Source organism: Typopeltis vanoorti, chromosome 8 (genome assembly GCF_054136105.1).
Source record: "Typopeltis vanoorti isolate ZY-2024b chromosome 8, IOZ_Tvanoo_1.0, whole genome shotgun sequence".
In the NCBI taxonomy this organism is placed as follows: domain Eukaryota; kingdom Metazoa; phylum Arthropoda; class Arachnida; order Uropygi; family Thelyphonidae; genus Typopeltis; species Typopeltis vanoorti.
In genome coordinates, this window is record NC_143556.1 from 75,527,443 (window position 1) to 75,599,531 (window position 72,089).

A 72,089-nucleotide genomic window follows, 5' to 3' on the forward strand; every position below is an offset into this window, starting at 1 on the left:
ATCCAGGTAAACCCCCTGAAAAGTTCTGCTGTGCTGTTCTCCAGAAGGAAAGTCACCAGCAAGGATGACATCCAGCTTCACGGACTCAAGATCCATGGGCAACAGAAGCAACATATCTTGGTGTGAAACTGGATAGCAAACTGCTATTCAGTAATCACATCAAACTAACAGGAGTGAAGACATCCAGAGCAATTGCACAACTCTACCCCCTGATCAACCGCAAAAGCAAACTAGATGTAAGAAACAAGCTAACTCTGTACAAAACTGTAATTCGCCCAGTTATCACCTACGCCTCTCCAGCATGGAGTCATACCTCAGAAACCAACATACAGAAACTACAAAGAATCCAGAACAAGTGCCTAAGAATGATCCTAGATGCCCCATGGTACATAAGAAACTCCCAGATCCACCGAGAAGTAAACATCCCTTACATCCGCTCGCATCTCCACGACTTAGCTGAGAAATTCTTTTCCAAGGCAACCCTGCACTCAAATCCACTGATCAAACAAGCCAACGACTACAGTGAAGCAATACACTGCAAATACAGAAGACCAAAATCTATTCTTCTACACAGTGAACATCACTAACTTCAGGCCCCAAGAGGGCGAGCAGGTAGCTCAATAATACCCCATTCACAGTATCACTTACAGAGATAAAGGGGAAAAAGAAAAGCATTTTTGCTTCACCCATCCAGCCAGTAACGTTATGCGTTATGCGTGGGCGGCAGGACTGAAGCTCTCTCATTGGCTGGAATGGTCTGCTACTGGAATCCACGGCAGGTCTCTGGTTACAGGTGATCCTTCAGGTAGTGCGGGACTCGGGCGACTCTTTACTGACCTTGAACTAGCCAAAAGGCCCAGAAAAGGGTCGACAACTCGTTTAGAGTAGCTATCAGAAAATGGCAATTGACAATTGACATTTATATCTTTAGGGGTGAAGCAAGATGCTTTTCATATTCCCCGCTATCTGTTGTGGTTGCAGTGAAGGTAAAATTTATGAGCAGAATGCTCGCCCTGATTGGGCATGGAGATTATGCATCACTAAAGGAGGCCAATATAGCTTTTGGTCTTCTGTATTTGAATATGTCCGTTGGATCGTATGCTGTAGCTTGTTGAACCAAATCGTTGGGATGTGTGGACGTCTTTAGGAAAAACTTGGTGGCTAAGGATCGTAGAAAAGAGAAGATATACGGAATATTTGTGTCTCTGTGGAGTTGAATGTTTCTAACATACCACGGAGCATTCAAAATCATTCTCAGGCACTTGTTCTGCACTCGCTGTATTTTGATGATGTTAGCATTAGAGGTGTGGCTCCAGGCCGGAGAGGCATAGGTGATTATAGGACGAATCGTCAACTGGTATAGCTGCAATTTGATTCTGTTGCTGAGCTTGCTATTTCTATTAATTAGCGGATAGATCTGTGCTATGACTTTAGATGCCTTTGTGCATGCAGACTTGGTGTGTTGATTGAAAGATAGCTTTTTGTCGAGAATTACACCCAGGTAATTTGTTTCTGACTGCCAGGGAATTTTAATATTGAATAGTAACAAATCTCCTACAGGAGACATTGGCCTTTTTGAGAAAAGAACGGCTGAGCTTTTCTGGGGGTTGACTTCCAATCTCCATTTAGAGAACCAACCCTCCAGCTTTAGAATGTTTTCTTGAAGCTTTCTGGTAATAAAAAGGGGTCTGAGAGATCTGGTTAGTATTGCCGTATCGTCTGCATATAGGGCCAAAATGGAAGTCATCGGATTGTGTGGGATGTCTGACATGTATACAGAGAACAGCAATGGAGCCAGCAGAGATCCCTGCGGCACTCCAGCAAAGATGTGGCGCAGGGAGGATGTAGAACCGTTGATTTTTACTTGCATTGATCTATTTTGAAGATATGAGTGGATTAAATGAACCATTTTAGGTGAGATGCCGGCTGAGATAAGCTTGTGCAGGAGTCCAAAATGCCAGATTTTGTCAAATGCTTTGGATAAATCTAGGAAAACAGCACCTGTGCACTGGCGCCAGTTGTAGCTGGTTGTGATGTATTCAACAATTCTGTGGATTTGCTGGGTAGTACTATGGTGTTGCCTAAAACCAAACTGTTCTTTTGGAAGGATGTTTAGGTCATTTATTGAGGTTTGAAGTCGTGAGAGGATGACCTTCTCTGCAACCTTACCCAGATTTGAGATGAGACTGATTGGACGATAATTTTGGGGTAGGTGTGAGTCTTTGCCTGGCTTATGTATGGGAATTACGTCAGCCAGTTTCCAGGTGGAAGGAAAATAGTGAAATCTTAAAATTGCATTTATTATACTGGTCAGGTACACTACTGCCCTCCGGGGCAGAAGTTTAATCACACGATTAGTAATGCCGTCTGGTCCAGGAGCTTTTTTGTTCTTTAAATTTTTAATAATGTCATATATCTCAGCAGGTGATGTTGATGCAATATGGTCAGTGCTGGTGATAGGAAGTTTGAGTGAGTGTCTGACCTTGCTGTGAATCTTATGTATGTGGTCAAAGTCAAGGTTTCCATACGAAGGCCTGCATTGCTCTTCTAAGCTGTGCGCTATAACCTCTGCTTTGTCCACATCTGTGTGAGCAAGGCCCTGATCAGTTAATATTGGGGGAAGGGATCTGCCTTTGTTTTTGGTATTTTTCAGTAGTCCCCAGATGGAGTGATCACTAGGTGAAATGGAGGATAACTTTTCATCCCATACATAGTCTCTGTGAGCTTTCAGTGCATCTCTTACTGCCCCATTTAGTCTGTTTAGATTTGTTTTGTCTTGTGGTGCACACGTGTTACGGAATCTCTTTCGAGCTCTGTTTTTATCTCTGATTAAGTTCATGATGTCTTCAGGCAAACGATCTGGCTTGCGGGCAGTTTTGTAGGAGGAAGCTACCTTTATAGCAGAATTAATTTGTTGTGTGAGATTTGTAACTGCAGTTTCTACTTCTTCTTTTGTGCGTATGTGAGGAACAGGTCCAATATGATCCTTGAGTGCGGCTGACAGTCTTTCCCATACAATGTAGGAGTGAGAAGGAGGACACAGGAATTCCTGATTTCCCAGCTGCAGCAGTATTGGATTGTGATCGGATGATAGTTCATCCATAGAAATGATACTGTACTGAAGTTTAATATCCTGCAGGATAGCTATATCCAGGATATCAGCAGTGCCGAACGTACTGAGATGAGTTGGTTCGGTGGGGCCTGCCACAACAGCGTTGCTTGATCCTAAGTAATTGAAAAGGATGCAACCATTCTTGTTTGTGGTTGAACAATTCCAGGCAGGGTGCTTGGAATTCAGATCCCCGGCAATAATGGTGGGCCCTCTGATGCCTAAGATGGCATTTAGATCAGAGTGAAGAAGAGATTTTTGGGGAGGGTTGTAAGCTGAGTAGATTTTCAGTTTGCCAGTGGAGCTGGTGACTACTTCCACTCCTGTGATCTCAAGGTTAGTGGTTGAAGGAATGCTCACAGAGTGGTGCTTAATGTAGTTTTTAATGAAGATGGCAGTGCCACCACCTCTGTAGAGTAGTCTGTCATTTCTGTATAGGTGATAGCCACTTATTGTAGGGTTGTCTGAGGGTCTTAGATGAGTTTCGCTGATTAGAATAACATCTGGCTGATACCTAGATGTGAAGGCACGGAGTTCCAGGATTTTGTTTTTGAGGCCATTTGCGTTCCAAGCAACTATTTGAAGAGATGCTGGAATGAGTTTGTTACTATTCATTTATGAGAGCTGTGAGGATGACCTGTGTTTCACGAAGAAATCTTTTAGTGGAGGTTTCAGTAGGGTTTGATAGGCTAAAATTTTGTAGCATGTTTGCTAGTGAGGCCGTGATAATAGCTGTTAGGTTTTTAGGTGCTCTTGGTTGATTTTGGTCTGGAATTGGCCTAGTTGTACGGGTCACATCGGCATAACTTCTTGTTTGCTTTTGGTTGGAGGTCTCCGACTGTGGTCGATGAGTCTCCGGTTTTGATGTCTGGGCCGCTGGTGTTCTTGTACTGTAGGAGGAGGGCTGATTGATTGCCTCCATCCGTCTGTTCTTTGGGTGTTGAGTACATCCTTTGTAGTTCGCCGGATGAGGGCCACTGCAGTTGGCACATTTGGCCGAGGTGGTCCTTGGCTTAGTGCAGGTATTGGTTGGGTGGCTGTCTCCACATTTTAAACATCTATATTCTGCTCGGCATAGATTCTGGGCATGGCCAAACTTTTGGCACCTGTGGCACTGCCCAGAAGATGATCTTTTACGGAGTGGTTCCGGTGTGACGATGAGACCACAGACTGTTTTTAAGTTGTAGATATCCTTATATATTTTGTGAATCTCAACAAGGACTAATGGCATGGGAGTTTTGTCTGCTTTGTACATTCTGCTCACTTTGACTGGTGGCAGATCCTGAGAATTTAGGTCAGCAGCGATTTCTGCTGTGTCAATGTCTTCACAGACACCACGAAGGACTACTTTTAAATTTTTTTCTGAACTGAGCGCAAAGGTATGATACTGGATGCCTCTGTTGTCCAGTTCCTTGGTCAACCTTCTGTAGTCTGTCACTGTTGCTGGCTGAATCTTTATGCCTTCATCCATGTTTTTGGCCTTAATGAAGCCAATATGCAGATTGGACATTGTGGATCGTAAAGCTGCCCACTTTTGTTTTTCTCTAAGGATGACCGGAGGCACCTTTTCTTTGGGAGAGGTAGCGGCGTCCGAACCCTGAGAATCCTGTTCCATTACAGTATTGTCATTGTGCGGTTCTTCTGTTGTTCTTCGCTTTTTGCGAGCACGCACTTCTACAAAGTCTGAAGGTGTAGAAGGCATCGACTCTAAATGATCTTCAGCGACGACTTTGTGAGCACGCACTTCTGCAAAGTCTGAAGGAGTAGAAGGCATCGACTCTAAATGATCTTCAGCGACAGCGTCTGAGACACATTCAGGGGGAAACGTGTCATACAGTTTAACCTTTCCCGGCCAGTTATCACTCAGTAGCTTTCCCAGTCTGAGGAATTCCCTGTAGACTTCTTCGAATTGGGTCTCATTTAGAAGTTTTGTCATTTCAAGAAATAAAAATGTGTTGATACACAGATGGAGAAAGAGTAGAGGTCCCTCAGGTGCCCCGAGCAGGCAAAGACAATCCTGTGAACTTTTGAGGGTCCACTAGCAGATCCCGTAGACACTCTTAGGTGTCTACCAGCAATAAAATGTTACTCTATTATATATATATATATATCCCGTAGATCAAATCGATCTACCAGCAACGGTAGCAAATATTTCACCTTAAAAAACCTTAGAAAATGAAGAACACTTACCTCTGTATATATCATTTATCATTCAAAACTATCGCCACTAATTAACAACACAATGACTCAGCTGACTCTTTAATTTCATCATCAATAATACACTACACAAAACACTAACACACGGGCCGCCATTTTTTCCTATCTTTTCTCAGAAAATGGCATTAAAAAAATCAATGAAAATGTATTTTTCATAAGTGAACTTTCTGACGGTGCGTAAATATAATTACTAAAAAAAGAACGAAAAGATTTCAATTCGGTGATACAAAATTATACAGCCAAAGTGAATATTAAATCCAACATTATTTCAAAGCTGAATATTTGTAGAAACTAGGAAAGTTTCGTTAGCTTACGAGGAATACAATCCTCGGCATCACCGAGTTGCCTTGGACTACTTAAAAGACATGGGGGCGCTGCTCAAACGTATTCAATTAGTCCATTGTGATAAAGTTTCACTAGTCAGCTGTTTCGAAGTGGCTGGTTCTCTTCAGAGATCAGGCAGAAACCTGAAGAGAGCAAAAACTCTCGTTCAGTACTAAGGAAATCGAAATGTCATTTGCTAAAGGTTTAGAAATGTCGAAACCTTTATCAAATGGACTAAAAAAAGCCGAAGATATGGAAGCTTGGGCAGCGCCCAGATCGACTTAAGAAATCATTCGACATCATTTCAAAGTCGAATGTTTCTACAAACATTCGACTTTGAAATGATGTTGGATTTAATATCCACTTTGTCAATGCAATAGAAAGGTTTGGTTTTATTAGGATAAAAACAGATAAATATTAATTAGATGCATTAATTTCTCTTAATCTCTCTAACCAAATAAATGATTAAAATAATAAATTTCAGCGTTTTGTTTCACTTGTTTCTTAGGTCATTTGAGAGATGCAAGCCAGGAGACAGGGAGATACCTTTTAATGATGATAAGGAAGATTTCCGATTCGGATTTGGTCGTATCAGAAGAAATAAAAAAAAAACATAGAAAGATGATTGTTAAGCAAAAAATACCCTCGATTATTAGATTCTGATAGGCACTAATATACACCCCAATGAGAAAATTGTTGTCAAATTATTTATATCGGTAGTTTTTCTTCGATAAATCATAAAACTTTATTCTAAAAAAGGAGGATAATCATAGCCTAATATTTTAAGTACCAATGGGAAAATCATCTCAAGTTACTTAAGTTTTCTTCGTGTTTGTTTGACAAGCAAGTTTTCTAAGTTAAGGGGATAAAAATCCCTTATTGCTTTTCAGCCAGTAAGCGAAACTAAGATCGAAAACTACGATCTGAACGTTTCATGCCGACGAACTGTCGGCGGATCCAAGCGTTTGTGACCACTTGGTAGTGCCATACCAAGGCAACTCGTTGCAAAGGTGGAGCAAGATCCCTCGCTATTCTTGATATTTTCTCATAACGTAAAAACACACATCTCCTAGGAGATGTAGTATTGCTTTACATTATGAGGAGAGGTCACAACCCAGACCGGTTTCAACCTTTTTTGAGGTCTCATCAGTGAGTAGAATGGGAGTTAATGTCTTTCATCATCGGCCTTTGGAGTATAAAGATTGCTGAGGGTCAGCAGGTAGTAATAGGGGAGATTAAAGAAAGGTAGAGTAGGATAGTAGTAGGTAAAAAGAGGCCTCAGTCAAACCGTTTAGCTGTATAACCCAGAGGTTGTGGCTAAAAGGTCTATAAAACATCATCTCCTTACACCTGTTCTAAAAAAAAAACTTTGATCTTAAATGCGCTCGTAAAATACTTTTAAATTAACAATTTAACTGACCAGGTGTCTTTGGAGGTCATCTTCTAACACCTGTTTTTGTATAAAACTTAAATCGGATTTTTTTTTTTTTTTTTTTTTTTTTTAATATATATATATATATAAACAATAAGAGAACTGGCCAACCTTACACCACGGGAAGAGCGAGATTTGGGGGAAGAATCTGGCCCGAGAGATGCCGCTCACAAGGAGCAGCACCGCCTCGCTGTAAGCCTTCACAGCCCGGGTTCTCAGATCTGCCCCCTCCTATATGAACTGTAAGAACTCGTGAAGAGAGAAAAAGAGAAAGGGGAAAAAAAAATAGACAAACATATTTCTTTTTAAAGGAAGAGACACGGTATGATTAAGCCCTGTCTCAAGACACAGAGGATAGGAGGTTTTGCACCATTTATGTACAAACCTCCCATCCCCTAGTATATGTCTTTCTTGTGCGAAGAATCTAGGTAGGTAGAAATAGATCCCACTGAGTGTTTTGGCTTGTATAGTGTTTTCATCGCTGATTTGGGACTTTTTCCGCACTTTCCAGATGTGATATTTGATTACATTGATGAGAAAAATTGTAAATTTCTGAATTTTCTTGACTGGTGGGGGAAATTGCAGGTACAAGACCTCCTGTAGGGTAAGCGGCTTGATTCCCAGTGCTGTGCTTAGTCTTTGCCAGACATATCGGGCGGGGGGGCACGAGTAAAAGAAATGTCCCACCGTTTCAATGCTCTGGCAGACGTCGCAGAGGGGTTCGCACGGTCTTGAAGTGTATTGGGACATAACCAGTTTCACCGGTAGCTGACCATAGGCTATTCGCCATGCCAGATCCCGGTGAAATGGCTGTCCCCAGCTATTTCTGATATTTTGAAATAGCGTTTCTATGTTAGTTTCTATATTTGGCGTATCACATCCGGAAAGTCGAAAGAACTCCCAATATCTTGCTTGTGGCTTTAATTTTAGAATTTCCATTCCTTCGGTTTTAAATTTTTTAAGTTGTTGGCATAATGGATAATACCATTCTGGCACAACCTCTGCGCTGGGGTCAGCATGTCCCGTGGTCCCGAAGTAGGGGAGAAAATGCCCTAGAAAATATTTAATTAGGGATCCTGAAATATGGTTAGATTTTAAGGCTTTCCCTATGGTTTTGAGAGTGTTTGCATAGAATAGGCAGTTTAATTTCGGAAGTGAGAAACCCCCTTGATTGATTTTGAGTTTTAAATATTCTTTTTTAACTTCATGTTTTCTTCCGTTCCAAAAAAAAATCTATTAGTATTTTATAAAGTTGACCTTCTTGGGTTTTTTTTAGATTAGTAATATTTATTGTATGCATTAGCATGGGGATTATTACTGGTTTTATTATTACTGTTCTTCCGTAGAAGGAGAAATAATTAGGTTTAAAACGTTTTATTTTATTTTCGCACTCTTCCCGCAATTTCTTAACAGGCAGTACCGGGCTCGCCGTGAATGGGACGCCTAGTACTGTTAGGGGCTGAGTTTGCGGGACTAAACCACAAGGAAGGTTATTTCTATGGAAATTTCCAAAAATTTTAATTTTAGTCTTCGAAGTATTAACGCGAAGACAACTGTCCATGCTGAATTTTTGCAAAATGCCGAAATAAATGTAGATAGACTCAGAATCTCTGAGCGTCGCAACTACATCATCGGCATATGCTACAATTTTGCTCTGTCTGGAGACTAGGGGTAACGGTATTCCTCTGACTGCAGGGGAGTTATCTATTCTTCTTATGAGGGGTTCTAACGCGAGTGAGAAGAGGAGAGGGCTTAGTGGGCAGCCCTGTCTTACCCCCTTTTTAATAGGAACTGGTTCCGAGAGGAACCCGTTGATAGCTATTTGGGTAGAGGCCTTTGCGTAGATGTTTTTGATTGTTTGCCTAAGCCTCCAGCCCACACCTATTTTCTGAAGGATGTCCTGCAAGTACGTGTGTCTGACGCTGTCGAACGCCTTTTCCAGATCCGTAGAGAGAAGTGCCAAAGGGTAATTTTTATTTTTGGCCAGACGGATTAGATCTCGTAAGAAAAATAGATTTAATTCCATCGATCTACCCGGTATTCCGTAAACCTGGGTGCTTGTTATGATTTTTTCTATACCGCATTTGATGCGGCTGCAGATAATTTTTGCAAATATTTTGTAATCCGAATTTGTTAGGGAGATCGGTCGCCAGCTATCTGCGAAAGTGCGATCTCGATCTTTCTTTGGGATAAAAATTGTGTAGCTTTTAACGAATTCCTCGGGGATATTTCCCGAAGTGAGGAATTCGTTAAATATTTTTACTAAAACTGGTAGTGCGTAGTCCCAGATAGATCGGTAGAATTCTATCCCTAACCCATCTAACCCTGGGGTTTTTCTTGCCTTCATTGTTTTGCAAGCTGTTTTTATTTCCTCAGCAGTTATCGGCCTGTCATGCAGAGCGGTAAGATGCTCGGGAAGACGTGTGATGTCCCACTCATTGAAAACATCTGTGCTCTGCTGATCAGAAAAGGCGCCGAGGTACTGCTGATGGAAGATGCGAAGTATTTCAGGGGTTGATTTTATCAGTTTGCCATTCTCTTGGATCTGGTAAACCGTTCGCTCGTCATTTGCCGCCACCCGTTGTTGATTGTAGAAAGCGGCGGAAGGTGTTTCCAAATATCTGAGATAGAGTCTCGCTCGAAAATCGAGGTCCTCGACTCTACTCTGCCGCTCTTGATGTAGCTCGATTTCTACCTGTCTGATAAGATCGCTACAGGGAATTCCTCTCCGCTCGTTGGTGCGGTACCAGCCGAGCTCCCTATAGAGATCCCTCAGACGTTGTCTCTGTTGGTGTGCCCTTTCACGCCCACACCGCTGAAAGAATTCCTTTGCCTGCGACTTGAACTGTAGCCAGGTTTCCCAGTCCCAGTTAGTGTCTTTCCATTCGTCACAGAGGTTCTGTAGCTTATCGCTAAAAAGACTGGGGAAATTGGGAGTGAGCCTCCAAGGACCTCTGGCTGTTTTTATTATTTCTGGTATCCTTATTTTTAATAGTACCATTTTGTGGTCTGTTAGCAGACCTCTCGCAGCGATATGACGTACCCCAAGAACATGTGGTTCTAAAAACTGGGATACATAGAACCTGTCGAGCCTTGTTGGTATCCGACCACGGCACCACGTTGTTCCGACTTTCAGTGGATTCTGCCGTCTCCAGATATCGACAAGGTCGAAGTTTTCGCAGCAACGTTTCAGTGCTGCAAAACCGCCAGTTCCGCTGTTAGCATTCCCGCCTATTTTGTCATATCGTGCATCTTCTATACAGTTCCAGTCGCCCGCCACGATTAGGTGTTGCGCACCAAGAAAATAGTTTTCCAGTGTGGCAAAGAAACCGTCTCGTTGGTGGGGGTTATTCGGGGCGTAGACAGCCACAAACCGGGTGTTACGGCCACCGTACTTCCAGTCCACGGACAAAAAACGTCCCGCAGCGTCTTTCTGGACATTGAAGAACCCCCCCGCGATTGGGGGGCGAATTAGTATCCCCACCCCTCGCGAGTGAGCTTCCCCGAAGCACCAGTAGCTGGTAACCGGGTAGCTTCTCGAAAAGTTCTCCACGTCCCAGTGTTTGTAAAAGTGGGTTTCTTGTAAGAATAAAATGTTGATATTATGCATTAGCATCAGTCTCCAGACAGCGCTTTGCGCCTGAGGATTGCGCAGACCGCTTACGTTTAATGTTGCGATTTTTAAACTTTGGTTCATTTTAGAGGTTGGGGGAGGTGTTACTTCGTTTACGAACTTCCTGGATTTCTGGGGGGGCGGGGGGGGCTGTTGTATTGTTATCCTCCATGTTGCTGTCTTAGAATTTCATATCGTCGTCAGAGTCTTCTTTACCGGAGATCTGGGATTCCAGTTCCCCTGGTTCCCCCATTGTTGTTAGATTTTCCTTTGCTGGTGTTGGGGTTTCACTATTATTTTCTGTTGGATTTGGGCTTCTGGCTTTTGTCCTTTTATTTTCTTCCGTGTCCGAGTCTCTCGTGCGTTTTGCGGCACTGTTTGCTTCCATTTTTTCTTCTCTTGTTTCTGTTTTGCTAGTAGGGGTTTCTACCTTTGAGGAGCGCTGCTTCTTCTTTTCTGGTTTTCTTGGTGTGGTTTGTTTCAACACTTTAGGATCTTCTATCAACATTGTGTCAGGTGTTGGCTGTACGGATGGAGCTGCTTCTTGCTCTGCAATCGCAGGGTTTTCTGTAGGTACTGCGGAGTCAGGGGTTATATTACCTCCTGTGATTTCCGCAGCTGTTCTACGCGGGCATGCATTTACTTTGTGTTTTGTGTCCCCGCATTTTAAACATGCTTGATCGCATTTATCCAGGCCATGACCTGCTCTCAAGCAATTTTGACATTTGCCTTTGGGGCAGTCTGCCCCCATATGTTCGAAGGATCCACATCTGAAGCACTGCTTCTTGACACCAGGGTAATTGATCATTACCCTGGCTGAACCGATAAAGACGAAGTTAGGAACGGGTGTTTTCATCTCCATGGAGACGTATACCACCCCCGACTTCCATTCTGGGAAGTCACTGTCCTGCATTATTCTGACCTCTTTAACTGTTCCCCATTTGGAAAAAATATTCTTAATTAGAGCGTCCCCGCTTTCTAAATATTCGACTGGGAATCTGTCTATTCTGATCGTTTTTAACATACTCCCTATTAAAGTAGGGAGGTATTTTTGTCCTTCGCATTGAATTCCTAAAGAGAGTTTTTCTCTCGTTGCTTCGTCTTTTACAACGACCTGGAACCTCCCTCCCCCGTACGGGGTAAAACCGAATATATTATTTATCCCTACCGTATCTATTAAAGCTTTCGCGAACGTCCGCTTTTCGATGCTAGATTTTACCTCGAAACCGAGGGGTTTCACTCTAGGTAAGAAGGAAGTCATATTAAGAGTATCCTTATAATTTCTCGAAAAAAAAAGGAAGGATCCAGTGGACCTTCCAGGGGGGGGGGGAAGAGAGAAACGCCAAGCGTTCCCCGTCCGCGCAGAAATCTCCTACTAACAGGCGGAAGACTGACTGACAGGCAAGATCAAAAATATCAAAAATACCAGAGAAAAACAGGAAAATAACAAGATAAGGGTCTTACCAAGTTGACTTGCAGTTATCATGCAGCAGGGCTCGCACAGGATTCTCAGGCTCTCTCGATCTCAGGAAAAATCAGCGGCTGGACTTCACAGTAGGTGGACATCAGTGAGTAGCTAGACCTAGAATATCAGAGTTTAAGTGAAAAGAACTTACATACTTTCGCTACACGAATGCCAGAAAGGTGTGTCACTATATTATATTATAATGTATTATAACTAAGATGAAAAGCCAAACGGCTATTTTTCTGGCGAGGTTGATAAGTTAAGGGGAAAAGTGGTCACTTACGCTTGGATCCGCCGACAATTCGTCGGCATGAAACGTTCAGATCGTAGTTTTCGATCTTAGTTTCGCTTACTGGCTGAAAAACAATAAGGGATTTTTATCCCCTTAACTTATCAACCTTGCCAGAATAATAGCCGTTTGGCTTTTCATCTTAGTTATAAGCAAGTTCTTTTCATTCATCGACGATAAGTTAAAAAAAAAGAACATTACTCACTTCGCAAAGGTGAAGAAAGGCAATAATCAGAAAAAAATACAACATAACTTGTATACTGTGAAATTCGCTTTCTGGTGTCGTACGAGAGAGAGAGAGAGAGAGAGAGAGAGAGAGAGAGAGAGAGAGGGAGCAAGGAAAGTGATTTAGAACATTTTGTAAAATACTGAGCTTCGCAATTAAGAATATTATCTTTCATTACAAGCTATAGTTTTATGACGTTTCTCTAGTATGGTAATATACGTTTGCAAGTAATATTTACTCAAGGGTAAAGTAAAATCACGTTCGGATCACAACTGTAGCAAACATAGAATTCAGTGTGAGGACACCGAAATGATGAGATTTGATAAAGCATATAAATATATATATGCTTTATCAAATTTATATATATATATATATATATATATATTACAGAAACACTAATAATCTTTTAAATTGATATAAATGAATTACACATTAAAAACAATTTGCAAGTCTATGTTATTTTGTGCATTACTTCAACAAATAACTGGTAGAAATAATGCACTCGTCTCACGATCTTAGTGTGAGCGGCACAATATTGAAAGCAATTTCTGCATGTAATGAAATAAGCGTCCGCGCGGTTAGCCGAGTGGTTACGCGCTTCGCAACCATATGCCTGAGAAAGGAGTGTCCTGCGTTCGATTCTCGTCGCTGACGCTAATGATCTTCCTTAGACATAGCCAAGTTAGCCGGTCTTGGGCGTGAACTGCAGGGTTTTTCTCCCCAGTTTTTCCTCCCGCAAAGCAGGCAAACCGGTTTTAAGAACACAACGCATCACAATTACACATGATTGAGCGTGGGGGGGGGGGGTAACGACCCCACCATCGTAATAAGTTATGAAACTCAGAAATGGGAGGCCAATGCCTGAGAAAGGAAAAACTAAAACTCCCATGGCTGTTTGCCATGGGATTTTTAGTATTGAACATCGGAATATTTCCTTTGGGAGATGGTTATTTTTCTGGTGAAGAGTATGGCTCGAAGTCTTCATTCGGAAAACCATTTTTCCAAAGTGGCGATGCTGTCTTACAGTCTTTTCGTTAGTAGGCAAGGACGAAGCGATCTTGTTAGTGTAGCTGTGTCATTCGCATAGAAAGCTATGATGGTTGCAGGATTTTCAGGGATAACAGCCATATAAATAGAGAATAAGAAAGGAGTCAGCAGGGAACGTTTGGTAATCCAGTTGTAATTCTGTGCTGGTTGGATTTGATATCGTTAATTTAAATCTGCATTTTCCTATCACTGAGATACAGTATAACTTAATTAATCACACATCGTGTTTGTTGGGATATTTGCTTTATTAAGCTTGTAAAGAAGTCTTTGATGACAAATTTTGTCAAATCCTTCGCAACATACAGAGAAACGTCTCCCGTGTGTTGTTTCCAGTTGTATCCTGTGGTAATAAATTCAACTAGTTAATGAAATTGCTGAACTGTGCTGCGATTGCGTCTAAAATCGAATTGTTCATTTGGTATAAAGTTGATTTATCTGTTGCTTCTTGTAATCTGGTTAGAATAATTCATTCTGCAATTTACCCTAAATTTGATAGTAAACCTGTAGTTTTGAGGGAACTGTGAAGCTTTCCTAGCTTTTATATCGAGATAATGTCTGCGATTTTACAAGGTGGAGGAAAATACTGCAATCATAGTATTGCATTTATGATATTGACAAGGTACATTATAACTTTGCGTGGGAGAGGTTTGATGATTTTGTTTGCGATTCTATCCAGACCTGGTGCTTTTCTGTTATTAAGATGCTTGATGACACTAGTTATTTCTGTTGAAGAAGGACTAATCGCTAGTAGTTATATACACTTGTGGATCAATTTTAATGGAGGAGTTTCATTTCCTCCTTATCAAAACATAATGACACAGTTGTGTTGCCCAGCTGTGAATGTTTTGAGGTTGCATGTAGTTGGCGTTACGATTTTGGAGGTTACATAGTGGTTCACGTTACGAGTTTGCTACCAATACACTTTTGATGAGGGGAGAAGTATTGTCCCCTTATAAAAAAATTTATTTCTACCGTAATTTTGATTAGAAAGCCTTGTATGGTGGTCATTAGCTATATGCAGGTTGTGAGGCACACAGTAGTTGGAGTTGCGATTTTATCGTCACATACTTTTTATGAGGGGGAGGAGACATTGTCTCTGTCCATAGGCTGCTCGAAAAGGCTATTTCAGAATGAGTGTTCCTTAATTAAGCTAAGAAAAATATGAGCTTTCTTGTAGGGCGGGACCGACCTGTTTAGAGTAATATTGCAATGATATATGAAGTTAATGGGAAACTTTGATGATATTTTTATCCTGGAGTTCACTGTGCTTCCTCATTTGTGTTATATAACTCACAGCATTCCGTGTTGTAATTTGCAGTTCCAATATATTCTTAAAGCTTTTCCAATAGTGAAGTCCAATTTATGGAGGCAGAAAAGGAACATTTATTGAATAATATACACTGTTATCGCAGAGACATGATTAAAATTCCCTACATTTAATGCACTGTTTAATCAATACTAAGTTTATGTATAAAATATAAAATGTGGAAACAAGGAAGTTAAAATTAAGGCTTTTAATTTTCACAGCAGTTAAACTTGTTTTATTTATTTATTATTATTATTATTTCAGGCGAAACATTTTCTTATACTGAAAATTTCTCAAATATATATAAATACTTTTGATTTCGTCACAGACATGATCATACAAGTCCTCTTCTTTTCAGCTTTCATTAGTTTTTTTTATCTTATCAGAGAATAAGAAGAAAGTAATTTTTACACGACTACGATTTCTTTTATTCCTGTAACATAATTTGGAGATGACTTTCTTTGATTGATTTAGATTTGAATATTTTATCAAAATGCCTTAACAGAGTTTGGGCTAAGGAATCCTTTCCTTTCTGTAGACAGTGGGATTTTTTTATCAGAATCTCATTCAGACCGGTTATAAATCTTTGTACATTAATACAAAATCTTTCTCTATAAACCAATCGTGGACGTCTTTGCAATTGTCGTCTGTAAATTGGTTTATGTATTTCCAGGAATAGTGAAAATGGACATAGATGAAATATGTAAGTCATTTTGCACTCCGTGATACTTGCAAGTACAACAAGAATGTTCAAATTCTTTTTTCGAAGAATTAACCACAAAGAGGAGCATGTTTTCAAAAGAAAATCCGGTAATTTAAACAAAGGTCGGAAATTGATTATACTTATACCATACAACTGGTTTTCACACACACACACACACACACACACACACACACACACACACACACACACACACACCAATTTCTTAACTACGTCCCTAGGAAATTTGTAACTTTCTCCAAAAACGTCTTGCAATTTAAGTTATGTTACACAAAACACACGTTTTGTGGTTTTGTGTAACATAACTTATTAGTATGCTGGCAATAAAGTTATGTTCATATTTGGTTGTAGTCATTTTTTTATACTAACGTAATTCTCGATTCTCGTGTAAGGGACGATGTGAGTTATTTTCCAATTTTTTTCCCTTTTGGCTGGAAATAATTTTTATTTCTCGATATCATTTTTGAGAAAATGATATTTCTGGAAGTGTTAATCAAATCAAACGAATATGCAAATGAAAAAAAAAAGAGCTATTCTCCTTTGGTGAGTTTTCCTAATTTGCATTCCACGATTTTTAGATGAAACTCCAAAACATTTCCGAAAAAATTTCCTCTGTCGTATCTGCAGACGAATGCGTGTTAATAACCTAGCGAGAGTGTTTTGTACAAGATATGTTTTCAGCAAAACTATTTGAAAAAAGGAATTCTTAATTATTTTAATTAATTTTACATTTTTAGAAAACATGTAAGTGATATTAAAAATTCCCTCAATATATTTGCTCGTTTTTTTCTAAAAAACAACGAAGGGAGAATTCTCTTAAGATTTTAGAATAAGGAAAATTTATTGAACTTTCATCAAAAAGGAAAAAAACCGTTTTTTTTTCTGAAAGTGTGGGAAATCTTGACATCAATTATAGAGCTTGAGTCATATTAAACTTCAAATAAGCGAGAAGATTACATCGCGGAAGTCAATGAAAAACGTGTATTGCCCAAGTTTGTAACTCTAACTTATAACGTCTTGTTAAAAACCCTTCGCGGTGAATGGTTTTTAAGAAGACGACTCCTGCGTGATAATTTGAAAGATGTTAGTAGCTGAATTTCTTTCTCCGTCATGGTACAGCGTTTCCTTCTATATTCTGTAATCCAATATAGTGTATTCACATCTGCGAGAAGTAAAGAGGGAAGTTGAACTGCCTAAAGAAACAAAAGGCTAATTTTTCTCGCCAATACTTTTGATTCTGTTCTTCACATATTTTAACAAACGAATCATAATTTAGCCAACTTCTTAAAAATACACACATGAAAGTGTACTCGATTTTTGTTCTTTTGTTCAAGAAAAAAGAAAACAGTAAATTGTGATTTATTTTATTTTTTTTTATTTGTGTGGGGTTCCCCCCCCCGTTCCTTGACCGCCCCTAGGACTGGTTGAGCGCTCATAATGAGGGATTAAGTGTGTATTTATGACTGTGGATCCATGTGTGTTAACGGGGATGTTTGCCTGTTCTAGGGGACGAAAAACCCGAGTTTCCGGGAGAAAAAAACCCTCTACCTCCATATGAGACGTTAACTCACCTTTAATCGAAAGAGAACAGATAAAGGTTTTCCTCACGTCATGGACGGGAATCGAACCAAGGTCTTTCCGACCAAAGGGCTTTGTCTAACCGAGTGAGCTACGGTGGTTCATAAATCGTGATAAAAATAATCTAGTGCTGTTTTGTTATTTTTTTATTGATTATTTTCTATTTTATTGACGACTCCTAGATATTGAATAAACCTCTCTGATCAAATCTCTCTCGTTTCTTTTTCTTCAGTTAGCTAACTATTTCGTATGAAAGAACGAGAGATTTTACACCGGAAATTTTGTTTCACTTCTTGCATAACTTTCATTCCGTGTAAGAAAAGAAGAACATTCCCGGGGGCTTTTTCAGCGAGCTAGTCCTTTTCCATTACACAACAGGAAGGATTTCTCTCTTGAAGTGAACCAATTAGAGATCACACGCAACTGACAAACGTAAAACACTCATCTCATTATCCTACTTTATGTTTGTGTTCTGCTGGTTCTATAGTTGTATTACAAGAGGGCTGTAATGTGGGTCTGTTAGCTCAGCTGGTTAGAGCATCGTGCTAATAACGCGAAGGTCATGGGTTCAATCCCCATATAGGCCACTCAAAACTTCATTTTATATAAAAATGGTTAAATAAAATCGAAATATTTAGGGTATAAAATAAGGTCTGTTGCTTTCATTATAATTCAGAGTTGGTATCAAGGAATAGCTATTAACTGTTACTTGCCAAAAGCATTTCCGCGAATTTTCATTTACAATCTTTGATTTTGATAACATCTGAAAGTTTTCTCCTTTACTTTACAGAGAAATTTCATTTTATCAGATTACGTACTTGATAATTTGATTATATAAAATCATTAATAATAAATTATCATAATCAATTTATTGTAGAACTTGGAACAAGAATTCGTGAAATGTACTAGAAAGCAAAGTCCTATTCCAGCAAGCCCAAAATCGCTGAATATCTTTTGCCTTCATAGGTAGGAAGGAAGGGAAAAAATCACTTCAGGTGTTTTTTTCTAAAAATATTCGAATTCAGTAGCGTGGCATTCGAAATTCAAGATCTTACTATGGCTGTGAAAGAACTGTTGTGTGTGTGTGTGTGTGTGTGTGTACAAACATGATAAAATGTTCTGGCCAAGCAGTATGTTTGGAGGTAGCATTTTCCGATCGGTAAATAATACAAGATCAATCTGAAACAGAAACACGTGGCCACATGAGGTGCCATTCAACATTGAAAGTGTAATATGCGAATGTTAAGAAAATATTTCTTTATTATCTCTTCTGTTCTTTTTGTTTGCTTTAATATATGTAATTTATGTTGCTGTCAGAAAATGTCTTTGTTAAAACACACACATTTTCTGACAGCAACATCATGAAGCATTCTTTCAAAAACTAATATGTACTTTCGGCAGTCTTCTTACTAATACATACTTTATTTTCATAACATTTGAAATTTCTTAAAAATATAATTTAAGTATAAAGTTAAACTATTTTTAACCAAAACAATCGAAAAGACTACCGATTTTTTTTTCAATAGAAATATGGATTCATTTATATATGCTATATGGAATTTTAGAAAATGATATGATACGCTGTCATAAACAGAATTCTGTACACACATTCAAGTCAGACTCAATCCGTCTGACTTGAATTTGTGTATAGAATTAAAAAAGATAATTGAGCAGAAGGGAGAACAATGAATGCAACAGTTTTGTTAGTTATAAAGATAATTTTCTCAAGGAAATAATCTTTATAGCTAAGAATTCAATGAATGACTCTTAACTGTTACTTGAAAAAGCTTTTAGTGACTTGAATTCTATCTTCGATGCGAGAAACTTAAAATTTTAAATTGCAAATAAATAAAGAAAAATAGCCGGTATGTGGACAGAACCCACTGTTCGCGTTATTAGCACGATGCTCTAACTAGCTGAGCTAACGGGTTTCACCAACTGCTGTTTGTGAATTACCTCTACTATTCATGTAAGAAGTGGACTGTTATAAACAAGGAACAAGATATTTGTATAAAAAAAGATGGACTACAGAAGGTTCTTCATCAAACATTATGAAGACATCTATATTTTCATTCTCCGTCATTTCATTAATAATAATGAGAATGATAGCGACGAACGGTTAAGAAACATAAATGACCTGAGTAAGAGTTTGCGAGGCAATTAAGTTGGGATTGATTTCTAGTGGAAAGGATTGTAAATTTTGAACATTTAAAAATTTACAATCGTCTATAATTGTAAATCGTAATAATTGTCTATTAAAAATAATAGACAATATCCTGATGATTTTAATAGAAAGAATGGTATAATTTTGGAGGTAAATTCTCGATTCAAAGAATATATCTACCAAAATAAAAAAGATATGATACGGATTCATAAACAGAGGTTCACTACATGGTAATGAACTGGTTCTGGATGTATGCGTATGTGATTACAAGGATCTTTGTCTCTTTTTGGCGTGCATCCATTGATTGCTATACTGTATTTCGAATAGGAAGGCAAGCGATTTCAGAATTTTTCCTTAAGGAGATATTATTTTTAAATGGAAATTCATATATTTTCTGTAAGAGAATCTTTGTTCTACGCCTTTCATGTAAAATATTCGAACCATCTATGCATACCTGCTGTCGAGAGACAAAATATGTTCAACTAATATGCCTTAGCCACTTTGTAGTAGTAGCAGTTGTGGTAATAGTAGTGGGAATACATCCTCAGCCATCCACGCAAAGTTCAGTTTGCCACTATTTACACTTGACTAGAGAATAAAATAGAGAAATTATTTTGTTGCTTGTTCTTATCTGAATGCTAAGATCGTAGGCGTCTATCTGAAGAAATAAACAATGCTAGTTTTTTTTTTTCCTTTCAGATCGGAGATAACAGTACTGACGTGCTTTTGGTTTCGGGAAAGTCTCACTTTTACTCTCCGATGGGAATATTAATACAAATTAACGAATGTACTCTATTAAGACATAAAATATGCTTTTTTTTTCATGCCAAACTATTTTCATTGTAGTAGCAGAAGTACACGTCCACAACTGCAGCACATTAAGTACACCTCTATTTATACAACTGTGTCACACTATTACTTTCATTTTAGGTAATTTCTCGTTAATTTTTGTTAAACACATGATAAGAACAATCCATTAAAAGTTACGATTCTTTTCTTTTGAAAATGACCCTACTGAAAATGACACGCATTCCCCTACTGAGTCCAGTTTCTTTTAATTTTTCATATTAAATGAACTGGAGAATGAAAATATAAAGATGTCGTCATAGTGTTTGATGAAGGACGTTCTGCAGCACATGTTTTTCCTAATAATATTTTGTTCCATTTTTCGTGAGCCAGTTTAGTAGATGAATAGTAGACATAATTCTGAAGAAATATTTACGTGAAACCCGTTAGCTCGGTTGGTTAGAGCGTCGTGCTAATAACGCGAAGGTCGTGGGTTCGATCCCCATACGGGCTACTTCTTTGTTTGCAGTGAAGGAAGTTTTCAAACATTTTTCTTGCCCCTTATGGAAATAATGTTTCTCAGTATGAGTAAGAAAGTCTGTTGCATTGTTTCATATCCCTTAAATTGAATGTTTATCTTAAATCAATGCACAGTTTCAAGTCAGATGGGTCTTGGAGAATTTATTTTCATTTCGTCTAATTTCCGAAATTACATCCGACATATATAAATGAAATGATTTTTTCTATTAAAAATAATAGACAATATCTTGATGATTTTAATAGAAAGAATGGTATAATTTTGGAGGTAAATTCCAAGTTTTCTTTTAGAATTTTTAAGTTTTATGAAAATAAATCTTAAATACGCTTTTCAATAAGATGTTGAACTATAGTAATTAAGCTCTTTAAATGATCCTTATTGTGTAAATTGAAATTAAATAAATAAAACATCAAGAAATTTCGTGACGCGACATAATCTAGGTCTATTATATCAAAGAAAAGAAACAAAAAGTAATGAAATAAATATTTTCTTCAAATCCGCATATTACATTTTTAACGTTAATGTTTGAAGACACCTCATTTGGCCCTGAATTTGTGTTACCCATTTGAAATTGATTTTATATTACATAACGGCTTACAAATCGCTTCTATCAAATATACGTTATATTTGATATCAATAATATCAAATATAACGGTCAATCGTAACATCCCCTTATTTCATATGAAACTGGTAACTTACCTGTACCCAAAAAAAAAAAAAAAAAAAAAAAAAAAAAATCTGAGATAAAATCTGCCACATTTATGGCTTTGCCTGGCATAAAGAATAAAAATCGAGTACATATTTTAAATAGTTTGTTAAATTATGAACCGATTATTTCGTTAAAATACGTAATTGGGTGAAGGAAGAAACAAATAGATTTTTTTTTTTTTACTTGTTTATGAAAGTCAACCGTTACTTCTTGCTCGTCTTTCGGGAGGGGGGGGGGACTACGACTGATTATAGAGGACTGGAAATATTCTGTTATGAAGCACAGTTTTTTTTCCCGCTCACTGGCATGTATTATTGTCTGGCTTATCTTACAAACAGTATATTTAATTTAAGGATTGGTCAAACTTTCATAAGCAATAAACCGCCCCCCCTCCCTTTTGGTGAAATCTGAATACATTCTCCTCACGCTAAAGTTATTAAAAATAGTCCTCATCGTTACATCATTGTTTTTAGAGGAAAACAAGGAGAAAATATGTTGATGAAACATTTTAACCACACAGGTTTTCTAAAATTGTCAAATGATTTTAACGGCATGACAACAAATGCATGATAATACAGTTAGCTATTGGTAATGTTTTTAGTAAACTCTAAAAAGTTGTTTTCTTCAGTAAAATATTTTTTCTGGGTTTTATCGTGAATGAACCATTAAAGACCATTTGAGAACCAACAGCCCAACAGAACGATTTCTAAATAAGGTGTTATCATACAAACATGATAATTTAACCCACAAATTTCATTACTTTACTACTTTTCTTACTGAAAAAAAAAAAAAAAACAGTGTTATTCGGTTTGCATTCACGTTACATTACATTAATATTAAATTTTAAAAAATTAATTCGATTTCCTCGAACAGAATTCTCACTAATTCCAGAAATATTCATCGATCCCAATAAAACTTGGGAGGTGTTTTTAATTTTTTTTATTTTTTATTTTAACCCAGCATATATAAAAATGAAATACATTTTTTCGTTATTGGAAGGTAACCCAGCATTAAAAAAGAGATAAAGCAAACAGGAAGAAAACGATAGCAAGAAATAAAGCCAGTTAGGTCGTTATGCTAATAATGGGGATGTCATATAGCAACTTGGTTTTTTTAGCTAGACCAAATTAATACAAAAGGGTATAGCGAAAAGAAATTATATACTCTGCTATACGAGTTGTCCAAAAGGAATACCCGTTGGTATTAATTTGGTCTAGCTACTCACTAATGAAGCCTCAATAAAGGCTGAAACCGGTCTGGGTAGTGACCTCCCACCATAATGTCATAACAGCATACATTTCCTAGGAAATGTGTTTTTACATTAAGGAAAATACCAAGAATAGCGATCAGAACTTTCCCACCCCTTTGCAACGAGTTGCCCGTGTTTGTACTACGTTCTAGGACTACTTGTATTTAGCTCACGCTAGTATTCGCCGATACTTTTATAGTGTTTTTATACTATATTCGGCATGAACCTCTCTGATTCCAATCTTTGAGTTTCTTATTCGGTTTTAAAACAATGTGGGATTTAATATCCCCTTAAATTAATTAATGTTTATATCGCCGAAATGAAGCCTGTTGGCTCTTTATATTTAAGTAAAATAACCTATTTTCGTAAAAATAATATTTCAGGTAAGTATCAGAGAGTAAAGAGAATTTATTCGACTTTCACTTTAAAAATATGCAGTTAAAAAAAAGTAGGTAACCTTCTTGAGAACTATGATTTGGACAAGGAGCATATAGCTAGGAAACCCCTCTCTGAGAGATTTCCTAAGTATACGCTCTGGATCGAAACATTTTAACGCCATTCAGAGCCTCAAATAACGAGTGAATAAATTAGTAACTATGGTTTCAAGACGTCGACATCTACGTAATAAAGTAGCTCAACTTTGTTTTCCTAAAAAAAAGAAAATACTATCACATGATAGCATTTTCTATTTTTTTAAAAAAAGTTCTTTTATTGTTCTACCTCGTTTTGCTCCTAAAGTTTCTTCTGTGTAGTTTTAACTCTTAAAATACAAAAGAATCAAGGAAAAGTGGTGTTATCTGAAGTTTATATTAGGTTGGAAGTGTAAATAAAGACAATCCTTTTCTGTTTCTGTAACCACCTATATTTCTTAAACCAACAAAGAGGCAAGAAAAGTCAAACAATTTGTTCTTCTTTCTCTTTCCCTTTTTGTCTTCATTCGTGTACTTTCTTTTACAAAGGAATCGTTCCTTGATTTAAGAAACTGTTGAGTCATGTAGTTCGTTTTCATGTAAGTCAACCCCCTGAAAACAAAAACGTCATACGGATGTATGAAATGAATAGAATTTTTTTTAGATCTAAGAAAGGATCAAAATTAATTAAAGTGTGTGAGAAATTAGTGAATTCTCTTCTGTTAAGTGATTGTGATCCTCGATTGCTATCTGAAATTTGTTCATCATCGATTTCTTCATTCCTTCTCTTTAATTTTAAGAAACTTTTAGTGATCTCATATAGATGTATTTTCTTTACTATCTTATTTAGAACAGAGACATTTTATTTTATTTATTTTTTTTGCAGATCTGCAAAAAAAAAAATAAATAATAAATAAATAAAATAAAATGGCCGACATGTATTCGGCTCCAATACCGCTTTGTATGGAAAAATTCCCATCGTAGTCAGAGGAACATAAAAAAGGACATTTCAACTTAACGAGGGTTAGTGAGTCTCAAACAGAGGTGATGAAAAATTTACTCCGATGAATGTAATTTTTTCCCTCGACAAAAATTACTACCCGAACAGGGAATGACAGCAAGTTTCAAATATAATATATATATATATATATATATATATATATATATATATATATATATATATATATATATATATATATATATATATATATATATATATATATTTTTTTTTTTTTTTTTACAAACTTTCTAACTCCCTTCAGAAAGGCTGTAAACCTAAAGCACACTATTACTGCGGGTGAGCTAAGTTTTTTTTTAACTATTTAAATATTTTTATTTATTTTTTTAAATAATCCAGAAATCCTGCTTTACAGATCACAAAAGTATGTACTTAAATCCACTTCAGAACCTTCAAAATAAATCTCCTAACGTCTCTTCATTCGGTAAATTGAGTACGGTGCATTCGTTTTAGTCCTAATTTTATTTTATTTTATTTTTATTTATTTTGGATTCGGTAGGCAGCCGATCTTTGCTACTCCTCATTGCCGAGGTTGAATACATTTCAACGGAACGCTCTATGGAGCTTTTGACTCCATAGGGATCATATTAACTTAAAAAAATTAATTTGAGTTAAACCATGGAATACTCTCAGGTATACTGGCTTGTAAGATAAAGTGAGATTTAAGTGAATAATAATACAATATATTCAATTCATTTTGTACGATTTCGTTTTTTCTTTCTAGGGGACATTAAAAGATATAAAGAATTGATAATGGTTAGTTTCAACCTTTAAGATGTTCGTATTGTAATCGATTATTGTAATAATCAGTGATATCACCTTAGTAGAATGTTATTACGAAACTCATCTTTTTTTTTTATAACTGCTTGCGATAACTTTGCTTTTTCAAATTAACAGAAATAAATTTCATTTAATAAACAACAATTTTCAGAATAAGAATTAACTGCATTATAAATTTAAATATATATATATATAAGAAGGAAACCTTGAGAGGAAAGAAAAAAAATTATATATTTTCTATAGCTTGGCATTTTCTTTCTGTATTACAGAGAGAGAGAGAGAGAGAGAGAGAATCAGTAACCCAAAAGTAGAACTTCTTTGTGAAAATTTCACGAATGCGCAGTTCTTTGAAATAGAGCCTTTCATTGTAACGTGTGGTTTTTGTGATGTCTCCTGCGTTATTTGATATTTGTCACCACCTGCCAATAACATGCGATCTGCGTAGACAGCATCAAACACATATAATAGTCAACATTGTTTCATGTCTTTGTATTTGGGAAATAGAAAGAAAACTAGTTTTGCTTTATTTCGACAAGAAGAAACAGAGTAAAATATAAAAAGCGTTCCAACTCAAAATAATAAATCATTTTCATATTACATAGTTTTATGTCAAACAGTACATGAGAAAACTCGGTTTCTTAGAAAGTATGTATTAGGAATTTTAGCGATATGTCTTTCATAAAGGAGAAACAAATAAATAAAGAAATATGTCGCGATCGCTAACGATTCAAATTTTTTTAGATTTCAATTTAATTGCTTGAAAAATATGAAGAGGAGTTTAAGGCAAAAACACCCTTTTCTTTTATTTATACATTGAGTATTTCATATATTTACCAACATTGGATACAATGTCTTCTCTTAAGCTTCTCACGAACCATTGAGTTCGTTAGCTGTGGACTTCACCACCGCGACCGTCTCGAGGATAAGGCGGTTGGCCCTATGTCTTCCTGTGTGTCCTACATCTGTAGATGCGTGTGTTCAAGAGGCAGGTGTGCCTGTTCTGGAGGACGAAAAACCCGAGCTTCAGGCTGAAAAAAACTCTACCTCCGTATGAGTCCGGCTAACTCACTTTTAGTCGAAAGAGACCAGATAAAGCTTCCTCACGTTTTGGACGAAAATCTGAATACAATATACAAGATGTTAATTTTGCCTCTGAAAAAGTTTATCGATTGCCATAACAACCATCTATACGAAATGATCACTCTGTAACTATTCCAGTGGGATGAGAGGTCTCCGGCGGATTTATGGACAAATATATGAGTAATGAAAAATGTAAATCGTATGGTATGTAGGAGTTATCAACTGAAATTTCAAGGATTTTCCCACTCGGGTAAATGAAGGTAGTTAAAAAAGTAATTTGGGGAGGAAGGAAGGGCATATAAACAACTATTGCTAGTCGGAGAGCAGAGTTAGAGTCCTCTCAAAATTTTATTCATATCCGTGCTGGCTCCATTTGATTTATCATAAGTTCATGTTTGATAAATGGATAGTTTTTTAATCTTGGTACTAATTTATTATTTCGGTTAATATTAAATTTTATTTTCCCTATTAATTAGGGAGTAGTGCTTGACGATGGCTTTAGTATCAAGTTTAATACTAAGATTCCAGGGGATCTTGGCATTAAACAGGAAGATGTTCCCATTAGGAGATGCCGTTCTTCTGGTGAAGAGCATAGCTATGCTTTTCTATGGGTTTATTTGTAATCTACATTTGAAGAACCATTGTTCTAGTATTAGTAGATTTTGTTGAAGGTTTTTGGTGACGAGGTGTGGCTGAAGAGATCTGGCTAGTATCATTGTATCATCTGCGTAAAAGGCTATGATGTATGACATTGGATTGTGCGAAATGTCTTCCGTATATTTGTATATCGAGAACAGAATTGGGGCCAGTAAGATTCCCTATGGAATTCCTGCCAGGATATGACGCTGGGTGGATATCGTTCCATTTATCTTGACCTGCATCCATCTGTCACAAAGGTATGATTTAATCAACTGCACCATATCCAGTGGTATGTGTGCAGCGATACATTTATACAGTACTCCTTGGTGCCGGACCTGGTCAAAAGCTTTGTCTATATCCAGAAATACAACTCCTGGAGCTGTATTGATGCCAATTGTGGCCTGTAATGATATATTCTGTCAGTCCGTGAATTTGTTGAGTAGGTGCTGTGAAATTGACGGAATCCAGATTGTTCTTTTGGGAGAATGTTTGACTTGTTTACTATGGCTTGAAGTCTGGAGAGGATTACTTTTTATGCGATTTTTCCTAAATTTGAGATCAGGAATGGTGGGATCAGGATGATGGGAAATATTGTTGCCTGATGATTGTATTGACTATAGTGATGAGATGCACAACTGGTCTGTGGGGCAGCAGTTTTATGACTTTGTTTGTGACACCGTCAGGACCAGGAGCTTTTTTGTTTTTTAAGCTGTTGATGCGATATATTTGCGCTGATGAGGCAGGCATAGTTTGACTGATAGTTACCAGAGGATTTTAATGAGTGTCTGACATGGCGATGAATTTTATATATGTGGTTGAGGTTTAGGTTTTCATATGCTGGTCTGCATTGCTTTTCTAGGTTCTTAGCAATGGCTTCCGCTTTTGCAATGTCGGTATATGACACCCAGATCTGGGCACTGTATATGACAGATCTTCAAGCAGATCTAGGCATGACAATGCCCAGATCTGCTTGAAGGGGGGAGGGGGTGATTTACTCCTGCCTCTGAGATCCCTCGAGAGACTCCAGATGGAAATATCAATATCAGAGATAGAAGCCAACTGATTCTTCCGTTTGTCTCTATGTACGTGAGCTTCTCTGGCTGATTGATTTAGTTTGTTAAGGATTTCTGTGGTGTATGCGAATTATGGTATCTTTTCCTTGCTTTGTTTTTCTTTCTGATTAAATCCATAATGTCTTCTGGTAAATGGTTGGGTTTGGGGGCAGTTGTGGTAGAGGTGCTTTCTGTTAAGGCTGCATTGGTCTGTTTGGTGAGGATTTTAACTGCTACTTCAATTTGTTCTTTTGATCTGATATGAGGCACAGCGCCAATATGTTCCAGGAATACCGTAGATAGCTTCTCCCAAGATGTGAAGGAGTGGGGGTGGGGGAGAGAGTTGCTCTTGTTTTCCCAACTGGAGAGGAATTAGATTACGGTTTTACGATAGTTCGTCTAGTGATTTAAGATTGAATTGAAGTTAGACATTCTGTGACATGGCAATATAAAGAATGTTGGCGGTGCCAGTGGAACCGTGACCAGTTGGTTCGGTAGGGCCTACCACGACAGCGTAGCTGGATCCTGTGTAGTTGAAAAGGATACGGCTGTTTTTGTTGGTGGTTCTGCTCTTCCAGATAGGATGCTTCGAGTTAAGATCTAGCGATAGTGACGTGCTCTCTGACGCCAAGTATAGCTTCCAGATCTGCAAACAATAAAGCTTTTAACGCTGGTTGTAGGCAGCATAGATTTTAAGTTTGCCAGCTGTGTTTGTGAAGACCTCTATTCCAGTAATTTCCAGATTAGTAGTTGAAGGGTTGGTTATAGAGTGGTGCTTGATGTAATTTTTAATGAAGATGGCCGTGCCACTGACTCTGTAATTAAGCCTGTCATTTCTGTATAGTTGGTATCCTCTTAATCTAGGATTGTCCTCTGCTCTGAGGTGAGTTTCGTTAATTAAAATGATGTCTGGATGAAATCTATATGTGAATACGTTGGGTTCTAGAATTTTATTCTTGAGTTCATTCGCATTCCATGAGATTATCTGTACTGAGTCAGGATAATTTTATTCCTGTTCATTGGTGAGTGCATTTAGGATGGACTGGGTTTCATGTAAGAATCTTTTTATAGAACTCAATAATGGATTAGATTTACTGAAATCTTGGAGCAAAGAAGTAATGACTGCGGTTAGATTTGACTGTGATTTGATTGTGTTCTGATGCTGTCCTTTTTGAGCGGGTCACCTCAGCCTAAGTCCGTGTCTGACGAGGAGCCCCATTTTCCTGGTGGCCTTTATCTACTGGCGCTGAACATCTGGGATAGTATACCGAACAGGAGGAAGTTGAGGAGCCGAAGTTTCTGCAGGTCACGGAGAAATAGGTTGTCTGTTCGACTCAACCCGTCTTTTTGGGCGGTGAGTGCATCCTCTGTAATTGGCGGGATGATAGCCAATACAGTTAGCACATTACATTTGTACTTCGAGTAGGTGAATATAAAAGTAATATAAAAATGGACGAATATAAAAGGTATAATTGTTAAAGATACTATTTAAAAAAATGCAGATTTCAATGACATAAAATAAAAACAAAAATTAAATATTATGAGTATAAAAATCATGAATCTCGGAATTTTGTCATTCAAACAGCAGACAATGGAGAATTTATCTTTCAAGAATGGATTGACGTCATCCATTTAACATTTCGAATTGCTGAAACGATCCATTCCTCCTCTTCTCTTTTTTCTTTTTTTTTGGAATTACTAAATGGCCAGTCCGTACAAAAGAGAGAGAGAGAGAGAGAGAGAATATTCGTACGTTTACATTTGTCTAGTTTTCTTTATTATTTCTTTCGTGTTTAGAAAACAAATTCCTGTGTTCTCGACTCTCAGCGATAAATAAGAAAACTTGTGTAATTTCCTTAAGTGAGCTTTTTTTTTTATCTTTCTTCAATGATTCCAATCTGGAATGAGACATCCATTAAGCTATAAAATAACTTCATGTAATGGATATTCAAGAACGTACATACTAACATTTTACATTTTTAAATATATTTATGACTGAATATTTTTTCGTAATACTGGAATTTATTATTATTATATTTTCTCATACAGATTTTTACCAAATTTATAAAAAAAGGAGATTTTCTAAATAAATGAATAAATAAAAATAAAAGTGAACAATTTTTTATAAGTCCAAAAGGTTAAGTGGTACCTAATTAATATTCACTAATATGTCCTAATATGTTTAGGATAATTTTATTTAACTGATCCAACTTTATTTCGATTTAGCTATATTTAATTTACCAAAATACATTAGAATTGCACTTGAAATCTGTCATCTCAGTAGCTTGGGAGAATAAAATGCAATTAGCCAATGAGCTTTCAACGATCTTTAGCAATATCCAAAACCTGCTATACTTTCTGTTTTAGAAAATTTTGTGTGATTCGAAATAGAGCCTGAAATTGATTGTTTTAATTCTTCAAAAAGTGCAGGATTATTTCAGTAGGAAGTATACTAAAGAAAAGCACAAAAGAAAAATTCCGCGATTTGAGATATGAAGATCCGGTGATGTAATACACCTCATCTAATGTTTACCTTGATTACTTCTTTCCAAGTAAACTAAAATTTCTTTTATTAAAAATTTCAATGACGGAGAGATTGATCCCTTGATCAATCTCTAAGGGATCTCTATTTGAATTTTGTACAAAAACATTTTCACATCTCTAGTATTCCTGTATATTGATAATTCCCCTAAGCCCAGTTGTTTACCAAGGTGTCTGGCATATCTTTTCCTTCTCTTTTTACTGACAATACCCTTCTAGTACAGATCCATTCACTTACAAATCGCGAAAAGAGATTATTTTAGCTCAAAATGATCGAATCTTTTCTGCATTCAAAATTTACTCTGAGCTCAAATAGCACTCGCAGTCTGGTAAACACACACAATGCTCTGATGTGCACGCCATATTGTCTGTATGCCACAGAACAACGATGTGAGTGAAGCAGTTGAGAAAATCTAAATAAATACATTTAAAATGGAATATTTTCAAATATACTGAGTATTTTAACTTATTAATATTGCGATGTGGATATAACGTAATATAGAACATTGAACAACATTGAGTCTGTAAGAAATTCAGAAGACAAGTGATTGAGGTAAGTCATCAGATGACTTCCCTGATGATTTTAAAGTCACCTTGGTGACAGTTATATTATTTATGTACTCACTTAACTGTTACTAAAAGAAGTGATAAACCAATAAAGGCAAAGAGAGAGAGAGAGAGAGAGAGAGAGAGAGAGAGAGAGAGAGAGAGACGTAGTCTTGTAGCTATGCGGAAAATGTCTCAAACTCAGTCATTAGGCAAGTTAAGATATTTTTGGTAACATAATAATTCAGTGTACTATTTTCCTTGCCGAATAAATAGCCTAACATTTAAAACTCCATTCTAAGATTCAAAACGTGAGACTTTTTGCATCGTAATTTGCGATGAATGTAGTTTAAACTCCTTGCCTTTTACCGTGTTACCAAACAACTTATTAATTCTGATAAATTTACTCATATGTAAAGAAAAAATGAACAAAAATGTGAACTATTGGTTATAAGAAATGAATAATCTTTTTTGATAGTTTATTTCTTGATTCTTCCCTGTACACCAATATCCTTGCAAGTTGTGTTCTCCAAATCTGGACTTAGTTACCATGGAAACGTATGTTTCCAATTTCTGAGGGATGTGATGTAAAGCGAGCTTTGTGTATCGAGGATTTGGCAGAGATTAGTGTGACAGGTTCGAATGCCTTACTTCACTCTTGATCAAATCCTTTCAATGTCTCCCAATGTGTTCTGGAGGAAAATCAGCAACATCTTCCCTCTTTCCATTCGAAATGCTCAGAAATACAATACGTTGTTTTCGTGTTTAGTTTCGGTTATCCAAAGCGAACTGGATCGAGGTTATACGCAATTATTTACAGATTTAGAATTTCATCTGTATTTGTAAAATGAAAAATTTCCTAATGAAAATTATGTTGGTTATTTTCTTCGTATCTCCCGTTTAATATTGTACCACGTGATGCTGTTTTACTACGTGAAACCTAAGTGCTCTAGTCAATTTCCTTGCAAAGAAAAGTCGATTATTTCAAACAAATTGACCTTCGAATTCATGCACATGGGTCATTCAAAGCACCTTAACTTTGAATAGCAAATACTTTCACCTCAAGAAAGAGATCGCAGTTGAAGTTTGAATAGATGATAAAATAGTGAGTTTTACAAGAGTTGTGCATGAATTTCTTCTTAAGAAAACGACGTGAAAATTACATTGTTTGTAATTCGTTAATAAACTTCGAAGTAATCCCATTGACTTGTAAAACGTTTGCACTAATAACGCAAAGGGTTAATTTTTTTTTTTTTTTAGGAATTTAAAATTCCATTTTCTTAATGAACTTGAGACCCTCTAGGGTCAATATAAAAATATGTTGTTTTTAGATAAATCAAATTACTTTACGTAAAGATGCTACAGCTTATTATTTCATGCATATGTAATTACACTTTCTTGTGACGATCCTAAACATGAAATGTTGTTTAGTATCGTGGACAGCCAGAGGGTTGGAGAAAATAAGAATCTACTCATATTCAACGTATACATATCTGAATATCTGGTGGGCCTAGTTGCATGCTTTAGATTTTTGCGTAATTTTCATAACTGATTACGATCCATAATGATTATAATATTGGTTGCGTTTGTAATTTTTTGTAATGATAGTATATGTATAATTCGTATATACATTCATGATGGATATACACTATACGAGGATAATGGATCGAATTTATCCGTGATGCCCTGACTAATGAATCCTGGTTGTAAAACTTCCGATATAAACATTCGTCTTTGCCATATACATAAGTAATGCAGACTAATATGCGCATGTTTTCGTTAAGTTATCACAGTTTTAAGCCTATTATGCTCTGTATTTTATTCGCTCTGAATATTTCACTTATTTATCTATTTATTTTTATTTCGGAGCTTTAAAATTCCATTCATTCATTTTAATATTTCCTAATGCTTGTGTAGACCTTTGGAAGTGGAGTTTGCGTACTTGTCGTTAGGTCGTCCAAACAAGGATCGTCCTAAGTTCAATTCTATTCGCTGACAAGAGGAACTTTTTCTAACCCTTTCTTTGTCGGGTTCCAGAGTTAGTGGTTTTTTCCTTCTCCAAATCTTGTGTTTAACTCATATTACTTCAGACAATTATGGTAAATATATTGCGTTAGGTTTATGAACCACGTGATGATGGAACTTGTTAACCATCTGTTCACCGGATGCCGTTTAAAATTATTAATATTCTTGGGCCAGCTATATCTGATACACACACATATATATAAAGTACGTAGACTTTGCCAATTCATGAATATGCGACTAACGTTTATAAGGCAGAACACCACAATAAGATGATAATATATATTTTACTTGACAAACCGACGTTTCACGTAATTGCACAGGATTTCTTCGGACATAAACATACAAACTAGTAGACAAAACATTAAGGGCTAACAAAGGTAACAACTGTTACACAGTTATAGAAGAGACTGATGTTTTTAAAATATTTCTAATGTACAGAACGTTGTGCATGTTTGCGCATTCTCCTGAACGTTGTTTGGCTAATGAAGGTTAGGATGTACTCAGGAAAGGTAGTATTTAGATGTTTACGATGTAATTTTATTTCCAAAGACTGCCAGATTTTTCTCACCGTTGTATCAGAGCAACCGACACGAGATGAGAAATTTGTAATGAAGAGAAAAACAGAGGATTCATCACGATCCCATATATTAGTCTATTTCCATAAAACTAGCAAAAATACGTAAGGAATATAAATTCTTAAGGAGTATTTACCTCCTTTATCAAGTTGAAATCACTAATCGGATCCACAAAACCGCGACATAGACCACCTGAATATCCGGGTGTTTATCGGCTATGGTGCGATTGCCGGTGATCTTACTGAAAAACCAATTGAACAGCATATTGAAGAACACGTTGGAGATATTGCATACCATAGAAGTGAGGCCTCAGCTTTGTCATCACATGTGCTCTCTCTTCACCTGACCCACAAGACGCTTCGCAAATGAGACATCAAGTTTTATGGAATAAATCGGAACTATTATACCGTAATAGTTCCGTATGTATGGAGGGTGGGGGAGGAAGTCAGAAGTTTGTTTTTAAGGTCAGATCATGTCAAAAGGCCTGTTTACCGCATGTATTAATTCATTGGAATTCGGTTATTGTAATCCTCTTCTACATAACTGATCTTTAAGCCTGTCAGTTGCTGTATTTCTGTAAGGTTCCGACGTTTGTGTGATTTTTTTCTTTTATTTTTTAAATTAATAAATGCAGATAGTTTAAATTTATAATAAACGTTTGACTAAAAGGGTCATATCGTACATGAAATAAGTGAAATTAACTTGAACGATGAATGGTAGCTGAAAGTTGCAAATTTTTACTGGTATCAAGGCAAGAATATTCAGATCAACCGAAAAGAACTCGCTCTATTTGTGAATTTATGAAATTCAATACACAAAGCACTATATACGTTTGCAAGCACACTGAACGAACACAGATTACATCAGTAGTTGTATGAAAAACATATAAATCATTTATGTTCTATCTGAATAGTGGCTCAAAATTTTCAACATTATTAAAACTCTTCGATATACTTCCGTGCATTTCAAACGACTTACATTGCTAAATTAAACATTCAAAAAAGTAAGGGATATTTCCACTGATGTTCGACGTGTGTAATGACTTTGTTTCATTGCATACGATTTATTATCGAGTTATCGAGTTCTTTCATTACAGCTGTTTTGAAGAGTGAACACGTGCATGTGCTGAGTGAAAGGATTGCCCAACTCCAGATGCTGACAGCTTCACTAAATACAGCGAAAGAAGAAGCGTTACGCATTAATTGCTTTTTCAGGTATCTCATTAAAATCGGTATTTGTCCATTAAACGTAATTTAGCGAAATAATTAATGCAAGACAATCAAACCGTCACGATGAAATTTGAGGATAAATAGAACTGAAAAGATTGCTCAAAAACTAATAAGATTTTCATTCTTCTGGGCTGATCTTTTGTCGAGAGATGCAGTCCTACAGAAACAAAATAACCGTAATTTGAATTTAGCTTCATAATTTGAAGAAAATTGTTAACGGAAAGAAGAAAATAATTAATGAATGAATAAAAGAAATAAAGAATAGATTTGCAAATTTCGAAGTTTATTCTGTTCTATACACTTCGTTGCAGATTTGAAAACGTTTTTATTTTAGAGAAACATTCCAATAATTAATCCAATTTTTGGACTCATTGATAATCATACTTCTCAATTTTGATTTTGAGATTTCATTAAAATATTAAGTGCCTTTGATTTTGTTATACAGTATATCTCTCCACAATTCTGTAAAGTCTTAATATTTTTATTTTTATTTAGATTTTTTATTTATACTGAAAGGAGAAACTAAATTTATTTAAAATCTTAAATCTATAAAAATTATATTTTATAAAAATTCTAATAAACTACATACACCTTAAAATTTTATATCTACCATATATTGATATAAAATTACTCAGATGTATCTAATTATGCGGAAACAGGGGGAAAAATGGCGGCTCGCGTGTTAGTGTTTTGTGTCGTGTGTTATTGATGGTGAATTGTGTATTTGACTGATAAGTTTTCAGAGATTTATGCTTATATTCATTAGTAATATCAGTTATTTGCTTGCCGCAATAAACAGGCATTTTACATTTTATTTCCCATACAAGGTAAGTCAACTGACTTCGCAAAGGCGATACGCTAGGCCTACTGCCATTAGTGTCGTTGTTGTATTTTAACATCTTGTTGCTAGTTGACGCGCCTATGCTTGATATTGCTGGTAGTCCTTTGCGGCTGCGGGATATTTTACAAAAACTTCTGCTGGCAGGTCTTTAGACCTGCGGGATATTTTATTAACGCACATACGCAACTAAATCGATATGAGCGTGCCTGACCTGGACGTATTTGCTGATCTGCTCGAAAGAGAGCCAGCTCTTGAACTCATTGATAAACTACAAAAGAAGTTCAAGTTGACATGGCCTACTAGCATGATTGACCCCGACATTATTATTGAGTCACTCGATAAAAAGCTAGCACTCAGTTTTATTAAAAAGCTCCTCAAAAAGTTTGAACGGGATTGGCCCGGCTACTTAAATTTGTATTCCTCACCTGAAGTTGAAGTTGAGGAAAATGAAGACTCCCCACAAGTGGAGGAAAAACTCAATCTAGTTGTCTCTACCTCTAATCCTTCTGATCAAGAAGAAACTCACGCACGTAAGAAGAGAAAAATTCTTGCTGCTGAATCAACAAATGTTGTTGGTATGGAAGAGGATGTTCCCATTTCAGATCCCTCTGTTTCCCACAATGAAAAGGTGCCACCGATTATCCTAAGGGAAAAGCAGAGATGGACAACACTCAGAACCATCATGGCAAATTCACAAATTCATTACACGTCTGCTAAAAATGCAGACGAGGGAATACGAATTCAGCCCACCACGGTGGCTGACTATAGAAACCTTACAAAGGAACTGGATACTAGAGGAACCCAATATCACACATTTTCACTTGCCTCTGAAAAAAATCTGAAAGTAGTCTTACGAGGAGTCTCTGAGGATATTGACACAGATGAAATAGTTACTGACCTTAACCTACAGGAACTACCCCCCATAAAGGTCACTAGAATGTTTAGATCAAATAAGACACCTATGCCTTTAGTCTTAGTAGAAATTCATAACATCTACAAAGACATTTATAATTTAAAATCAATCTGTGGACTCAAAATCACCACAGAACCATTGAGAAAGAAATCATCTTCTGGGCAGTGCCACCGGTGCCAAAAATTTGGCCATGCCCAGAAGCTATGCAAAGCTCAGTTCAGATGCGTAAAATGTGGCGAGAATCACCCCACAAACACCTGCGCCAAGCCAAAAACCACCCCGGCTAAGTGCGCTAATTGTGGGGGTCCCCACCCTGCTAATTATAGAGGGTGTATGCATCATCCCAAAAACAGATGGAATGATCCCAGTCATCAATCTACCTCGTCATCTAATGCGAGAGTTCCTGAAGCTCAGGCTACTCAGTTCTCCAAGAGTGAGAACATGACAACTGGTGCTCGCCCATCATTAACTGAGCCCCTTAAGAAAACGAATCTTCAACATCAAGTAAGAACATATGCTGATGTGGCCCGCTCCAAACAGATAGTACAAACCCAGAACCGGAATACTCCACACTCAAATCTATCAGCTGTTATCACCTCTTCTCTTGCAAACATGCTCCAGGATTTCAGCAACTCAAATCCATCCTTAAGTGTCACAAAAAGATTCCTACAGCAAACCCAATCCATATTATCTGCACTCTCTGATGCATAGGAAAAAAATCGTCCCAAACTCTCTTAGGATTATCGGTTGGAATGCCAACGGTATAAAAAACAAACTATTAGAAATCCAGGAATTTAATAATAGATACAACCCAGATATACTGCTAATTAATGAAACTCACCTGAGGCCTGCTGACACCCTGAAAATCAGAGGGTATCAGATTTACAGAAACGACAGGCTTGGGTATAGAGGTGGAGGTACAGCCACTCTTATCAAAAGCTATATCAATCATCACTCAATAACCAACCCTACTACCACCAACCTCGAAATCACAGGAATCAATGTTCTCACAAACTCAATTGGGAACCTCAAAATTTTTTCTGCTTACAACCCTCCATTAAAGACATTATTGACCTCAGATCTGGATGCCATCCTTGGAGTAAAAGGACCGATCATCATCGCTGGAGACCTCAATGCAAAGCATCCTGCTTGGAACAGTAAATCCACTAACAAAAATGGTCGTATCCTTTCTAGCTACACAGGATTAAACCATGCTGTTGTGGCTGGACCTACCGAACCAACTCATCTCAGTACATCTGGCACTGCTGACATCTTGGATATAGCCATCCTGCAAGACATTAAACTACAGTACAGCCTTACATCACTAAACGAGCTGTCGTCGGATCACAACCCAATTCTACTGCAATTGGGAGAACAAGAATGCCTGTCTCCTCCTCATTCAGGCATATCGTGGGAGAGATTGTCTAAAGCACTTCGGGATCAAATAGGACCCGTCCCACACATATGCACACCAGAAGATGTGGATTCTGCAGTGACTAGCCTCACCCAACAGATTAAGTCCGCTATAATGGTTGCAACCTTCCAGAAACCTGTTCCCAAGCCTGATCGTTTGCCTGAGGACATTATGGACCTGATCAGAGAGAAGAACAGAGCTAGGAAGAGATTTCGTAACACTCGCGCTCCTCAGGATAAGACAGTGCTTAATAGATTGAATGGAGCAGTAAGAGATGCACTTAAAACGCATAGAAACGAAGTTTGGGATAAAAAGTTAGCCTCTATCTCACCTATTGATCACTCTATCTGGGGCCTACTGAGAAACATCAAAAACAAAAACAGATCCCTCCCCCCTATAATCTCAAACCAGGGCCTAATCCACACAGATGCAGATAAGGCAGAAGCCATACTTAAAAATCTTGAGGATCAGTGCAAACCATCTTATAACAACATTGATTTCAATCATCTGTATAAAATCCACAGACAGGTTAGACATGCACTAAACCTCCCGGATACCAGTGCTGATCATATTGCACCCGCATCACCTGTTGAATTATATGATATTATTAAAAAACTTAAGAACAATAAAGCTCCTGGACCAGACAGCATCTCAAACAGGGTGATCAAGCTGCTGCCTCGAAAAGCTATAGTGCATCTGACCAGTATAATAAATGCAATCTTAAGACTTCACTATTTTCCTTCCACCTGGAAACTGGCTGATGTGATTCCTATACATAAGCCAGGCAAAGACCCACACTTACCGCAGAATTATCGTCCAATCAGTCTCATCTCCAACCTGGGTAAGATTGCAGAGAAGGTCATCCTCTCACGACTCCAAACCTCAATAAATGACCTAAACATCCTCCCTAAAGAACAGTTTGGTTTTCGGCAACACCATAGTACTACCCAGCAAATCCATAGAATTGTGGAATATATCATCACCAGCTACAACTGGCGCCAGTACACAGGAGCTGTTTTCCTAGACCTATCTAAAGCATTTGATAAAATCTGGCATTTTGGACTCCTGCACAAACTTATCTCAGCCGGCATCTCACTAAAAATGGTTCATCTAATCCGTTCATATCTTCAGAATAGATCAATGCAAGTTAAAATTAACGGTTCTATATCGTCCCAGCGCCATATCTTTGCTGGAGTGCCACAGGGATCTCTACTGGCTCCATTGCTGTTTTCTGTATACATGTCAGACATCCCTCACAATCCGATGACTTCCATTTTAGCGCTGTATGCGGACGATACGGCAATACTAACCAGATCCCTCAGACCCCACTTCGTTACTAGAAAGCTTCAAGAAAACATTCTAAAGCTGGAGGGTTGGTTCTCTAGGTGGAGATTGGAAGTCAACCCCCTGAAAAGCTCAGCGGTTCTTTTCTCAAAAAGGCCAATGTCTCCTGCAGGAGATGTGTTACTATTCAATACTAAAATTCCCTGGCAGACAGAAACAAATTACCTGGGTGTAATTCTCGACAAAAAGCTATCTTTCAACCAACATATCAAGTCTGCATGTGCAAAAGCATCTAAAGCCATAGCTCAGATTTACCCGCTAATTAATAGAAATAGCAAGCTCAGCAACAGAATCAAATTGCAACTTTACCAGATGACGATTCGTCCCATAATCACCTATGCCTCTCCAGCCTGGAGCCACACCTCTAACGCTAACATTATCAAGATTCAGCGTGTGCAGAACAAGTGCTTGAGAATGATTCTGAACGCCCCGTGGTATGTTAGAAACAGCCAGCTCCATAGAGACACAAATATTCCATATATTCTCTCTTATCTACAATCCTTAGCTTCCAAGTTTTTTCTAAAGACGTCCACACACCCCAATGATTTGATTCAACAAGCTGCAGCATATGAGCCAACGGACATATTCAAATATAGAAGACCAAAAACTATATTAGCCTCCTATAACGATGCATAATCTCCATGCCCATTCAGGGCGAGCAAACTGCTCGTAAATTTTACCCTCACTGTAACCACGACAGATAGCGGGGAATATGAAAAGCATCTTGCTTCACCCTTAAAGACATAAATGTCAATTGTCAATTGTCAATCTAATTATGCAGACCCATAAGCCTATTATCCTGTCTCGGAAAGATAACAGAGAAAGTGATCCTCTCAAGATTCCAAGCAGAAACAGATAAGTTAGGAATTTTGCCTAATGAACAGTTCGGCTTCCGTAGGGCCCATAGTACATCCCAACAAGTGCACCGGCTGGTAGAAATCATTACTAAAGGTTTCAACTGGAAACTCAATACAGTTGCCATCTTCATCGACGCAGAGAAGGCGTTTGATAAAGTATGGCATCAAGGTCTTCTCTACAAACTGATAAAATTTAATTTTCCAGTCAGGCTAATAAAGGTAATACATTCTTACCTGAAAGACAGATACATGCAGGTCAGGGTAGGCGAAACGGTTTCGACCAGACGCAGGATCTCGGCAGGCGTACCTCAAGGATCTCTTCTGGCACCTCTACTGTTTTCAATATATGTAGCAGACATCCCTCTGAACCCAAGAACAACATTCACTGCATTATATGCAGATGATACTGCACTGATGGCAAGATCACTGAGCCCAAAACTGGCAACTAAAAGATTACAAAATAGCATACACACCTTAGAAAAATGGATGGCAGACTGGAGGATCCAAGTTAACCCCCAGAAAAGCTCAGCCATACTGTTCACTAGAAAGAAAATTCACACCATGGAGGATATTTATTTATTGGGAGTAAAGATTCCATGGCAGACTGAAGTTAAATATCTTGGAGTGATTCTTGATAGTAAACTCCTATTCAGCAAACATATTAGTTACATTACCTCTAAGACATCCAACGTCTTAGCACAGCTCTTCCCTATGATCAACAGAAAAAGTAAACTGGATATGCAAACAAAATTAACAATCTACAAGATGGCAATTAGACTGGTTATCACTTACGCATCCCCAGCTTGGAGCCACACCGCAAATTCAAACATTCTAAAACTTCAGAGATTACAGAATAAGAGCCTGAGGATGATTCTGGATGCCCCCTGGTACATAAGAAACACCCAGATCCATAGAGAAGTTAATATCCCTTATATCTCTTCCCTTCTCAAAAATCTAGCTGAGAAGTTCTTTACCAAGACAAGTAACCACCCAAACCCTTTAATCAAGGAAGCCTCGGAATATAATGAAGAAGAAATCAACAAATATAAAAGACCAAAGTCTATATTAAGTTCAGCTGAACACAACTAACTTCACTGCCCTCAATGGGCGAGCATAAAGCTCACAAACATTCCATTTAAAGTCCTACCATTACAAGACAAAGGGGAATATGAAAAGCAATTTTGCTTCACCCATCTAGCCAGAAATGTTAATGTTAATGTTAAATCTAATTATGCATCTGAGAGAGCATTAATTTGTGGAAACATTTCTGAGATCATTCGATCAGACGATTACAACATTTAACTAAAATCATTTAACTTTGAATTACGTTTACCCGGACATGGTTGTACTGACTTAGGAGCATCATATTTCTTAAATTAATGAATTAGTATTGAATTAGGGAGAAAGAAATAAACGATGTACGAGAAAGTAAACAGTTTTATAATCCTCTCATTAAGTGCTGTAGCATAAATTTAACCCGTTTTTTTTCATGCACAGTCAGTAGATATTTGATATGTAATACTGTAGCTAGCATTTAAATTTTTTTTTTTAATCCAGTACAAGTTCAGTACTGTATACTCAGAGATACGAGACTCTTCGACACTTCTGCGCATGTCAGAAAAAGGAGAATCCATTCTGATATTAGGGTAATCAATCCGTCTTGTGGGATAAGTTGTTTATTATTACACGTTGGAAAATTAACTTTTATTTTATGAACATTGTAGTCTTTTAAAGTGGCAACTATTTTGCTTGTATAACAGTTGGAAAATTTTACGTATAAAGCACGTGATTTCCCGTGTTTTATTTGGTGACCAGTTCTTACATCGTTTATTTCTTTCTCCCCTTTGGCATGAATTGACTATTCTTGGCAATCTGCCAGCTCCAGTTCTACGAACCGTGAGCGTACAATAATTGGAAAATCAACAATAAAAAAAAACACTACAAATGACATAACTATAAAAATAAGTAGAAACATGTAATATCATCACTATAGAGCAAGTGAAATACTGTCAATTATTTAGGTATATAAATAACTGAAATACAGTGGAGACGGTAAATTAAATATGTAGGTGGCTTATTTTAATAAGCCAAGCTGGTGTGAGAGCCAGGTGAATAAATTCATGTGTAAATTTTTTATTTTTCAAATTCATATGCTTTTGTTAATTTCTCTTTTATAAAAACGCTGTCTTATTATAAGACAACGTTCTGTTATTATAAGAGAAAAACTAAACTTATGAATGTTCTGATAAAATTATGTGAATATATGATGGGATCATTGGACGACTTACATTAAATGGAAAAAATTGCCATCATGGCAGGCTGATTGGTGGTTAATGTTGCGCCTCCGTAGCGCGATTGGAAGAACAACGAGGTATTGTCCCCTTCCACTGGGAAAGACCTGAGTTCGATCTTCTTTGTGACGAGAGGAATCTTTATATGGTCTGTTTCAATTGCAGGTGAGTTAGCTGACCTCATACGGAGATAGCAGAGCTTTTCACCCTTAAAACAGGCTGAATTTTTCCCCGATTTCGTTCTTTTAGCCGATTTTCATGCATGAAAATCGACTAAGAGAACCCAAGCAATTTACTGACAAAAATACTTTTGGTGGTAGCTGATAGATGGCGATGTGTGTTGCTGTGTTGATGGTGGTAGAGTAGTGGTGGTGGTGATGGTAGCAGTAGGTGCAGAATTAAGTAGGGGAGTCGGTGAGTGTGTGTATAGCGGAGTTGAGTGACCTCCCGCGATGAGTTTTGGGATTCCTTGGAGATGCGACGTAATAATAATAATAATAATAATAATAATAATAATAATAATAATAATAATAATAATAATAATAATAATAATAATAATAATAATAATAATAATAATAATAATAATAATAATAATAATAATAATAATAATGTACGCACTGTGCCGACAAGAGGCTGCGAGTTCGAATCTAAAAAAATAAATCCTTATCTCCTCCAAGATACTATAGGTGTATAACCGTTAATATTTGGAAGTAACATAAAAATAACTATTAGAAAGGAAGTTGATATCAATAGCATCGAAGAATATATGAGCAAACTTAATTTAAAGTAATATATCCACTTAAACAGAATGGAATTGAGAGAGCAAAGACTGTCAAAACAAGTGCATGATGCCAAGAATAGAAGGGAAAAGATGACGACCAAGACAAAGATCTATGTTGACACTCAGAAGTGTGCTATACGACAGAAATACGTATATGATATAAATTACTTGGAAAGAAGTCAATGGAAACCATAGTGTGAGGAACAAACAGCTATGTCGCCCACCATAATAAGATGCAGGACGTTCTTTAGCTGCGATGACTGCAGCAATCATAACGGCATCCATTCTGCAAGCGTTCGATAGCGATCAATGGGAATTTTGGACCATTCTTCTTGTAAGTATGTAATGAGGTCCTGTTGTGGGACGGAGGTCCTTTGACCTCACCCGACGCTCTAATTCATCCCAAGATGATCAATAGGATTGAAATCACTACACTTCACTGGCCTCTGCTGAGGCCAGTGTAGTGTGGTTACGTTCATGTCCACAGACCACGCAGTTACAGCAGCAGCCTTATGACACGTTCATTGTCATGCCGAAAGAGACAAGGTCAATTCTGGATAAACCTCACAAAGTAGGAAGGATTGCATTGTTCAGATTGTTCGGGTATCTCTAGGAATTTAATGTTCATGGTACCACAAACAGAGGTCCGAGAAAGACCAAACCAGGAAAAACAGGACTTTATCCTTAGGCTGCCGCCTCCGTATTTCATAGTTGGGGTTACGCACTCTGGTAAGAGACGTTCAGCGGGCATACGCCACACATCTACTTGGTGGGTGGAAGATGTAGCGTGATTCGATGTACCTGTTTCCTTTATGGAAATAGCTGAAACTGTAAAATTGCCATCTGGAAAGAGTGAGACGCGTCATGAGCATAAGTATAATAGAACACAACTGATTTCCTAACAGTAATTTCAAAATTTCATTTTAAAATGTTTTAAAGAATGTAAGAATGACGTTTTCATTATTACTAACTTTTATTTGCCAGAAATGCGATATAATAGTTCCAGCAAATGATTTAAAAATTAACAGATCCTAGCCTCACTAGTAAATGCATACTAGTGAGGCCATTTCCTTTTATCCAAATGTTGTATAATTAAAATCTTTAGTTTTTTCTTCTTCTACTTCTACTGTTAAGCCTGATTACTTTAAGTGCTGCTGTTTTCAAAGACTATCACGCAACTTCTCCTCTTCTCCACTTACCGTTTAGTATCCAGTTTACTTTATTTCTCTTTGATTTTTTTTCTTTTTGTATTTTACAATTTTGTCCAATTTAGGACGACTTTTTGTTTAAATATTGTTATACTTTCATTTTTTTAAAATGCTGTTTTAATTTTAAAATATTTCCTTCGGACAGAAATAGGAGAAAATGGATAAAGAAAGTAAAAATAATTTACAATTCCTGGCAATTATTAATTCAATACTTTGAAATCTACAACGATTTAATAGTACAGCAATTTTAAAAGATAAGGTTTACAAAGTGCAGCGTTTTCCAATTGTTCCCAAGCGCGAAGTAAAAATAACAAAAATGGAACAACCATAGAAGCAATATTAAAATTACAAGTAAATATTGACTGTCTGAATATTTCATTTTCCTCAGTTCTCATAAAGGAACAGGATTCCAATTTCGAAAATTGATTTCTTCCTGCATCTATCTTGTAAAGGTAGATTTTATCCGCTATTGCACGGACGGATGATAATTTTAAATGAAAAATGAAACAAATATTAAACAGCATTGCTCGAACTACGTTTGTTGGTAAAGAAATTTATTGGTCTATAGATTTGTATCGAGTTTCGCTTCGCGCTTGGAAAACTGGATGGTTCGCTTTTGAAGATGGTTTGCTTTTAACGTGCTACGATGCTTTTAACTAAATTAGAACGGATTGGTTATAAATCTCGAAATAATAAATAATTTTCCAGTGATAATTGTTTTGTATTTGTTTTATTGTGAAAATAACTTATCCAAAATCACTGAAGTTCAGTTATGATTAAAACAGATGCGCGTATACTTACACCCACCACCCACTTGCACATGTCATACTCATGGTGTGTGTGTGTGTGTGTGTGTGTGTGTGTGTGTGTGTGTGTGTGTGTGTGTGTGTGTGTGTGTGGAATTCGGGAAAATGTTTTTTTTACTGCAATTCAATGTTTTTTCATAGAAATATTAAGAAGCAACTATTGTTATCACTACTGTTTATTTTTAAGTGTATTTATGCGTAACATTGAAATGACCTTCTAAACAGCTAGGTTTTTAAAATAGTTTTCGATTCCAAATGCGAAATATAGTGAAAGAGGCGATATGAGAACGAACAAGACGTAAATTAAAGAACGTGGAAATGTCTACCAACTACTAGTGATTCTTAAAAAAGCGTTTTATCTGTTTTAAGATTCTTTCTTCGAGTTCCTACGATACGCGCAGATGTAAACCGTTGAAGAGAGAGAAAAAAATGAATGAGGAAAGAGAACAAAATGAAACCCTCTGGGAAATTAATATTTTTTAGGAATTACATTAAGTCCAGAAAACATCCATCAATCATTCTAAAATTGATAAGACTTGTCACTTGCACTGCAAGCTCAGTTTCTTCTTAAATGTATATTGTGGAGTATAAATAGTCAAAGGACTATAGCAGTGATATCGACTATACCATAAAGGTTACTTCACTACTTCTTTCAAACGGGTCATTATTATTATTATTTGTGGAATAATTTGTGGTATTTCACAACCAATATCGTAAATGTGAAAATTATCTCTCTTAACACAATTAAATGAATCATTGCAAATCATTGTATGGGAAAAAATTGCAAAATACATTGTTAGTATTATTATTTATGTATATTTAAATAAGATATTTAGTTTATTGAATAATTGTAGTGAACAAAAATGTAATTGTAATACTTCAATTGTATATTTGCAAATGTTCTGTATTTGTGAAGAGGATAATAAACTTTGTCAAAAATTCTTCTTCTTATTATTATTATTATTATTAATAAATTAACATAGTTCACAGTCAAAAAGTAATAGGACACATGAAATATAATAATGAGATCTTTGACTGGTAAATGAGTCCACTTCGAGCCTTATCCAAATGCTTTGGAATTGACTGGATGTCATCGTAAATTGTGAAATGTCCCTAAAAGTGCAGTTTTTTAGAGCTGAGATTGGTGTTATAGATTCATTATGAAACATCTGGAAAAGTTATGCCTAAGATGCTTAACGTTTCCAGATGTTTCATAGATGTCCATGATATTGCTCCTGTCGTTCCTATGCCAACTGAAATTGCTACCTTCTTGCTCTAAAGTCGATGAATTTCATTCTCCAGGTCTCTATATTTGGTCAGTTTTTCAGGCACGTTTCCTTCTACTCTGTTATCTCTCGGTATTTTCACAGCAATAAACTACACATGTTATTCTCCTTGTAATGCTTTTTTGAAACTATTACATTCACTACTTTTTCCTTCAGTTAACATCTTTTGTGTGTAATCATTCAATGCTGGATTTCATTTTTACTGTTTGTTTCACTTGTAAAAGAACACATCCTCCACTTTTCCTGTTCATATAACAGATCCACATCACTGCGTGGGTACAAGGCTGATTCACTGTCATTAATGTTCATGTTTTACGTTCAAGTGCATTCAAAAGAGCTTGTGTCCAGTCAATTATTACTGCTGTGTATCTGATTACTGGGATGACCTATGTTGATTGCCGTTACAGTGTTGCCTCAATTCCGTTCGGATTTGAGAACGTTTCTATTTTTTTCTAAATTTAGAAAAGTTTTCTAAATTTCTAAATTTAGAAAATTACAGATATTTTCTAAATTTCAGATGTATTCACACACTGTTTCTTTTTTTACTTCTGAACTTAAAATATCTTCTCCCTCAAGAATTCATTCTATGGCAAGTTTTTAATTTCCTTCCATCTGCAAATGCGATTCTTTTTTTACCTGCTATTTTTTTCTTTGTCCTATGGACAGTGTTTCACATTTCTCAAGTCCAAACTCCATACAAATACCTTCACTGAGAAGTAACTAATTTCTTTGGATAATTTCCAGTATAGCTTGAGGTCATCCATGTATAACAAATGAGATATTTTTCCTTGCTTGCTTTGATATTTCATATCCAAAACTGGTTTTCTTTAGAATTAATGTTAAAGGAATCAGTGCGATAAAGAATATAGGTGATAGTGAGTCACCTTGAAAATTTCCTTTCTTGATATTCACTGTACCCAGATTATCTCCATTGGCCATTAACTGAGTTTTTCATCTGATCATGACAGCTATTAGGATTTTTTTGATGTTTTTACTCACTTCAAATATTTCTTAACATTTTATAATCCAGTTGTGCGACAAACAGTCAAATGCTATCTAATAATCAATCCATGCCGTATATAATTTGGCTTTTCGTCTTTTTGAATATTTTTCAAAATCATTTTGTCAGTTAATTGGTGTTTTGTTTAATGAATATTGACTAATCGAAGTGGCTAGAGGTCCAGTGAGTAACTTAAATGTTTTGGCAATTTTATTTGGCAGTAATTACTTGGAAGGACTACTTTTCCTTTGCTTTTCAAAATCAGAACTGTCCTTCCAGTTGTCATCGACCTCTTCAGTGGGGCTTGTTTGCAAATGTTAAATTGTTGAGTTAATCGAGAATGAGTACTGGGCAAGCATTTGAGCCAAAAGCCATGCAGTTCATGACTGGTGCACTCCAGTTCTTCATTTTCTTTGCTTGCCTTTGGATCATTTCTGTGGTTAATACAAGGTTTTCCATCTGAGTATTAGTCAATTGTTTTTCAGCATCTTTCATTCAAGCTGCTTCCAGAACTTAGTGTTTCTTCGGTGTTGAGGTGTTCAACATTTTGTTCGGATTTCCCCATCAGTATTTTAGTGAAATTGATACTAATTAGTTCTAAACGAATGCTTTGATTGTATTCATTTTTCTGCTTTCACGAATAATCTTTTTTCCCCTGAGGCCACAATCTTTGTTTTAATCTTTTTGATGCATCAGTTATACATTTTTTAAGGGTTGTATCGTTTTACTAAGCTGTTCTTGGTCTTTTATTGTTTAAGTTTTCCTTCTTTTAAATTCTTTAAATTGCTCACATCTACTAGAAGTTTGTTTATTTTAACTCAAAAGTAATTTCCATTTTGGGGTTTCTATGTTTGGTTTATTCATCTGTTTTATTGTATACTTAAGTTCTCTTGTACGTACAACTGCAGCACTGTACATCAGCTGATTTGTTTCTCCAACTATTTTTGTAGGAACTGTTTCTATTACCAAGTCGATGTTGTTCAATATTGCAGCTAGATCTTGTCTTCGGCTTTGCTTCAGTGTCGGTAGTAGCTGTCTTTGTTTGGTGCTCTGTATTTGTTCTACAATCATATTTCTCAGTTATTGTTGCATAATATTTAAGTAATTCTGGTGGTTATTATTTGGATTATCTGTATCCAAGAAATTTATTTGAGGCTTCTTTCCCATAGGCCTTGCAGCTGCCTCATGGTTTCCTGTTAGCATACCTTGACAATCTGTCTTTGCTATTATTCAAGATCAACATAACTTTGTTTCTTCCAATAAATCTTCGTTGATCCATTAATCACTACCCATGAGTTTTGTATCAAGAAATTTCTGCTTCCAAAATACATACATTCGCTTTGATATACTCTTGAAGCTGGATTTGATTCATAATATGCTTGCATGATCATCTTCTTTTCAAAACAAGTCCATGTCTGTATATTGTATTGTCTATATAGGTAGGGTATAGATAATCAACGGACTATAGTAGTGTTATCGACCGTAACATAAAAGCGTTACGAGTTCTTTAAATCGGTTTATTATTATTATTATTATTATTATTATTATTATTATTATTATTATTATTATTATTATTATTATTATTATTATTATTATTATTATTATTATTATTATTATTATTATCATCATCATCATCATCATCATCATCATCATCATCATTATCATTATTATACAAGAAGAATAAAAGAACCAAGTGACTAAATCCAGAGACTTTTACAATTTTTGGATGACTACATCTTAATATATTTGATAAAATCCAGAGAATTTGATTAGATATACACTGCGATGTTAGCTTTTGAGATGTATGCATGGAGAGCTGTCATTTAAGAAAACCAAATTTTCACATGTTTCGTTTATGGCTTTTGAAGAATAGGTATTTGCTCGCCATAAATTTATAACATTTCATCGTCGAAAGAGTCTTTAAATCTCTGACTAGTTGTTCTGTTTTTCGAACTATCTATGGCAACGTTCTGGTCAATTCGAATACTTCGTTTATTCAGGTGTATTTCATTCTTTATTCTTCAGATTTTATTTCATTATTCTAACAGTTTCGTAATTTAAACGTATTTCTTGTTCAAAACTGTATATGAATTTGCTAGTACTTTGAAGTTATAAATATGAATTGGAGTAATTCTCAGAGTTTATGCCGTTATATTCCTATTGGAAGGACAATAATAATAATACTAGCAGTGGTTTCCTCCATCTCAACTATTTAAGGTTGGATTTGGAGGATGAAAACTGGAGAACATTCCCCTGGATGCAATTAAATGTGCAGGCAAAAAATAGCATTGAAGAAGATGAATTTTATGACTCTTCTTTCAGTTTAATTGCACGCTCTCATCAAATATAAAATTTAAATTTCGTTTCTATCACCTGATGTGATCTATGCTTTTATGTTTGTTGTATCAAAATAACTTACAAAGAAGAAAACCTGTTCAAATGATTTTTGTTATTAGATAAAATGCACATTTTGGAAATTTGTGGAACAGAATATGCATGATCATCTAGAAATGTGCTTTTGTTTAATTAGCTACTAATAAGATGGAACCTTCGTAAGTATTACGACGTTTTTCAATTGAATAGTATAAATGCAAACATTCACGAAATCTCTTAAACCAAAAAAGGGAGTGTTACAGAATTACGGACATGAAAGAGCAAGTAGAATTTGTGCAGTGCTTGCTTATTCTCTTGTAGATACGCATTCTGTTTCAACCTTCACAGATGTAGTAAACTAGTTTAAAATTGTTTTGTTTCTGAAGAAATGTAAAAACAAATTTACAGGGAAGCAGCAATAACAAAACGTCCGTAAAGTAAACCTTTGAAGAGATTTGTTAATATTTTCCCTAAATTTATAATTTTACATTATTTGCCGAATAGAAAATTTAATTATTTATAAATTAAAAGGACGTATTATTATAAAATAGTGTATAATTTTTAAAACATTAAAAATAATCAAATACCTTTAACTTAATTAAATGGTCCTTATTTCACAAGTGTGATTTCTTGTTCAATTCCAGTAATGTATAGACTACACATAAAAGTAGAAAATCCTCAAGAAATCCAAACTTCAGTCCCCAGACTGAGTTTTCGATTTCTTGAGGATTTAGTCAAAACTGAGTCCCCAGTCAAAAATATGCTTTCTTGGCAATACTAGAAGGCACTTATTCCTCAATCTTCAACAACATTCGATGGTGCATAGTGGAAAATGAAGATAATTTAACCTTCAAGAAATCAAACAGAATAATAGATAACCTCCGTCTCCTGCAAGAAACAAAATACTAGAAAACCTCCCTCAAAATCCAATGTAAAGAAGCCACACTAGGAAAACTGATAACCGAATATCACCTAACTCGTCCATTTTAAGTACCAAAAATAAGTAAAATGATAAGAAATTGAGCCAGACCCCTAATATCGTTATATAACGTTAGAGCTGTTCAATAAAGAAAATTACTATCAGTGATCATCAGGTCACAAGTCGTATCTGAGAGCAGAAGCAGGAACTATCAGTATATCACTAAATTTCCACCTTTGGAATATTAATAATAATAATCACAAGTGTTAGTAGATTTTAAGTATGATAATGTAACGAATTACTGCAAATTTCAATTTTCTGATGAAAGAATTACTAAGATTTCATCTGAATTGCAAGCTGCATGGATTCAATATACTCACTCTCTTAGAGTATATTGAATTTCTATTGAATATACTGTAGATATCCAGCCATACAAATTTCCACGTAGCATATCCAAATTTTCTGAGATGTAATAACTTCACGAATGCTTTGTTCAGCGTTGGGAATAATGCAGTGCAAATCTCTAATAGAAAAAGAGAATTACCTCCTTAGCTTGACTATTGAGGCCTCCCATTTGTCGTATGCTACTTGATTTGTTACTTCTTCAAACACAGCATTAGAGGTGACTCACCTCTAATGCACGAGGGGGGGGGAGGCTCGTGCATAGGCACTGTGGAACTGCAGCACCTCCAATTTTTCTCGATATATAAATATATTTATTAATTTATTTATATTTGCTTGTAAGATTTAATTTTAATCACCAACAATCCTATACAATTCTCTTATTTTGTATAAAAAATAATAAAAATCATTCTTGTAGCACTTAGGAGAGCGAAGGACGCCAGCAGCACTGTGTTTACCACAGTGTCATATTGCTACGCGCGCAAGCATATTGAGATGCGAGCTATTAGCGTACTGCGGCACTGTCCGTCGCGCAGTTCCACTGTTGTTTATATGCATTTTGCGCCAGTACTAGAGTGTTCGCAGTTCTTATCGTGTTTACTCCGTCTCTTTAAATATTTGGACATTACAATTAAATCCATTCTTTTAATTACAATTAAAGGATTTAATTGTAATGTCCAAAAATTGTAAATCCATTCCTTTTATTACAGTTAAAGGAACGGATTTTATTTTTAAGTAGTTTTGAATTATACTAAAACTGTATAATTTTATCGATAATAAACAATATATTTTCATGTTTAATTTTTTTTTAATTTTACCATAATTTTGATATTTTATCCAAAACACGTATACGCTGCACTTACAGTGTGTATGTATATTTCGAATGTTGCAGCACCCCCACGATTCCAAGCCATGAGCCGCCACTGGAGGTGAGCATTTGTACTATTCAGGACTTAATGAAGCATCCTGTATTAATTCGATAGAAGTTCAAGCAGATTTAATTAATAAATACAAACAATGAATCGCTTCTTGATTGTCATGTTCTCTCTCTCTCTCTCTCTCTGCTGCCATTCATTAGATTTTTTGTTCATTTGAATTTTTTGAATATTCCAGCGTCAAGATATTCAAACTTAATAATAATAACTTTCTTCGTAAATCATAACCTTCTTCCCATCCATAATATTAAATGAATATGTCTTTCATCTGTTAGAGTTTCTTTAAAACTAAAATGTCATCTTCATCTTCAATATCATCTCTCAGCAGCCTTTTTTATTATTACTTTTGAAGAGCAAAATCAATCTTCTTCCTCTTGGCCTTAGTTAAGCGTAATTGGCATTATTAATCATCTTTTCACTCCGAAAGATCCTTTGTTTTTCCCGTTGTGATCATCACATTGACCATTACGGACCCGCAGCATTCTAAAATACTAAAATAAAAATTCTAAAATTCTAGAACACGTGACCAAATATTTTGCATTACACGCTTGGTATATGCATATAGTTAGCATTATGAAAGTACCTTAAAGGATCCCAAAGAAACCGTGTTTCTGGTGTCCCTTGTGGTATTAATACATGCACATTAAATGTAGAAAATATTTACTGCGTGGGCACGAAAAAGTGAATATGATTTAACGAACATAATTACATTAAAATTGGCCAAAAACGATTACTTCTTTTATAGTCATCAGAAATGTATGACTTCGAAAAGTTCCTGAGAATGAGGGATTAACGTTCCATGGCCGAAATGGACAAGCCACAGCTCTCGAGGTGGAATAGCTTCCAGTAGATTTATGAGCTGCAGGCTCATTATTGATAAAGTATAAGAGAAAAAAGTAACAAAAATGGATTCTAAACGTAACTTACTCTCGACTGCGTTTATCCTAGTCATAAGGAAGATTATTCCTGCGTTGATATATTTATTCAGTTTTTCATCGGTTTTGTAAACCCTCCTTTACAGGAATTTGTAGTGGTGGGGCTATAGCAATAAAAGTTAAATACGTATATATATATATATATGGATTGATTTTTTATTATATAAATATTGATTAAAAAATCAATATTATAAATACCAGAGTTAAATTGTCGTACATAACTCTGTGCTCTATTTTTTGAGGCCGGAGAAATGTTTAAATCAGGTGAATGATGCCCCAAAGCTTTAATTTAAAGTTTTTCCTACTGCAGTTCCAGGCGTAAAAATGTTATATTTCACAAATATTAAACGGCATTTTTCTCTTCGTTCATTCCTACAAAGATATAAATTAAATGCTAGTAAAGGCAACTATTTATTTACGATAACGACAACAACGTTAATTTTTGTTGTTTGCTCGCCAGTAGTATCTTGGACTGCAATGCTACCAGTCCAAACTGCACGTAAATCGCCCGTTAGCCCCCCCCCCCCCCCCCCCACACACACACACTACGTTATCCCCACTAGGTAGCGGTTTGGCACGGTCTGCATTGAATGCAGCTCCAGCGTTGAATGTACTAGCCCCAGTACTCATACTAACCCTAGCTCGCACAGCACATTGACTATTGCAAAATACAACTATTGCTACAAAATAAATGATATAAAATACTATCGAACGGTATTGTATTAGAAACAAGCAAATAACGGGTTTTAGATTAACATATAAAAATTTAAGAACGGCGATAATAAAAGAGGAACTTTTATTTTATACTGGAGGTGCTGCAGTCCTGCATCCCCTTGTAGACGAGCCGCGACTGCTCCCTTATTATAAGCAGGTTTAATGGTTACAAATTCACTCTAATAAAAATCAGTTTAATTTCAAACACGATGATTTCGATTTATCATCAACGTGTTAGCTCTTTAACGAAACCAATCTGCACCATTCTATGATTCATCTCGTCATTATTGTACTTCGTCTATATTAAAAGGCCATCTCAGGATGAACTGTGAAAACCATTTTTTTTTAAAAGAACAACAATAATATGATATCCTATATTAAAGGCGATTAATTTATTGAGGAATTCACAAACATTCATTCTTTGTGTTTTGTCCCATTACATTTGAAATTCTTTGTGAATTCCAAATACAATGGGAGTGGAACCCATCGCAAGCAACAAATAAGTAACTTTTAGGCTTGGAGTAATTAAAACGATGCCACTAATTGGTTAAAAAATAAACCTCAGCTTGATTTGCACGTGCACAATAAATTCTGTGGATTGGTTTTGATTTGGATTTATGGTGCAAGCAACAATGGCTATGTGGCCATTGCATTATATCTGTTAATCGCGTGTGTTCTATGGCCAGTTTGCTTGTTTTCTGGGAGGCAAAAACCTGCCATTTTATTTATATTTTTTATATTAATACTGTAATTTTAGCCATTATTGGCGCGCGCGCGCGCACACACACACACACACACACACACACACACACACACACACACACACACACACACACACACACACACACACACACACACACACACACACACACACACACACACACACACACACACACACACACACATCCTAGCATAACCTTAACCTGCTAGCCAAACTTTGCAAAGTCGTTTCTCAAAGTGCCGTGAAATTCTTTCCTTCTAGCTTCCACGAACATCTTCTTTAACTCGTAGATCCTCTCATTTTCGATTTTCGTCAATCGTTGATTATTCTTCCTGAGTAAGGTAAAAACTATCAGTGGGCAACAATTACAATTTCCCATTTATTTTCCCCTTTCTCTCCGTTCTCTTCAGTACTTCTCCTAAGCCTTGAGCAACGCTTGCCTGTGCACTGAAATGGAAGTTCCTGAGTCCTCAAGCATCTTATTTATAACTTACATTCACGCCTACTAACTCACCCGCTGTCATGAATTATAAGTCCCAAGTTTTCTTATTCCGAAATGGATGACTCTGAAGCAAGAATACTAATTCGCAGTATTACTATTCTTGGCAGAATGAAGAGTCGTTTTATTTACGAAAATTCTCAAACTTATAAACTATTCGCCAGTTGGCTGGAGCAATACTGGCGTCCAAATAATTTAAGCTATATAAATTAGCTCTCTTGAAAAGCATAAAAGACAATTAAATTTACTGAAGAACAAAAATTAAATTCAGTATTAGTGGTAAACATGCAACTTTTACAACTAAGAAAAAGTTTCAAAGCATGCCCGGATGTCCTGGTGGTAGCTTCATTAAGAAAAACTACAAATTCGATTCTAGCTATTGCATCAAAGTATCTTTTTTTCCTACCACTTCCTAAGTTACTATGACCCCTGGAAAGTGACTTCTTTTCCTCTTTTCGATTAGAATCAGTTTTTGAATCTCACAGTTCAGTGAAAACCCAAAGTATGTAATCAAGTGCGTATTTGGGCATCCATATAAATACTAGCTGGTATAAAGGAAACGAGATGAACAGTAGTATATATTCTGTGTTTTTGTCACTTTGTCATCTACCACACAGGTAGAAATGAATTTCCTATGATGGGAACGGGTGAGAAATGAATGCCTATTTATTTACAAAACTTGAAGCAAGAAGAGTTTTGCCTACTGCTTTTGGCAGCATAAATAAAAAATTCGTTACAAAGGGAAAGATATTTCTATAACTAGGACTTTATCAGGATGCAATTTGTTGAAAAAAAATATAAAAATATAAGCGGACATTTAGTTAAAAAACGCAGCTTATTTTGTATTTAATGATACGGAAGGCGGTCATTTTTTTTCTTAGAATTTCTTTTTAATTTTTAATTTCTCTGTCATTGTAAAATGACAAAGAAATTAAACATGACAAAGTTTATTCCCGTTTATATGGGACCAAACTTAATATGTTTAAAAATAAAATCTTTAAATAACATTGGAGCAAGTATAAATAGAAAAGAATCTCACCTAATGAGTATATTGGAAATTGAAACTATTTTAACATTAGTATTTCAATTAAGGAATAACTTCGACAGTTCTATTCAACGAATTTTAAAAGAGTCCATTAAGTTGGCTTAATTTTCTAGGGCTTAATCAGTTCAACATGCATCATTCGTTTATAAAGACTTCCTTTCCTGTTTCATTGCAGAGGAATTTTCGAACTCTTTTCAGTTAGCCGATTCCAGTCAAGGAGAAGGCTACATTTCATTTGCAATTCTAGTTCATTAAAATATAATTAAATTATGTGTATGTGTATGTGTGTGTGTGTGTGTGTGTGTTCTCTGGCTAGTTTGTGTATTATGTGGGAAAGAATATCAAGTTTTAAGGACAAAGAAAACTTTCCAACCTGTGCGTGATTCAGAATATATCAAAGGCCTTTCCACCCAGAGGACATTGTCATTTTTTAACTGCACCATCGAAAGTCTGTTACAAAACGTGTTACAAAACTTTAAACCAAGGATCGCAAACTGGCGGCCCGCGAATGCTTCGTATCTTCCCCAGAACATTGATGATTTCTTTTCTAAAAATCAGTGTTTCTAACATCCTGCGGGGATTAAAACAGAAAAAATTGAAACTTCTAAATGTTTTATGACAGCTTTAAACAAAAGTAAAACTTATTACTATAATTCTTTGTACCATGTTTCTATCATCAAATGTTGGCGACACTAAATGGAAATTACTAATCACGCAGCCATTTTAAGCCACATGTCAATAAGTTACAGGTTACCATTGTAATATGATAGTGTGTTAATAAACAGTTACCTCAATAACTAATATTTTTTTTGCCCATAACAATGTCTGAAGTTAAAGTTAAAAAAAAGAAAAATAGATCAAAAAGGCTGAACTTTTCAAGAAAAATGGGAGAGGGCATATTTCTTGGTGGAAGTAAAAAATATTCCAACGTGTTTGATATGTAGACAAAGTGTTCGCCGTGGTAAAAGAATATAACCTAAAACTCCATTATGAAACAAACCATATGAACTGTGATAAATATACAGAAAAGATGCGTGATGACAAACTTAAAGATTAAAAAAAATGAACTGAAGTTTCAACAGAGGATATTTTCGAATGTTATCACAACACGTCATGCTGCTGTTAAATGTAGTTACGTCATAAGGTGAAAAAAATTGCTCGGGCTTTGAAACCTTTTACTGATGGAGAATTTATTAAAAATTGCATTTTAAGTGTAGTTGAAATCATATGTCCGAAAAAAAACAAGCATTTCAAAGTATAAGCCTATCAGGAAATACAATTGCGGAGCGTGTTGAAGATATAGCAGAAAACTTCCAAGATATACTGCGTGAAAAAATAAATAGTTTTGTAGCGTTTTCCGTTGCAGTTGACGAATGTACAGATATTATTAATACTTCCCAGTTAGCAATATTTATTCGTGGCCTTGATGACGATATGAATGTGACTGAAGACCTATTGGATATAGTGCCTATGTCAGGAAAAAGGACAGGAAATGACTTATATTTGTGTATTGAGAAACGTCTTGAAAGTGCTCACGCGGACTGATCAAAATTAATAAGTGTGACTACAGATGGGGCTCCTGGTATGGTTGGTGTTAACGTCGGACTTGTTACAAAACTTCAAATGAAAAAGGAAATGTTGCGCGAGGACAAACTTAAATCGTTTCATTGCATAATACACCAGGAGTCACTTTGTGGTAAAAAAAAAACCAAAGATGGAACACGTCATGAGTGTAGTAATTAAAACAGTAAACCGGATACGCTCTCACGCCTTGAATCATCGACAATTCAATAATTTGTTGGATGAATTGGATTTACAATACAGCAGTTTGTTCTATTATACTGAAGTTAGGTAGCTTAGTCGTGGCGTCGTTTTAAAAAGATTTTTTGAACTCTTAAAAGAAATTGACATGTTTACTTCATCCAAAGGAAAACTGATTCCTCAGCTCACCGGTGAAGATTGATTGAAAGTCTTGGCTTTTTAGTTGACATAACAGCCACTTGAACACCTTGAATACTGTTCTGCAGTGACGTAAACAGTTGATGTGTCATATGTATGATTCAGTTTAAGTCATTTCTGACAAAACTCTATCTTTGGCAAACCCAGCTGGGAAAGAATAATTTAGCCCACTTTCCTACAGTTAAATCAATTTCTCGAAATAATAATAATGCTGAAAATAACATTCCTCAAATTTAAAAATTGAAAATTTAATTTAAAAAAAGATTTTCTGATTTTAACCTGTTTGAAAATGAATTATTATTATTCAGTTCACCATTTTAAATTAATATTGAAAATGTTGACGAAAAATTACAAATGGAAGTAATTGAACTCCAGTGCAATACTGAATTAAAAATTAAATATAATGAAGTTGGCATACCAAATTTTTATAAATACCTCGGAAGTAAATATCCCAAATATAAACTTTATTGTGTAAAACTGTTGTCAATCTTTGGAAGCACCTATGTATGTGAGCAATTATTTTCCATTATGAAACTTAATAAGTCAAAGTTCCGCTCATGGATTAAAGATTTTAAATTAAATGCAATACTTCATATTGCAACACGAAACGAAAAGCAGATATTGACATGCTAGTACAGATGTCATGTTTCAGGATCATAATCAAATTAAAAAAAAAGGACTCGCAGATAAAAATCTTTATTTTGAAAGTCAAAATTATATATTTAAATAATTTTCTTTAAGTATGAATAAAATGTAATTGAACTTATATTTTCTTAACTTGTTATATTTTTAAAATTTAAAAATAAAAATGGTTATAAATTTAAATGGTGGTGTAATTGTTTACGTAAGCCGTAAAGGCAACAAAAGGGCCTTTGTTAGAGCCTTTCTTTTTTTTTTAGTTTATGTTTTCGTTCACAGAATAATATTGAATACGGCTCGCATCTGATATACATCTAATTGACCGGCCCTTTGCTGCGTTTGAGATTGAGACCCCTGGTTTAAACTGAAAACTTACTGAACTGAGAGACGTAATTTGTAAAAACAACAGGAAATGCAAGACTGAAATTTTCTCCCCTCGAGTTAGAAAAGGAACGTTCAGTATTTCCCCATATAAAGGACAACATCGAATATGTGAGAATAGTTTCAGTTTAATTTAATTTCAATTAATCAGTTGATTACAAAAATAATAAATATTAAACATTATATATAAATTGTTTTCTAGAAAATATAATAACTCTTAATAAGTGATTTACAATATCCTTCACCTGTTTAGAAACAATTTTTAGATGAATTAGCTGACTGCGTGCAGAAGAGATAAAAGCTTTTAAGAGATGAAAGCTCCAGAGGTTCCGGAGCTTTCATCTCTTAAAATAGAGAAAACTGACTTCAGAACATACTTATTTTACTGACATAATACTAAAGCAGCCCTCTCAGCTACAGTTTCTTGTTCTACGCATTTCAAACAAACCCTTCTACTTCAAAAGAGTAAAAAACCTCCACAAATGACAACATGCTTAGGATTATCTTCCAAGTGTTTCCTTTAATCGTGCAAAGTAATGTCAGGTGCTGTCAAACCTCTTTTCCTTTGTTTTTTCTTTAGTTATTTTATATCGAGTTTCGTTCTTGTGTGATAAAATAATAGCCTTCAGAATTTTTCTTTGCTTTCAGAAGCTGTTGAATTATATTTACTCTAAGCACAGCAAATTAATGAAGTCTTTCCTACTTATTTATAAGAAAGACAGAGGCGCCAAATTTAGAGCTGCACAGCCTGCTTTCCTATGTATTTATTCTCCCATTCACAGCGCAGCTATCTTTGATATATTGAAATATTGAAAACGTTTCTACAATATGAGGACACAAATAACAGAACACCCTGCTGACTGTATTGTTAATAGTAATGACAGTCTACACCGAGGTGATTCATGTTTTATTTTCACTAATGCACAGCTGATGTAAGAATATTTATGGTATATATATATATATATATTTCTGTGTGACTAACTAGAATTTGGAAGTACAAAAAGTGAATTATTACCATTGTAATTGTAATTATCATGGTAATTGTCATTAATTAATATTAGCGTAACTCCCAAGTTCGCCTTCTTGAAGTCCTGTCTTTTCAAAATTTACTTTCTGAAATAAGTCAGGCTTGACTACCAATTAGGCGATTTCTTCAAATGAGTTTACACTTTACGCTTTAAGAGAAAAAAACAGACTTACTTGCGCATTGGTGTGTGTGTGTGTGTGTGTGTGTGTGTGTGACATGTTTTTTTCAGAAAAAGATATTTTAGTGTTGACTTTTTGAAATTATAAAAATACCTACCTTAATATATGAATTTTTTTTTTCAAAATATTTTAAAACTGAAATTTAGTACTAAAATTTAAAATAGTAAAAATCTTAAAAATATTACATAGTACAATTATAAATATAAAAAAATGGGAGTGAAGAAAAAGAAGGAAGACAACGAAGTAAAAAATAAATGAAATAAATCACGGAAAAATAAATGAAGAAATGAGCGTAAAAATTGAAACTACATTCTAGCGTGTAAGAAAAATACAGCGTTAGATATAAAGACCATTGTAATTGACATTATATCTATCTTTGAGTCAAGTCAATTTTTAAATTCCATAACATTTTCGTGAAATATTTTTGAAACGCCATATGTTAGATTGTAACATCACCTAAGGATTATCAAGTGTTAAGCTTTGGATTCGGTTTCAGCATAAAAATAACTTTACACTTTTAATTTGATTTTGTTTTTTTTCTCTCTCTCTCTCAATTGCTTTTTTTATGTTATTCCTATTTTACTTTATATTTACATCCTTGCAATTTTCTTGGACCGTAACTTAGCTAAGTATGTGCTTTCCGATGGAGATGGTAGACTCTCTCTCTCTCTTCAGCGCACACACACACACACACACAGATACTCACGCCTCATGGCCTACGTCTAAATTTTTAATTCTAAATAAAAAAAATATGCAGTTTTAAAGTTGACAACGATTGCAGCACCTATTTATATGATTAATTCTTAAAACTCCAAACTCGAGTGTTTTCTTGGTTTTATTCGTTGACAAGTTGACTTCTTCAGGACAAGTATAACGGTACACACTAACGTTTGCTATTAAAAAAGTATTTTTGTTGAAACTGAGTTTGCAGAAGGGATGACGATGGACAATATATATTGCGCGACAGATGGTTGTTGCTGTGGAGGGTTTCTATGAAGAATCTTTTTGATTATATTTTTTGGGTAACTGTTGTTTACAAGTGTTTGAGGTATGAGAGTGAGTTCATCAAGGAGATCTTTTTCTTATGAGATAATGTTGTCACGCAATATACATCGTCCATCATCATCCCTTATGCAGGCTCAGTTTCAACAAAAATAGCCAAACTCCTGAAGTCTTTCAACGTCAGTGTTGCTCTCAAACCTGTCAAAACTATTCGCCACATTTTAAGATCTCTTAAGGACATTAATGCCTTCTTCAAATACGCAGGCGTATACAACATCCCATGTTCCTGTGGATTAAATTCATAATTCAAACATCAAGAAGCCTGTAAATTCGAAAAAAATAGCATATAGGGGACGTGAACAACAATACAACAGATACTTCATAATTAGCCCATCACTACTCTATCTCTAATCACACCATCGATTGGGATAACAGCTATATGCCTTATAACAGAAGATTTTTGAAGCTTCAAAAAAGCCGCGGTTGTACTACGTCGCGAGAAAATTTAAACAGAAATCAAGGAATGATTCTGAAAGACATCCGGAAAAGCCTAATAAATTCACTCAGTTTACTAGAATTTCATTTCGCTAAAAAACTATATAACGCTCAATAAACAATGACTGAGACACCACGCTCCATGCTTATGATGTTATGCGTCAGTTGTAATATATTTGACTGTGTTACTCCATTCTTCTTTTTTACTAGCAAATGTTAATGTGTACCATTATACTTGTCCTGAAGAAGCCAGACAGAATAGCTGGTGATACTTGTTGACAATTTGTGTTTATCATTTATTAATATCTGGCCAACCAATAAAACCAAGCAAAAACTGAAGTTTTAATGTTTAAGTGACCAAATACAAAACAAAAATAATTAATTCTTAATTCGCAGTTGAATTTTTGTTAGATTTTTGTCCTATGTAAATGCAATTTATTTAAGAGGACCTTACATTGAAAATAATATTCTATTAAAGACTGTTAATTAAAAAGTATTGTTTTTTTTGAACAATTATTTCGATGAATAGGGAGGAATCTTCTAATTCGTTATTACCCTGTAAGTAATATCCGATTATCTGCTACTGCGCGTCAATAATATCAGTTCTTCGAAAAATCATCAGATTGCATTTCGCAACCATTGGACTGTGGAAAGCATCGAATGTTTTGTAAAAAACTTTTTAAACCTAACTTATTAACAACAAAAATAAGAAAGAAACGTCCTAGATGTTCAAGTGAGAGAATTTGAAAGGTTTCTGTCAATCACAGAATGAGTTGGCACTTGTATAATGTGAAAAGGAATTCTGACTTATCAACAAGGCTAATGGAAAATGTTTTGGATGTAAATCCTGTCGTGTTTTAATGTTATCAGTTGCAGAGAAAGGCTAATTTTCTGACTAATGTGGTGCATTAATAATAGCAGCAAAAAAAATGTCTGGGCTTTCATTTCGAGGAATTACTAAAGAACGGAAATTAATTGATGGCCAAGCTGAAGTAAACAAATTCAATCGATTCCTAATTTCTATTAAACCGGGCTTCTAAGCGTCTAAGCATCTAAGCGGAAATTATTATTTAGAAAAGACCCCCCCCCCACACCTGTGGACTTATTTGTTTAGCAGAAAGCATATTAAAGTGTCTTAACTTCTCCGTAAATATCTCCAGAAATATTAATCCTGAAATGTGTAAGTGGTTGCCATGGAGACACCGCTTATTTGAGCAATTAAAGTAAACTTATTCTACATCCAATGTACCTCGAAGGATGGCAACATTACAGATAGTGGCGACTAAGGAAACTGATGTGGTATTAATTTTGAGCGCCCAGATGTTTTTTTAATGGAGAAACAGTGGAGAGATACTTCCAAAGGTGTTCTCATTCTCCTCATCCTTTAAATGATAACTGAAGGGAAAATTTACTCGAGTGAAAGTACACTTGTCTGTTTACAATTGTTAATAATGTTACTGATAAAGAACTTTCGTCTTCCGAATAGCAAAGCATAGTGGGAATGAAACCGCCTCAAAGAATATCAACCAGCAAAGCTAATGATTCTAATTATTTTTAATTACCTTCTGTCAATTGAGTCTCCCTAGCTCAGTTGGTTTTAACAAAAACCTGGGTTCGAATCCTGCCTAGAATATAAAGAATCGTGATCAGTTAATGAAAAAGAATTGGAAAGGCGTTCTTTTTAGGAAATATCGTTTTAAACTTAATTTAAAGCGATATTTTGTTTCAAAAAAATTGTTCAGCTTTCTATTAGAGAAGTATCCGTAGTACAGAAAACTTTTGTAAAATAAAAACTAAATAGGGAATTGTTCTAAGCAACAATAAAGTTTAGCGTCAGTCTACTGAACTATATTTAAGCGAATAAATTCAAGCACTTTGCTTTTATTTATTATTTTACTTCTGATGTAGTGAAAACATTTGTAATTAAGACAACCTGATCCAAGGTGCGTACGCTGGCGTTCTCACACCGCCACTTCCATACACAATATTAAACTGTTAGTCTTTCTCTTAGAGTAATAATTGAATTTGCATTTTCAGAAATGTTTGTCTAGTTTCGCATAAGTCTGGATTTTTTCATATTCGTAATTTATTATTATTATTATTATTATTATTATTATTATTATTATTATTATTATTATTATTATTTGACACCTCCAGGGAGTCCAAAGACTCATCGAGGAACAGTGTGCCAACACCATCGAACGATTGGTCCCCTTCCAAATACTAACTATGCATGAAACCCCTCTTTCAGTGATCTCCTGTTTTTCAGAAACGTGTTAGAAAGCAGGTTTGATTAATGTATGAATAAAATATTTCTGTGCGATGTTGATTTGTCATTCAGAATTGATTTAAAATTCCATAAATCCCAAAAACGTGTTTCGTACCTCTACAAGAAATGCAGGATGCATTCATTTCAAAAGCTGTGGAAAAGAACCGAATGGCAATAAAATAAATAAAACTGAAGAACTTCGTTTCGACAGTGATGAATTTGATGCTTTTAGTTTGGGCTCAATAGGAATCTTAATATTCAATCTTAAATATCCATATTAGATATAAACATGAATAATACATCCATATTTTGGATGAAAAAAATCACCGCAGTTGTATAAGTGCGTTGTAGAATTCTCTCTCTCTCTCTCTCTCTCTGATACTTTTTAAGACGGAAATTAAAAAAAAAACACTTCAGTGATATTGAAGGTTATCTGCAAACAAATGACATTTGTTATACGATACATCAAAACAGTTCAATCGTTTGAAGCAAATGAATAGCAGTTGCTTTATATATATTTCATGTGTTGTATACATATACACTGTCTACCAATAATTATTCGGACACTTTAGCAATTTATAATTGAAACCAGCAGGTGAACCCTAATATTGGATATCTCTATCTTTCTCTTTGATCACCTTTGACCACCCCACACCATTACTCCTCACCACCAAATTTTTCTGTGGGTACAACACCCTGTGGTAACAATCGTTAACCAGGCTGCCTCCACACCCTCACCCTGATATCAGACTGGAAACAGGTATACCTTGATTCACTCCAGAGTACCGTTTTTCACGTCAGTTGTCCAGTTCACACCCTTTATGCACGGCCAGACGAGTCGCCTTGTTGTGATGTTCGGCTTGTGTACCGCTGCTCTTCTGAAACCCAATAAATGGAGTTATTTTCGTACAGTATTAGTGCTCATCATGGTGCTACTAGCGTTCTGGAACTCATCGCGGATGGTTTGTGCCGATTGTAGCCGGTCGGTTTTTGCGTATCACTCGTTTCAACATCACCCTCCTGTCCCTGTTAGTTATTTTCGGCGACCGCCCTGGATGTTTTCCTGCACCAGTGATGCCAAAACGTCTCCATGTGTTGATCATATCGTCAACCGTTGATTTTGGATGCTCCAGTTGAGCGGCAATGGCATGTATGGACATGCCACCAATGTGACAGCCCACGATGACATCTCTCTCGAAGTCACTGAGAGATTTACGCCAAGTTGCCATAGTACCTGTATTCAACTGCTACAATGAAGTTCTGCTTCCTATTATCTGTACACCGGTTTTTATGTTATTAACAAACCTGGAATTTATGTTCCAGAAATTCAAATAACAGGGTTGTCCGGACAATTATTGGTAGATAGTGTAGATGTTTTTGTTTGACTTGTAATTTTTAACACTTTCCATTGAAATATTTTGAAAATCAGCAAAAGATATGATATTAGCCAAGTTTTGTCCCAGACTTCTGCTATCCTAAAACAAAGCACGTTATTTCTCGTTTATATCTAAGATCACCTGGGATTTCTTCGCATAGCTCACTAATATCCCTGCCTATATCAAACGCATACTCGGAGTTTACTTAAAATCAGAAAAGAACTGTGAACAATTTCATGTTCACAGTTCTTTCCTGATCAGTACGAGTTGACGTTGTGATGTCCCCCTTTTTTGATTTCTTCCCCTCTTTCTTAAATGGCATTTATTAAAATTTTCTTAACTATCATATACTTTGTCGATTGGCTGAAACATCGACAAAGCAATTAAGGCTTTAAGACCAAAATTTATTATGCCTTTAATGCACTTTTGTTTCTTCGATCAGTTTATCTGTTCTGTGGTATTAAAAACTCGCTGAAAATCTTATCGTATCTATATAAGGCACGTTAATTCGTATCCATTGGATAAAGTCCTAATAAAGGTCCTGATTCATAGATAGGATTCGAAATCAGGTGGAATCCAACCCAAGACCAAATGTTGCATTATCTTTAATTGCGCTTCGGAGGTGATCATCATGGTTTGCCGGCCTGGCTGGCTGAGTAGTTAGAGTAACCATTCTCCAACCAACAGGCTGGAGACTCGAATCCCACCCCTGGCCAAGGATGTTAGTGATTTTCTCTCACGGGACGATCTAATTCATCTTCCACCTAAAGACAATCACTAACATCCTTGGCTAGGGGTGGGATTCGAGTCCCCACCCCTAGCCACCTTGCTTATTTGAGGCCTGTATGGCTTGAAATGGTCTCATGTTTGGTCTCTAAAGCAGGGTTTCAGGACTATCTAAAATAATAAAATATATATATATATATATAAATTGAAAAAAAATATGTGAAAAATCCTTAGTCTACACAATAAAAAATGTAGTATTGGTTAGCATGTAATCCTTCGTGGGCGGGAGTAACATAAAAAAAATATAATTTTATGGCTTATGTATTCTTTACTTATTAAAATCAGAAAAATATTTTCTTTGCATTTTGAAACACAGTTTTTAGGTGTGTCCTATGGCTTATTTATTTATTTACTTCTATTTGAATGGTTCTTCTCATCTAATTTTCTAGCGCGATGTAAGAAACTGCAGGAATATTGTATCGCTCTACCGTTAAGAGCTGAAAATAAGTCGCAACTCCTATATATAAGAATATGAAATAAAAGGAAAACCAATCATTGCGAATGATAGAAATAAATGTGCAAAAGATTCAATTTCAGTACTAAAAAAATTCAAACGCAAAACCTTCTACTCAAGAAATAAATAGGAGGCAAGTTCTCACCGCTGTACTCTGATGATAACACTTCTCATGAAGAAACGTAATTGAGAATTATGTTTCAAGGCGGAGTTATTATAAGACCATCACGCTCTTTTTATCACCGAGAAAACGATAAAATTGTTCGAAACAGAAGTCATTTATTTGAAAAACGATGAGTGGAAGGATCGCTGAACATTGTGTTAAGTGTGTTGAAAGTTTCTTTTAAGGAAATGATGGGTCCCCAAACACCGATTAACTTTGGAAATAAATCTCCCGTCTGTTTGCTGCTGTTCAAGGAATTTTAATTTTCACACCACCGACAAATGATAAATATCAGACCGAAATATAAAATGCAAAATTAAAATGTTTATTATGTTAGTGGGGAGCAAATAACTTCACATTAATAAGGAACTAATGAAAAATATCTCACAAAAGCAGAGTTTATTTCTCAAATACACTTTAGGCTAATAAATAAATAAATTACGATGTGCTCTACTGAAACTTTAAATTCCCTGTTTCTCTGTTCTCTATTTGAACTTCTCTATTTTGTTTATAGTGCATTAATCAAGAAACAGTTAAGACCAAATTAACTTAAGATGCTTGTTATATGCTAGTTGTAATGATTATACATAATCAACTGGTCAAAATGGCCTATTTGATACATGATATGTATGATGATAGGCATATTGCATGTTTCATTTTTAAACAGGATTTCTCAATAACATTTTGCGAGTATATGTAATCTAAATCAGGGTACGAATTCATGATATTGAGGAACATTTCACAAATACAAATACAAATACAAATACACACACATATATATATATATATATATATATATATATATATATATATATATATATATATATATATATATATATATATATATATATATATATATATATATATATATATAGAGAGAGAGAGAGAGAGAGAGAGAGAGAGAGAGAGAGAGAGAGAGAGAGAGAGATATGCGAGGGTAGTCTGAACAGTTATCAGCCTCGACTATAAATGGCAACACTATCAGCAAGCTTTTTTTTTTCCAAGTTGTTACGTCTGTCATAAACATACACGTGAAATTGCAAGTCATTCTATCAAGTAGTTTGTTTTATACAGCTGTCTGAAGCAAAAATGCTGTCTGAATCCCTTGAAATAGATAAAATTGAGTATCGTGCGGTTATAAAATTCTTTGTAAAAGAAGGTTTAACGCCAAACGAAATTCACTGGAAGTTCATAAAAGTTTATGGGCACTCTTTTCCTTCGTTTTCGACAATTAAGAAATGGGCTGCCGAATTTAAACGTGGCCGTACTAGCCTTGAAGATGATCCACGTGAAGCACATCCAAAATGTGTAATAACACCAGAAATCATTGATCAAGTGCACGATATGGTATTGGATGACAGGCGAGTCAAAGTATGAAATTGCTGAGACTATAGGCATTTCAAAAGAACGTTTAGGATATATTTTACATTAAGAATTGCATATGAAAAAGCTTTGCGCAAGATGGGTTCCGCGCTTTCCCCCAAGAATAAAACTGATTTTGTGTGTCGATTTATTACTATGGATGAGACTTGGAGTCACCATTACACACCAGAATCCAAACAGCAGTCAAAACAGTGGACAGAAGCTGGTTGTTCAGCGCCAAAGAAGACAAAGTCGGTGCCATCATCAGGAAAGATCATGTGATCGGTGTTTTGGGATGCTAAAGGCATTTTGTTTATTAATTATCTTGAAAAGGGTAAAACAATAACTGGGGCATATTATTTCGATCTTTTAACTAGACTAGACGAAAAAATTCGTGAGAAAAGATCCGGTTTGAGGAAGAAAAAAATCATATTTCATCAGGACAATGCACCCGCCCACAAAGGTGTTTTGATAATGTGAAAATTAAGGGATCTGCACTATGAACGATTTTATCATCCACCGTATTCCTCAGATTTGCCTCCCTCTGATGTCATCCAAAAACTAAAACTCTTCCTCGCTGGTCAGCATTTTTCTTCGAATCAAGAGATGATTATATATATATATATATATATATATATATATATATATATATATATATATATATATATATATTTATATATATATATATTTATATATATATATATATATATATATATATATATATATATATATATATATATATATATATATATATATATATATATATATATTGTTGTAATTAGGATTGACTCGGGATGTATACATTTATAAGACTAAAATTTAACTGACTTCTAACCCGATAAAGTATAACAAAAACCTTTAATAAATCACGACTAGTTTTATCGGTATTCCGACTTCTTCAGGTGAGAAAGAAATAACATAGGGCTTATAAAAATAACAAGGTAAAAAACATGGACTTTTCAGCTTAATAAAAAGAAGCAGAATAATAACAGTCATATTTAAATAGGTGACCGCGTGCTACTGTTGGCATGAGTTGAATGTGTGTGACAGCTAATTTTAGAGCGCCAGTATTGGATTATTGCGCTATGGGAATCAGGCAAATTGTAGCTTAGATTGTTGTAGCTTAGATTGTTGTTCAAGTGTGAAGGGTCCAGAACTATTTCTTTTGATTCTATAATTCGTCTTTCAAATTCATCCTTGCATATATATAAATTTGTTGTGCGGTCCCAATCAACTTGGTGTTGCCGTTCTTCGAGGTTAGAGTTTGCGGAGAAGAGCACATGACTGGAAAGTGCGCTCGCTCGTGTTCTACGGTAGGAGATGTGACATCTATGTTCCTCAAGACGAAGTGAAACAGATTTATCTGTCTGGCCAAAATAAGGTCTACCACAGTCGCACATAACTTTATGAACACCAGGAAAATGCAGTTGGTTGTGTTTTGGTTTTGTTCGACTCAGCAAAGAACGAAGTTTTGGCAGAGTAGTATATAGTCGGTCTTTATGTTGAATTTCTTCATAATCCTAGATAGTTTTGGGGTAAGAAAGGTGATAAATGGTAACTGTGTATGAGTGATAGGGTTGGATTCATCTTCTTGTCGAGGTTGTTGGCGTGGTCTCGAACGTTTAGTGATGTTACGAGATGAATATCCATTATTTAGGAAGGTGTTTTTCAGGACGTTAAGCTCTAAAACCACCCACACCGATAGATATTTGCATGGCTCTTCTCATTTCTCTCCTCAGAAACTGGGCATCATCACTACCCTTGCCCATCGAGCAAGATATCTCACTTCCACAGAAGAAGACCTTCAAACAGAGCTTAACGTCCTGAAAAACACCTTCTTAAATAATGGATATTCATCTCATAACATCACTAAACGTTTGAGACCACCCTTATAATTCTCAAACTGGTAAAGCAATAGGATTGGGAGGAATTCCAATGGATAAGCGGTGGGCAGGACATATTTAGAAATACAGCCAAATTATTTAATCAAGTTTTTGGTGATAATATATCTGATTGCTGGAATTTATCTTAGACTTCGACTATTCACAAGAAATGAAAAGGATACTATTTCAACAATTACAGGAGAATAGGCAAAATGGCAACCATTAGTAGATTCCTGAGCAGAGTGGTAAAACATCGACTGAAAGCACTGGCCCCAGGCGAACATTTATGAAGAGCAGAAGACTGAATTTGCAGAGGGGAAGTTCTGTATAGATAACATATAATTACTCAGATGTCAGAGAAGATAGTGCAGATGACGATAATTTCATCTGCTTTTTCGAAAAGGCTTGTACACAGACTTATACAGCCCCTAGAAAACGGTTACGGCAGAATATCCTTTAAGATTGGAATACATCCTCTCAAGGGACAGGTATTCCACTCCGGTGATGGTGGCAAGCAATATATTCTTTAATTTTCGCTGACAACCTGGCGATAATAGCCAGCAATGATACAGAATATATGACTAAAAGTTAATACAGTTATATGAATTGGGAGGTTATTGGGAGTTATATGAACATATATACCAAGAGTCTATAAATAAAATCGGTTGAGCACTTATCAAGGAAAATATTACATAAACCGAACACTTCTGAAATAAATATGAATTTTTTCAGAAGTCAAGCGAGAGGAGCAGTGCATATAATAAACGGGTATGATATTTCCTGTGCAGTAAAGAAGTACATGAAAAAAAAAAAAGAGAAGAGTATTATGAAGGCCATCATTGAAAGTATTTTTATAGATGGAGATGATAAATCCTGGTCATTAACACAATGTCATAAACAAAGGCTATGTGCAATATAAACGTATAATAACAGTTGTTCATATCTCCAGGGTATAGCAAATTCAAAATGAAATCACTAGAAGAACGGATGCACCGACCATATTATGTGATAGAAAGTACTGGAAGAGAAGACTTGACTGTGGTACGGAAGGATGCTGGATAGGAGATGGCAAAAAAATGGTCCTCTTGGTGGAAGAAACATGGGAAACTTCGAGTAAATTGGAGAGGAGGAACAGTACAAACCATGAGGGAAATGAGTTTGAATAACAACCTGTGGGTGAGAAGAAAAAAAATTGGCATCATGCAATGAAAGGCAATCACTGACAACTGGAAGACTGTAAAAGGTAAGGTATAATAACTTTTTATGCCTGATTCTAAATTATGCAGAATACTTTTAAATTTACTTTCAATTTTAGTGTTATTTTATTATTCGTTTAATAATTTTTCATTCTAATATTTCGTCTTGGAATTTAAAAGTATCGGTTTTATCCTGAAGCATGCTTTGTTTATTATCTTCAGATCATTTCGTGGTTATATTCTACCAATAACTAGACTTCCTTACAAACAATAATTAATTTTAGTGCCCTCCCTCAGCTTAATCAGTTGTTTCAATTGTGTTGATTTTGATTTTTCTAGAAAAGAAATGGTTTCATGTAAAGGGGGGGGGGGTTCATCTCCAGTAAGAGGAAGGAAGATCGTAAGTCCCAATAATATTAGGAGATGGAAGGTATGTATATTATCTAGAGGTGAAAGGATTATATTATATTATTAATTTTAAAAATGATTCAAATGTATAAGGATGACTTTATTAAATCCCGAAGTTAATATCGCAACATTTCACATCATTCTTTGGATCTAAAATACGGAAAGAGATTTGTTCTTTCTCCATATGTCGTTCTCTCGCTGCATAAATTTTATTGAAATTTAGAATTAATATTGAAATTTGTTGAGCCATCTTCGGTTTACATAAAATATTTCTAAATGAAACAATTATTGGTCACTCATGAAAATAAATAACAATCCTAAATATAAAATCAGAAATGAGTCTAGATTCAAACGTTTCTGATAAAAAAATAAAATAACGTCCCAATTCAAAAACATTATTGTAAAAGCTTTTTATGGCTGTTTCGTATTATTCCCATACTGGTTTTAGATTCTACACATGACTTGTTGTCATATCCGTTAGTAACAATTAAGAAATCAATTTAATCGGGATAGACCAGGATTCTCAAAGTACGGCACGCATACCACCTGTGGTACGCG

At 35.7% G+C, this 72,089-nt stretch overlaps 2 non-coding genes and 1 pseudogene across 2 annotated transcripts; all 3 read left to right on the plus strand.

The window, feature by feature from the left end:
* The first annotated feature begins 11,446 nt into the window (after positions 1-11,446).
* Positions 11,447-58,544, plus strand: LOC150104116 (general transcription factor II-I repeat domain-containing protein 2-like; annotated as a pseudogene).
* Positions 17,841-17,914, plus strand: TRNAI-AAU (transfer RNA isoleucine (anticodon AAU)). The gene has a single exon. It is a non-coding gene; the product is annotated as a tRNA-Ile (tRNA).
* Positions 20,718-20,791, plus strand: TRNAI-AAU (transfer RNA isoleucine (anticodon AAU)). The gene has a single exon. It is a non-coding gene; the product is annotated as a tRNA-Ile (tRNA).
* Positions 58,545-72,089: the final 13,545 nt, after the last annotated feature.